This window comes from Nymphaea colorata, chromosome 2, assembly GCF_008831285.2.
Source record: "Nymphaea colorata isolate Beijing-Zhang1983 chromosome 2, ASM883128v2, whole genome shotgun sequence".
Taxonomy (NCBI): domain Eukaryota; kingdom Viridiplantae; phylum Streptophyta; class Magnoliopsida; order Nymphaeales; family Nymphaeaceae; genus Nymphaea; species Nymphaea colorata.
The window spans coordinates 32,108,409-32,167,242 of NC_045139.1; the positions used below are offsets into that span (position 1 = coordinate 32,108,409).

The 58,834-nt window shown below is 37.2% G+C and overlaps 4 protein-coding genes across 7 annotated transcripts; 3 read left to right on the top strand and 1 right to left on the bottom strand.

Annotated features, from left to right (window-relative positions):
- The first annotated feature begins 2,895 nt into the window (after window positions 1–2,895).
- On the top strand, window positions 2,896–8,300 carry LOC116247907 (probable methyltransferase PMT26). Its single transcript, XM_031620353.2, has 9 exons — window positions 2,896–3,324; window positions 3,530–4,942; window positions 5,046–5,195; window positions 6,320–6,590; window positions 6,683–6,793; window positions 6,871–7,045; window positions 7,140–7,412; window positions 7,487–7,681; window positions 7,770–8,300. Exons 2-9 carry the CDS (start codon window positions 3,659–3,661, stop codon window positions 7,984–7,986), a joined length of 2,676 nt encoding a protein of 891 aa, XP_031476213.1. The 5' UTR covers window positions 2,896–3,324; window positions 3,530–3,658; the 3' UTR covers window positions 7,987–8,300.
- A 753-nt stretch (window positions 8,301–9,053) lies between these two features.
- On the bottom strand, window positions 9,054–11,776 carry LOC116247184 (pentatricopeptide repeat-containing protein ELI1, chloroplastic-like). Its single transcript, XM_031619196.2, has 2 exons — window positions 9,327–11,776; window positions 9,054–9,234 (listed from the first exon to the last, which is right to left on the bottom strand). Exon 1 carries the CDS (start codon window positions 11,025–11,027, stop codon window positions 9,435–9,437), a length of 1,593 nt encoding a protein of 530 aa, XP_031475056.1. The 5' UTR covers window positions 11,028–11,776; the 3' UTR covers window positions 9,054–9,234; window positions 9,327–9,434.
- Window positions 11,777–12,595: 819 nt separating this feature from the next.
- On the top strand, window positions 12,596–44,877 carry LOC116247183 (DNA-directed RNA polymerase III subunit 2). Of its 2 annotated transcripts, XM_031619194.2 has the most exons (38): window positions 12,610–13,042; window positions 14,952–15,060; window positions 15,155–15,282; window positions 15,410–15,502; window positions 16,332–16,407; window positions 16,496–16,586; window positions 16,722–16,774; window positions 17,631–17,695; window positions 18,647–18,752; window positions 18,838–18,948; window positions 20,861–20,920; window positions 21,341–21,379; window positions 21,478–21,528; window positions 21,616–21,714; window positions 21,904–21,963; window positions 22,041–22,133; window positions 22,541–22,642; window positions 23,020–23,130; window positions 23,300–23,416; window positions 24,791–24,907; window positions 24,984–25,064; window positions 27,477–27,581; window positions 27,658–27,738; window positions 27,827–27,961; window positions 28,038–28,082; window positions 28,785–28,862; window positions 28,958–29,097; window positions 31,647–31,752; window positions 38,409–38,533; window positions 38,819–38,954; window positions 39,069–39,199; window positions 39,461–39,586; window positions 39,692–39,747; window positions 39,822–39,892; window positions 41,325–41,409; window positions 41,511–41,614; window positions 43,839–43,967; window positions 44,300–44,877. In XM_031619194.2, exons 1-38 carry the CDS (start codon window positions 12,996–12,998, stop codon window positions 44,348–44,350), a joined length of 3,513 nt encoding a protein of 1,170 aa, XP_031475054.1. In that variant the 5' UTR covers window positions 12,610–12,995; the 3' UTR covers window positions 44,351–44,877. The 2 variants fall into 2 exon arrangements, 1 of the variants encoding a protein (XP_031475054.1); XR_004170828.2 differs by lacking the exons at window positions 39,069–39,199; window positions 39,461–39,586; window positions 39,692–39,747; ... (3 more) ...; window positions 43,839–43,967; window positions 44,300–44,877 and having other exon boundaries at window positions 12,596–13,042; window positions 31,647–31,726.
- Window positions 44,878–48,205: 3,328 nt separating this feature from the next.
- On the top strand, window positions 48,206–57,628 carry LOC116246654 (HVA22-like protein k). 3 transcript variants are annotated; one of them, XM_031618454.2, is made up of 9 exons: window positions 48,206–48,476; window positions 50,796–50,989; window positions 52,120–52,178; window positions 53,178–53,275; window positions 54,795–54,846; window positions 55,122–55,185; window positions 55,377–55,472; window positions 57,219–57,291; window positions 57,383–57,628. In XM_031618454.2, the coding sequence occupies exons 2-9, from the start codon at window positions 50,957–50,959 to the stop codon at window positions 57,466–57,468; spliced, it is 561 nt and encodes a 186-aa protein (XP_031474314.1). In that variant the 5' UTR covers window positions 48,206–48,476; window positions 50,796–50,956; the 3' UTR covers window positions 57,469–57,628. The 3 variants fall into 3 exon arrangements, with proteins under 3 accessions (XP_031474314.1, XP_031474313.1, XP_031474315.1); XM_031618453.2 differs by having other exon boundaries at window positions 50,814–50,989; XM_031618455.2 differs by having other exon boundaries at window positions 50,817–50,989.
- Window positions 57,629–58,834: the final 1,206 nt, after the last annotated feature.

A 58,834-nucleotide genomic window follows, 5' to 3' on the forward strand; every position in this document is an offset into this window, starting at 1 on the left:
TAAAAATGTTTCAAATGATTGTCTATATTTTGGATCTAATGTTCGTTCGGGTTTAAGTTTTTTATTTCTGGTTTTGGATCTGAATATACAGCTTCGGTTCCAAGATAATCAAATGGCTCCAACTCCAAAACCATTAATATGGAATGCCCATGTAATGACTGGATTCAAAAGATTAAGAACTCAAAAGAAAATCCAGATCTGAACTATTTAACTCCGGATCTGTGATGGACTCATTGCTCGTTATTGTGCTATTTAAGGTTTTATCAAAATGGAACCCGAAAGGAAAATCTAATTTCAACCAAAGAAGCTTTCCTAGTGAGTAAAATTTTTTTATGACATTTGAGAAAAGAAGAACGACGATGCAAGTTTAGCATGTCGGAAGTAAGTACCAATAATATAACATTTAAATAAACTTGATGCTACCAAGACATATTTTTTTTTAAAAAAAAAAAAACTTAGGAGACGTTTTTAAGATCAGATCTTCCCCCTTTCAATCGATTTTTTTTTTTATGCAATGAAGTAAAATTAGGTTTTAATTATGGATCTCATGTCCTTGGTTTGAACTTTGATGAATCAAAATCATGTCACATCACGTCTACATCAGAACCATAAATTTCAAATCAGGTGCCAAAATAACAATGAAACACCATGCCAAAATCAAGTTTTTACACAAAAGTGCCCACTTTTCTTTTCTTTTTCAGTTAACTGTTTCTTCCATTTATATTTGAGGTGGCCTTAAAAGAAAAGAAAAAAAGTGTTCTCATGTTCCCCCTTCAAAAGTGTACGTTGTTCAACTCCGTAGGTCATAGCACGTGTAGGTGTCGGCAGGAACAAGGGTCGTAGCATTTGAATTCGCTTAAGTTAGAGAGCTCTTTCTGTAAAATTTTGATGTAATATCAAATAAATTAGATTCCCTTTGCGCTTCTATTTTTATTTTTATATGCATGAACGAATCTGCCGACAACATTTAGAGGGCAAGGAGCACTTAATGCTGCCATCGCCTATCCTCACCCACCTGTACAAAATTTAGGTGGCCCTTTTTATTAAGGCTATAGTTTCAAAGTTTTAATATAAATTTTTAACATTTTTATAGGAATTAAATAAATTTTTTAAAATTATATATATATATATATATATATAAATTGAGGGGTCACCTCTGATTATAGATCTCCAAGACTTGAGCTCTTGTTTCTCCGTTTATCTCTCAAACTTTGGATTTGACGTTTTAGCTTCTTAACATGGATTTGAGTTCATGTTTATGTGGATTTCAAATCAAATCCGAAACTACCGAACATAGGAAGAGTTTCTTTCAATGAATCCAATGTTACCAAAATCAACTCTGGATCCGCTGGAGTGGCCGATTTTGACCTAATCGGTTTGCTATTTGATTCTATGGCCGATTTAAGAGTATCGTATGTCAAATTTTAACTATTTTTTAAATTTCCAATTTTTTTTGTTTATATATATATATAGGTATTATTTATTTTATTAGAAGATAAATTATTTAATATTTTTTTGCCAGTTTAACAGTGATATGTGCCATTTTTAAATATATATTTTTTTCATTTTAATTAAACATAATTAAAATGATAATAAAGCATGTTAGGAGTCGCAAGAATCAATCTCCTAACATGCTAGCTACTCTAAAAAGCATTTTTCTTCTTCATTTCAAAAAAATAAAAGCTGACGTTGTACTTTTACCGACCCGAATCAAATCCAGTGGAAAAAGACTCGCGTTCCTGTTGTCCCACGGACGAGTGCATTCATCATGTCAGCATCGGATCCCCGACTGGGCCTTGCGACAATTTTTTTGGATCTTGTTAGAGATTCGCCTCTTTGTCTCGGCTTTTTGTCCTGGGTGACTCTACTGTTCCGTCTGTCAACTCTTTCTCCACCTTTCTTATTACGTTTTATTGTGATACTAATTTGTATATTCTCTTCTTATATTTCGTTTCTGCGGTTTAGGGGACTTCTTGTCCCCAAATTTTACTATATATTTCCATTTTATCGACTCGGCTTCCTTGTCGTTTTGGTTATTCATTGAATGGGACACGAGAACATGTGGCACATTAAAAGGGTGTTGAATGAGGAAATAAATTGTGTTTTAAAAGAAAAGAACACCATGTTCCTGTTTGATTAAATATAACGTGGTGTGACTGTGCTTAGGGTATGACTGATTGATCTATGAATGCGTCAATAATTGTATTATGTTTCTCAAAATAAGATATTTGGATGATACTTTCATTTACCCCACTTTTGTGAAATCCAAAAAGTAGGTTTTATGAAAATTAATAACTTTTTTAATGAGTTTTAAAAACATAGTTTATTTGTTTCTGTGACACATTTAACATAAACAAACATACCCAAAATGTTTTGATCTTGCTTAGTTGGATTCAAGTTTATAAATTTCCATAGCAAGCCAAAACTCAGATTTCGGCTCCGGCGAGAGTTCCATGTTAAAGTCTCTTGATTCGTACTTGGATGAAGATCTCGGTACAATCTGATTGGATGTATAATTTGTTTAGCAAATTGACCTGAAAAGATTGGGATTCAGCCAGATATTCCATTGAATCTGAACAATCTGTATCCATGCTGAACAAGAAATTTGCAGTATCAACGATTACCGGATTTTGTCACCAAGAATTTACTAAGATTGAATGTTTGAAGTGCGACTAACTTGAAACGAAAAATATTCACTGCTTCAATCGCCACACAACTATCTTTTTCATAATATAAAAACCAATGGTGTGTTTTTTTTTTTTTTGCTGTCGATAATTGTTGAAGTGTTCTTTTGAAAATTTCCAACAACTCGAGAACTACAGAAACGGATCTGAAAGTGAAAAGGTTTCCGACATTTCAGCCATAAATGTAATGAGAAGCAGATCGGAAGGATAAGAAAATTCAACTACTTTTACAGATTCAAGCAGGGGTCCGGTTCTTCACGTCATCTTGCCGTCACTTCCGGTTGTGGGGACACGAGCCCATCGTCGTAGCTTGCTGTCCTCTGGATCCTTGAAGTTCGTATATGACCGAGAGCGAGAGCAGGGGAAGGAGATTGAGGAGGGTGAGAGAAGGAGTTGCCCAAGTCTTCCAAGTTCCTAGCAGAGAGATTCTCATCCTTCTTCTTGGGCATCGGCCATTATCGCCGTTGGTGCTGACACGAACCCTCTTACACGTTCCAAGCAGAGAGATTCCCATTCTTGTTCTTGAGCATCGACCATTCTTGCCGGTGGTGCTGACACGAAGCCTAACCCCTGGACTCTCATCCTCTTGTTGACGTTGCTACATCTCTCTCCTCCCAAGCTCCACTTGTTTGCTACCAAGGTTAGCTCTCTCGCTCGCTCTCTCTCTCTCTCTCTCAAAGTCATTTCTGCTTCTGGTATGCTCTTTTGTACCATTTGGATGGAAACGGATATTCATTGATGAAATTTACGTAGTTTTCTTGCTTGAATGGTAGTCGGTTGTCGGTTAATGCGAAAATAGCGTTGTCGGCAGTCTCCTTTTTCTTGCTAATTGAGTTTTCTTGTAGGTATTGGAAGAGAGACTGCTGTTACGGATCGATGCTGTCTGGGCCTGCGTTCTTTGGACTTCTTGATGCGTGAAGTTTTATAGTAGGGGGAGTCTCTGAGTTTTACAGGTTAAATCTGTACCTGAGAAAATGGGTATGGGGAAAAATCCGAGGGGAAGTAAGAGATCTTCCTCGTCCTCATGTTCTACGGTTTCTGTGATCGTTTTTGTGGCGTTTTGCTTGGTGGGGTTATGGATGTACTCCTCCTCTTCTGTAATTCCCTTGCAGAAGTTTTCTTCTTCTTCAATTAAGACTTCTTCAAAATTTAGATCTGAACAAAGAACGCCGTTGAAGGATCGGGTGTTTGAGGATAATCCTGGCGATTTGCCGGATGATTTGGTGAAGCAAGAAGATGATAAGATTAGTGATAATGATAAGAACAACGAGAATTATCAAAGCACAGCAGATCAGTTGAAGGAAGGTGGTATACGAGAGAGGAGCGATGGCGAAGAAGACTCTGGAACCATGGTGGACAGGTCTGTTGTACAGAAGGATGATGACGACGGCACAAAACTAGAAAATGAAAATGTGCTCGAAAATGTCCAGGGAGAGGACCGACAATCCGTGGATCAAGAAGATGGGGACAAAGGAACAAATCAATCATCAGATAGGGATGACCCTGAGAAGGGACTCTTCCAATCGGTTGAGCGGGATGAAGCTGAAAAAGAACAGTCTCAGCTACCCGAGGGTGAGTCTCACCGGGAAGAGATTGAAATCAATGGCAACGGAGATCAAGAGAGCCACGTGGATGAAAATGTTCTACAGAATGAGGACCAAAGTGGATCTCACTCTACACAAGAAGGCGAAGAAAAAATAACGACACACTCCGACGGGAAAGGAGATGGAGATGGATCACCGGCGACAGAAGGCCAGGAAGAAGAGAAAGTCGATGATCAACAAAGTCCTGACACCGTTGCCACCCCAGAGGACGAATCAAGGAAGCAAGAAAATGATGAGAAAGAAACAAGTCTCTCTGGTGAGTCATTCCCTGATGGAGCGCAGTCTGAAATACTAAATGAAACCAAAGCAGATCAAGGGTCATGGGCAACTCAAGCTGATCAATCTGAAAACGAAAAGGAAAGGCAGAATGTTCGTTCTTCGGAGAAAGATGAATCATCTGAAATTTCTAAAAGTGAGGGTGGGATCAAGGAGGAGACTGGTGGCGCATATGGATACACGTGGGAACTTTGTAATGCAACGGCGGGGCCTGACTACATACCTTGTCTTGATAATGAAGCATTTCTCAAGACCTTACACACTAGAGGACATTTTGAGCACCGAGAAAGACATTGCCCTGAGGAGAGCACTACATGTCTTGTCCCTCTTCCCAAAGGATATAGGCGTCCTATCGGCTGGCCTAAAAGCAGAGACAGGGTAAAAGAACAAAAACGCTAACAAAACTGTAGAACAAGATTTTATCTTATTCTTTCCTTTCAAATTGTAGCCTTACATGTGTTTTATCTAATGCTGCTTGCAGATATGGTATAACAATGTTCCTCACACCCAGCTTGCTGTGGTTAAGGGGCACCAAAATTGGCTGAAAGTTAGCGGGGAGCATCTTATTTTCCCTGGAGGTGGCACTCAGTTCATACATGGTGCACTACACTATATTGATTTTATTCAGAAGGTCCTTCTTTTTTCTTTTGCTATCCTCCAAATTTCTCATCTTTTTCTATTATCCTGATGACATCCATGCTTGTGAGATACATGGCGCTCAGTTCATCTTGTTTTTTAAAGTTGCGCTAGCAATGTCTTACTTAGAAAAACAGTGGATTGTCTTGTACTAGAGGTACCATGTGGGTTACCAGAAAATAGTGCGTCCATCCGAATCTAATGGAACCAAAACTACTTTTACCTGGCTCCGTTATGAAAATAAGTTAGTATTTTCTCATGCTTCGTTTCAGTCATTTATACAAGGTTATAATTTGAATAAAAACGCAGCAAGCATTTGTAAAAGGTGGAAAAATATAATGACAGTGGTCTTGTTCGAAAGCTATCAAGCTGGAAGAGTGCAGACAGTCACAACTCTAACCCATGTGTGTCTTGCTAGCTTGGTTTACTTGTAGAGATAAAATCTAGGTGGGTATGGACAGAAACCTTTGGGTTTTACAGTTACATGGTTAAAGTTTAAACAACTTTCTAATTCTTCATGATTGCTCATACTGGGGAGAAGGAATTAAGGAATGTGAAAGAGGAAGATCTGGGGGTTGGTGTGAAACTGTAAATGTAAAGATTGGATTTATAAGCCAAAAAGGTTCAGGCCATCAAATCATTAACATTTATAAAATTACTATACATCTTAAAAACGCTTAGAACATATTGAATTGTTGGTGTCTGGACGTGCAAATCACATTTGAATGGTTAGATTTGTGAAAGTGTGCCTCTTAAGTGCATATAGATTTATGAATATAATGAAAAAGATGATATCTGTTCATCAAGAAAAGAAAGTACAAGCAACCAAATATGGCCAAAATGCTGCCAGCAGGAAGCATTCCTTACTTGAGCTTGGGTCTAGATTGTCCAAGAAACAACAAACATGTGAGCAACAGAGTTTCTTCTTGGTATGCTATTTTATCTTTATGTTGTACTAAATAAATGCAGCCAATGTTAGGTGATACCATTATGGTTTTTCTTGTTTGATGCATGAAGTCCGTTTAACAAATGAAATTAATGGCATATTGGAACTACAAAGAGGTCTTTTAAAGATTTCTTCATGTAGAAAATTTAATCATATGGCTTGGAACTATGCAGACCGAGCCCCAAATTGCATGGGGAAAGCGAACTCGCGTGATACTGGATGTTGGTTGTGGAGTTGCCAGCTTTGGTGGTTATCTTTTTGAGAGAGATGTGCTAGCAATGTCATTTGCACCAAAAGATGAGCATGAGGCCCAAGTTCAGTTTGCACTTGAAAGAGGCATTCCAGCTATATCTGCTGTCATGGGCACAAAGCGCCTACCTTTTCCAAGTATGGTTTTTGATGTGGTACATTGTGCTCGGTGCAGAGTCCCTTGGCATGCAGAGGGTATTGCTTCTCACTAGACTTCGCTTCACATCTTAGGTTCCTACTAGAAGATCTGTTTTTGCGATAATGATTTTACTGAAATATTTATGCAGGCGGCAACCTTCTCTTAGAACTGAATCGTCTTTTACGACCTGGAGGCTTTTTCGTTTGGTCTGCTACTCCAGTCTACCAGAAGCTGAAAGAGGATGTTGAAATATGGAAAGGTAGGAAACTTCCTAATATTTGTTCTCCGTTCCTGCACTTTTAAACTGAGTCTGACAGATCGTAATTTTGTTCTCAGCAATGACTTCCCTTACAAAATCCATGTGCTGGGATCTGGTGGTCATAAAGAAGGACAAACTGAATGGTGTAGGCGCTGCTATCTACCGTAAACCCACAACCAACGAATGTTATGACAAAAGAAAGCATAACAGCCCAGCTTTATGTGATGTAAAGGATGATCCTAATGCAGCATGGTGTGTTGACCTCACTCCTAACTCTTGGAGTTTTGAATTGAACCGCCATTGTTGTTTTCAATTTCTGAACTTTAAAACTTGGTGTCTGTTTTAGGTATGTGCCACTTCGCCCATGTATGCATAGGGTACCAGTTGACCACATAGAACGGGGCTCACAATGGCCTAAGGAGTGGCCACAGAGACTGTACACACCTCCTTATTGGTTAAACAGCTCACAGGTTGGAATATATGGAAAACCAGCACCAGAAGATTTTGAAAAAGACTATGAACATTGGAAACGTATAGTGAAAACGTCATACATTGATGGAATGGGCATAGACTGGTCTACCGTTCGGAATGTCATGGACATGAGAGCAGTTTATGGAGGGTATGAACCATATTTCTAGCAGTAAAGAATTTTCTTTGTCTGCTGTTTCCAGAACTAATAGTGAATACATGCAGGTTTGCTGCAGCATTAAGAGATCTGAAAGTCTGGGTGATGAATGTGGTGGCAATAGATTCACCAGATACGCTTCCAATTATTTATGAGCGTGGGCTGTTTGGTATTTATCATGACTGGTGTGAATCATTCAGTACCTACCCAAGAACTTACGATCTTCTGCACGCCGATCACCTTTTCTCTAGCTTGAAGAACAGGTTACAATTATGTCGTGTTCTTGATAGATTCCTGCTTATGCACCCAGGCCGTTGTGTAATTTTGAGTTGGTTTGGCTTGAGATTGCAGGTGTGATGTTGTAGCTGCGATGGCGGAGGTCGACCGGATCTTGAGACCTGGTGGCAAACTTATCATGCGTGACGAGTCCAGCATCGTGAGCCAGTTGGAGAGCGTGATCAAATCTCTTCACTGGGAGATTAGATTTACCTTTTCTAAGAATCAGGAAGGGATACTCCTCGCGGAGAAAACTTTTTGGCGGCCAACAAAACTTTCAAGTGACAACTGACTGCCTTTTTTGGTGCATTATTGGCAGCAGTTGGCACTTGGCAGCTATGCACAATCTCTGCAACATCTTACCAATGTCCAGGTGCTTCTGTAATTTGACCATTAGCCTGTTCAGGTTCTGATTCTTTGAACTATGTATTATTTCAAATAGGCTCCTCTCTCTCTCCCTGCTTGCCCTTTTTTTTTTCTTCTTCCTCTCCTGCCTCTTTGATTCCTCCTAAATAGGCATTGAAGAATTTGCTTACATTGATATCTATAAAAATGATGCGTACAACTTGAATGGCATCATCCGATTCTACTCGGTTATCCCATTTATCTTGTTTGCTTTGTTTTTTTTTTCCATTAGCATTTGCTTTTGCTGTTTCATTGACCTTAATCATGTGTTCTTTTGCTTGAGGTCTATGTATTTATAAATAACTTTCTTTCTGGTAGGGGGTACTGGTCGCCTGAAAACTTTACTTTATAGTCCTTTACTGGTAAAACTTGTTCGTTCTTCTATTCTTTTTTCTGTGGATAAAAGAAAAATGTATGCACCTTACGTGAGGAGCTGCACAAGCCTTTCCATGGCTGTAGAAGCAAGGGATCAGTTTATTTTTGTCTGCCAGCAGGTGGCAGTGTTGTCAGTGACCAACTGTAAGCCTTCGAATTTTGATGATTCTACATAGAGGTACCAAATGGTCTGCGGGGATTGTAGGACCAAATGGTTTGCGTGTTTACTAGAAATCAACGCGTATTTGCGAAGAATCAACGCGGTCTGTGTCACGTTAGCTGTCTGAATTAACTGCTAACGATTAGCTTCTCCTGCCACAACATTATTATTTTTTTTTACCCCATAGTAGATTATCAGATGCAGATCTCTCTCTCTCTCTAACAATATCCATATTCTCTCTTCAAATTCAGTATTATTGTAACGGAAGAGCTGTTTGGATCCAGACAAGGCAAATGTGGCCCTCGCTTTTTTATTTTGCTAATTGCTAATAAGGTTAGAGGTTTCCTAGAAATGGAGAACATTTTTTATCTCCATGGATTAAAAAAACGTTATGCATTTCTTTGAACAAGTTGAATAGAAAGGATAGAGATTTTTCTCACTTCCTCCAAAAACAAATGAGAGAGAGAGAGATATCAAATGATGTGTTGAAGCTTAACACCTCAAAAACAAAAGCATCTATTGAACTCCGACGTCAATCACAATCTACCAATGATCTTCACTGTACCGGAGAATGGGTCCGGTTGACTCTCTCGTTCGTACCTGGAAAACTGAAAATTCGGTTACCTATGACAAAGGGTGTGGTTTAGAAGATTGTGCAACAATCTTTTTCTTAAAGAAGGTTTTACATCTACCTTTTTCATCACAGAAAGAACTGTAAGTGAGCTTCTGTCATTTGTATCAACAATTGATGACTACCCATTGCAACCTTGCAAGCACAAGCTTATTGACAGGCAGTGTTACTATATAGACTGTGGAAGAAAGTACTCTGAGGGCCTCAAACTGTCATGAATCAAATTTATCATCCAATATATTTCTGCTGTCCTGCAATGGGATCTGTCTCCTGCTATGAATTCATGAACAGATCCATCGATTTCGATTGTGCTACTTCCTGAAGATCTGGTGACCTCAGAGTCCTCTATCCATCTCCTTACGCCAAAAGCAGCTTCTCTGTTACCAAGCATCATCAGCAAATTGGACAAAGTCACATATCGACCTTTATCCTCCGGAATCAACTCGATAATTTCCTCTGCAATATGCAGTCCCATCTTGTGATATCCATGAATCAGGCACCCATGCAACAAGGCTCCCAATACAGAAACATCCGGGGCAAATGGCATTCTCTCTAGTAAGTTGTGAGCCTCTGCTAGATACCCTCTACGAGACAGAATATCAATCATGCATCCATAGTGTTCTGCCCTTGGTTCTATCTTATACATCCTTCTCATAATCAGCAAGCATCTCCAACCATCGTCAACCATACCTGCGTGGCTACAGCCCATAAGGACACCCATGAATGTAATCCTATCAGGCTGCAAGCCTAACTTGATCATCTGTGAGAAGAGTGACAGTGAACAAGTCCCACATCCATGTACAGCAAAGCCTGTGATCATGGCATTCCATGATTCCAGGTTCTTCAATTCATTATTTACAAACAAATTGTATGCAAAATCCAATCTACCACATCTAGCATACATGTGAACAAGAGCATTTGCCAGTGTCACAGAGCCTTTAATCTTCGCTCTCTCAATAAAAGCATGTACCCACTTTCCTTGAGCAAGAGAACCCAGCTGTGAGCAGGCCGACAGCACCGCAACGAGGGTGACATAGTTAGGCACCACCACCTTAAGGAGCATCATCCTGTGAAAGAGCTCAAGAGCATCTGAAGCTAACCCACATTGGACATAACCCGATAGCATAGCATTCCAAGCCACAACATCTCTCGCTGGCATTTCATCAAACACCTCCCGTGCGCCCTCAACGTCGCCATTCTCCATGTACCCAGTCAACATTGCTGTCCTCGTGGCCGTGTCCTTCTCAGCAATTCCATCAAATACTCCCCGTGCAGCACGAAGACAACCGCACCCGGAGTACATTCCGATCAAGGCACTGCCCACGAACGCGTCGCAACCAAAACCGGAGACAATGATCTGTGCGTGGACGGCCACGCCTTCCACAAACGCAGAATCCATGGAAGAGCAAGCCTTGACCACAGAAGTGAACACATGCTTGTCAGGGACGAAACCATAGGTCAGCATTTGACGGTAGAGAAGAAGAGCGTGGTGGGGATCTTGGCCTCGGAGGGAGGCTCTAATGGCGGCGTTCCAGGTGCTCGGGTGCGGATCCTCTGGCTCCAAATGGAAGCTTGGTTGGTCGGCGGAGTTCGCGGAGGAAGCCAAAAGATTGGCTGCATCGCTGGGCTCTGCAGCGGCCTTGAGCTGTGAATGGAAGTGCTTGGGCTGTTGGACTCTATGGCTGAAGCGGAAGTCATTGGCGTCGGCAAAAAGGCTCCGGCTGGCGCTGAAGATGCCGCTCGCCGGTGACAAGTATACCATCCTTGACGCATGCACGCACAGTTGGAACGGGTGTCATTGAAGTCGGCCTGAACAAGAAGATTCTCGTCCATTGGATGGTAAACTAGCCAATTTAATTGGCGGTTCGTACAACATTCGATCATTTTACAATTACAAACGGAACTGTGTTTTCAAGAATCATAAGGTAAAACCTTCCATTCGATCATTTTACATGTCACTGTTTATAATTTAAAGAAGTAAGACTTACAGAATCGAACTAAAAAGGTTAGTTACTCCAAGCTCAACCAATTCAATTGAGTAACCATTGAGTAAAGCACTGTGACGCCTTACATTTTACAGATAAGCTTGTAACAAATCAGTCGTCGTTGTTGGACGGCCAGTGAGGATCGACTGGCCGGTCGTCCGGCGAGGGGCAATGACGGCCCTCGCTGGACTGCCTCCTGCCCTGAACCAGCGATGGTCGGCAGGAGGGTTCGTGCAGTTATGGTCATTTATCAACAACTGCAAGTAAGAATCTCGCTAACATTTAATCTCCTGCAAATTGAAATTCATCCTAACAAAGAAAAAAGGAAATCGTGGGCCGACATTGTTGAAGGTGAGAGGCCTATCTCAGGCAGCAGTACTCTCTCCCCAAAAGCACTTATTGGCCGATTCCATGGCCTCTGTAACTAAAGAAGGAAATAGTTTTTTGAAAAGGGCTTGGACTCAACAGAGAAGAGGAAGAAAGCACGATCAACGCCGACAATCGTTCCAGGTGGAACAGAGAAAAATGGTTTAGGGTTTAAGATTTTTTTTAGATTAGTATTTTTTTAAGAAAGGAGCCATCGAGAGTTATATATTCCAAACGTCGGGACGAACTTTTTGTTGAAAATTGAAACTTTAGGGGCTTGTTTGTTAATCGCCGTTAGTTTGTAATTTTCTCTATTATTTTATTTTTTTTACTTTTTAAAATCATTTTTTATACATTTTTTCTTTTCAAAAATAATTGTGGTGATCTTTTTTCGCTTTTGCACATTCTATTTTAAAACCTGTTCTTTTTTGAAACATGAAAAATAAGTCAGCTTAAAAGAATTAACAAAAAAATGTTTTTAAGAAAACAATAAAATAAAAAGAATGTTGGACCCTTTTCTTTTCATTTTCACCTACCTTTGATAGTGTTTCTTAATCATACCATTTCTTGTTCGTACGCCTTAAAAAATATATTTTATAAGAACACAACGTTTTTCCTATAAAATGCTTTCGATGTTATATCCGGCTGGATTAAATATTTAGAAAAAACCACATATTAAAACTAAAAATTATTTTTAAAAATGTTGGTTTAGTTTTTAAGAAACGATGGAAACAAAAAACAATTAGGTTAGAAAAAACGAAAAAAGAAACCGTATTCTAAAGAAAAAAGTACAAAATTACCGCTCAATGCTTACGAACAGCCACTTAGTTAGCAAAATAATTCACAAACCACCGTCCCTATGTCATTTCCCCAAAGATGAGGCAGCGCTTTCTAATTTTTTCAAAAAAAAGAAGGGGTCGTCCCGAACTCGGAGAGCGCGGGGAAGAGGTGAAGTGGGGAGTTCCTTTCTTCGTTTGTTCTGGTGCGTCCTCTCCTTTTCATTTGCCGCTGTTTCTTTTCTCCCCCTCGAGCTCCGGGTGGGGCGATCGTCTAGTAGGCCGAATCTCCACTGGTTGTGCTCCTACCGATCGGCAGAGAAGGGGACATCGCGCTTCTCCGTGGCGCCGAAGGGATTGAGGAGCAGGACGCTTCTGGGAAATCTTGCACGAGGCGGTGGTGCACTTTGTCGGTAGAAGCATCCCGGCAGGGGTCTAATAGGAGATTAGGCCCCAGTCTGGAACTGGCGGCGGTCGCTAGAAAGAGTTGCCAACAGTGTTCCGGACACGAAGATATTCGAGGCCCGGGAAGAGAGTGGCGAGCAACTGGAGGTAGAGTTGGACAGCAGAGACGCAAGAGAGTAGGTGGAAAACGACTTCCAAATGGGCTGGCACATGGCGGACGAGCAGAATCCCGACGAAGTGAAGCTGTGAGAAACCGACCGACTATCTCTCTTCTCGCACCCCTGTGGGAATTTTTTTTTCTTCCTATTAATTTTATTAATTTCCCCTGCTTTTCCTTCAACTGGTAGACATGGTGCTTTGGTTTGCCGTGCAATCATATCATCTAGGTTATTATCCACAATTTCAACAACGGCTGCAATCATGTAGTTGGCATTTTAATATTGTTTCACAATTATTGACAATAGCCTGTCTACTTATGGTGAGACTTCAATTCAGCAGTAATGCGTTTTGACAGCGCATTGGTATTACAGTATTACTCTATGGAATTGAAACTAAAAAGTATTTGGAGCTTATATGTTAAAGCAGGCTAAGACAAACCTCTTCTGAGAAATGCATTGTGAATAGGCATCTTTTATTTTTCTGAACCATGCTTCAATGAATGAAGATACGAGTCCTCTATACCAGATTTAAGATTGTCATGTGAGGACTTTGTGGGTTTCATTTGGACTGAATTTCTGAAAGATGCTTTTGATTTTCAGATACAAGAAGGCCTGGGTTAAACATGGGTGAAAATAGCTGCATTAATCATTGTGTTTTAAAATATTGGCAGGCGTAGTGTGTTAATGGAGTACACTTTTTATTATTTTAAGGTGGCAACGGGTTTTAGGATTTGACAAAAGTTGCATTGATATGAAAATTCTCTTGAAAAAAAATGTTGGAACCCAGTTATATTCTTCAAAGCTTCGTTAATTCGATATTTTTTGAAAAAGTCAAAAAGATATGTCCTGTGGCTGTAATCCGATGTACAAATGGAGAAAACAATCAGAAAGAATTATTTTTTTAATGTCGGAGGCATCCAAAAATAAGATAATGAAAACAAGATTTTATTTTCCAAATTTTAAAGGTTTTCCAAACACAATTTTTTTTTTCAAGATTTTTTCAAGAAAAAAAAAGACTTTTAGAGAAGCGAAAAACCAGAAAAGTAAAATCTATACATTTGCAACCAAACAGGTCTATACTAGAAACTTTCTGGACTAGAGAATTTCAAAACGAGTTTAAACTTGTTCTATACTAAAACCATGTTTTCAACTTGGCTTTGGCATCACGCAAAGAACTTAATTGTTTCCATATAGTGCCTATTAATTCCTTGACCAGTATTTTTATATCGAAGATCAATGAATATGAGATTTACCTCTCATTAATTATTCCTTTAAAAAATGGTGGAAAAAATAATATGAAGATTAAAATGGTTTTGTACTGATATCTCTAGCCTCCCTTGTTGATGTTTTACGAGGAGAATCTTGTTTCAGGTGGTGGATATGGATGATATGCCCTTGGGGCAAGTGTTAAAGGCCCTTCTACTATCCCTTTTTGCACGCAGAAATTCTTTGTAGTTTGCTTAATCAGCCTTAATCTCTTTGTTTCAAGGAGCTTGTGGAAGTATCGAAACTTGTAGATGATATGAATCTTGAAATCTCCTTAGCTCATCGCTCCATCAGCTCATGTGCTGTTAAATAAACATCTTGTGGGGCTCGTGAATGCATGAGTATCAAATCAATGCCTTACAAATATGTGAAAATCATGTTCGCATGTGATGCAAGGCTTCTGCTTCTAGCTCTTGTGTCTTTTTCGAAACAATGGTTTTCTTAATTTCATTTTTTAAAGTTTATTTTATGTGTTTGTGCCCTAAACCTAAATTTCTGGTTCTGCCATTGGTTTCTTCTTGGATACTGATTTGTATGCCATCTAATGAAGTTTGTGTGCAAGTTGATTGCTGGTATTCATTCATCTGAGCTTCATTTTGGTAGAACAATATGATCGTGTGGTGGTTGTTTTATTATTTTAGTACATCTTTTGGGTGTCCTGAAATTCTTTGGTCGGAAACAAAAGAAATTCATAACTTAATGCTGAAATGCCTCTTTCCATTCTTGCCAGTCCATCTTTGGGCAAAGGCTGTGATACACCCCCAGTTAAAATGAAGGACATTGTGGCTCCTGTGAAGTCTGCGGTTGACAAGTTCCAGTTGCTTCCTGAGTTTTTAAAGGTAGGCATGTTTTGTTAGCCACTTTCTGTCATTCCTTCTATGGCTTTTCATGTTCTTGAGCAGTTTCTTGATTGATTTGAGTGGCGAGTATTAGGTGAGGGGGTTGGTGAAGCAGCACATTGATTCTTTCAACTACTTCGTGAATGAAGACATGAAGAAGATAATTCACACCAAGGGCAATGAAATCGTTGTGTCTGATGTTGATCCTAGCTTCTATGTCAAGCAAGTTCTATCCTTATTCTTTTCATTTTATTGGGTTCCACCTTGCCTTACAGTCGTTTTTTTTGTTTTTGTTTTTTGTGTAAGTGGAGGAAGATTTTGATTCTTGTATGCATTTTCTTGGGTGTAGGTACCTAGACATAAGGGTTGAGAAACCCATGCGACAACTTGATTACATGGTTCAGGAGCTCACTCCTCAAATATGCAGACTTACAGATACTACGTAATGTCTCAACCCTGTTATTTTTGGGCCATGGTATATGTATGGTTTTCAATATGTAGTGGTTTAATCGTGATGTAGAAGACCATTAGGTTTGTTTTTTCTCCTGGAACAAGTTTTTCTTTGGCAGGTTTAGTTCCTGTGTATAAAGTCATTGATATATCGTGGTCCGGCTCTGGGGACCTTCTTTTTGAAATTAACTGAGAATTGGATTGTTGTAATTGATGGATCTCTCTGCAGGATCTTTCGATAGGAAATTAGTTTTTAATAATGGATGGATGTATCTTCAGGTTCCTTAAATATTATTCTGATTTTATTTTAGAAATTTTTGGAATTATAATTGATGGAGCTGGCTGCCCGATTCACCAATAATATGAGAGACTTAGTTCTTGAGCTTTATGGTCATTGCATAGTCAGGAAAAAAACATATTTTGCTTCCACGAGCCTCCTTAATCATATCACATCCGTATTATGGCCCTTACACATACAATAAAAGGTGGTTCTATTGATGTTTTGAGAATTTTGGCTGTAATTTTGACATGGCTGGTGGAAGCAGAAATCCTCACCACTGAGTTAAATAAGTTTTAATCCATTGCAACACACAAAAGTTTCATGTAGTTCATAGCTTCCTCTGAATCACTATTTATTGATCCCTTTTCCTCATGACACTCTAAAGCTGTTGGCATTATGTTTATTAATTGATTTTTTAGAAGTTGTTCATCATCTTTATAGCCATTTGTCCTCTTCATACAAGGACCAAGATAACCTATTTATGTTTTTTGATGAAAACTCGAAAACAAATCTCCTATTATAATGTTTGAAATTTTTGCAGTTATGCTGCACCTATCAAGGTTGATATAGAATATACAAAAGGAAGCACCAAAGGAAACAGAGATATTGAAAGGAAGGTGATTAAGAGTTATATTTACTATTTTTTCCTTTGCATGGGGATTTGTTGTTTATACTAGTTTTTTTTGTGTATGGATGGTAATGCAGAAGGATGTTGTAATTGGATATTTGCCAATCATGTTACGAAGTTGCCGCTGTGTATTGAGTGGATTAGATGAAGCAGAACTTGCAAGGAAAGGTCTGTTTCTTATGCATGGTTGTGACATCATTCCGTTGCAACTGACTTATTTTTTCATGTCTATAATAAATTGTCTTGTTAGTTGTAGTTCATTTCTTGTTTATATACTAAGTTCAATTTGGTTCATCTTTTCAGGTGAATGCCCCCTTGATCCAGGTGGGTATTTCGTTGTTAAGGGGACGGAGAAGGTATTAATTATATCTAGATCTTACAGTTCTTCGTGTGTTCTGGTTTTAAGAGACTGTCACTAACTCACCTTTGATCTTGTTGGAGTTTGGGATTTTCTTTATTGTAATTTAAAAAGTTGATTTCAAGGTATTTTGCATCTCAAAACATGGCAAAATGATGATATTTTGCTTGCACAAAAGAATTGGCTAAGACTGGTGAAATTATAAAACAAGAAGTGTACACTTTTCTTGGTTTCATAATTCTGAACTCTTAGGATTTTCATTACATAGACTTTTCCAAAAGGGTTGCTGCACCTGAGTGGATGCAACTCAGATAGGGATGTGGGTTAACAGAAGTAGAAAGCATTTGCTGTGCAGCTTGAAGACAGTCAGTAACACCTGACTATTATTTTCCCTATTTGGGTATAGGGTGGACTTGCATTCAAATTTGGCCGGGCACTTTGTATCACAAAATTGGGTGCTGTGACTATTGAGTATTATCATCCTTTTTGTTGTATTAGAAGATAAAAGGGAGAAGAAAGAAGAGTATGTGATAGACTGCTCCTTCTTCTTAGAAGCTCTCTCTCTCTCTCTCCACCATTTACAGTTTAAAAATATGAGTTCAATAAGTCTGGAAACTTGTCCTTTGCTTAGATGTATTCTTCACAACTTCAACTGTATAATGCGCTATGCCTACAGACTTGGGAGTGAATGTACTATATGTAATCTGTTGATCTATACAGTAGATTTTGACAAGCCGAAAAGTGTTTAAATCACTAAGTTTAAATTCTATATAGACTGTTAGAAGCCTTAATTTAATGTTTCTGCATTATTATCCTACGCAGCTTCTACCCTTATAGACTTCCATTTTGTGCAGGTGATCTTGATCCAAGAGCAACTTTCGAAAAACAGAATCATGATTGATATTGATAGCAAGGGAAGGCACGTAAAGTCCTTTAAGCTTTCCTTTATCCCGAAAGATGTCGTTTATGAGTTAAATTGTATTTTTCCAGGAAGATTGACTGCACATTGAAAAGTTAATGGGCATGTTGTTTTATGTTCCTGGAAGGATTTTCCGTTTTTGCTTTGTTATTTTTAGTGTTCGCATATTCTAGGATTTTCTTCACAGGGGGGTATAGATAGGCTAAGTATAAAATGTGTTTTTCCCTCCGTGAATCTCCATTTTCCAGTATTTTTCTCCATCGCATCTATCATACAGAGAAATAAATAGACAGGTTATATATCCATTTTCACAGCAACTATTTGCATCCCATTTTTTGGGGACCAAGTTTGTAAACTTAGTATCTATGGTTGTCTGCTGAGTGCTAAACTCTGTGTATGATGATTCATCACTAGTAATTTGTCATGTACATAAAAAAGGTGATGGAGGCAATAGATCATGATTGCATAGTTAAAGCGATTGCAACAGACAGTGTATTTATTTTGAGACAATCCTGCTCAATGAACAAACAACTGATGTTCTGATAGGTTTATAAATGATATGCGAATCATAGTCACAAAAAAAAAGTGTTTAAAAAAAACACAAAAAAATTGTGATACATAAGTCAGCCGTTTTAAAACATAAAAAACACCAAAATGAAAAAACAATTGCAAATACTATACTGTAATTTTCTGAAAATGCTTATTCCATATAACAACTTTCTATCCTAGAGGCTAGAAGTGCAATTCTTCCTGGTTAGTTTCAGCATTTTCTCGTTTATTTATATGCATGCAAAATTTTTATTATCTTATTATATTTTGGGTGCTTTCACTGTTTTTCTTTATTGTGCACTTACACTTGTGTAAGTTTTTCAAGTATAAATAATCAGAATGGACATTTTTCTTTGGATAAATATTGTACTGACGTCCTGGTTTCTGTTTCCTGTTTACTAGTGTCGTAGCATCTGTGCAGAGCAGCACTTATGAGAGGAAAACCAAGACCAACATTGTGATGAATAAGGACAAGATATATTTGCGGCATAACATATTGACAGAAGATGTATGCAAACCTCTGAAGTTATTTAGATACACAGTGTTTAAGGAAATTTTTCTATACCATCTAAGTTATTGTGGATCTATTGTAGGTTCCGGTTATGGTAGTCTTCAAAGCGATGGGAATGGAGAGTGATCAGGAAGTAGTACAGATGGTCGGGAGAGATCCTAGATTTTCATCTATGCTTTTGCCATCTATTCAGGTATTATGTATTTTTCCTTTTTACTTCTTGGTACAGTTGCTTTTCTTCAATATTGTTTGTGAAACGAAGTTTGTGTGACAACAAAAATCCTTTACGAGATCTTACTCTAGGTAGTGTCACCAACTTCTTGAAATCACTTTTTTTGTGATATTTTTGTTTGCTCATTCTAATATTTACGATGCATATGGGATTTGCTTGTAAAAATATCTACATATTCTCTTGTTTCTATATGTTCATTGTTGTTGTGCAATGCATAGTAGTGCAGGGACCAGATTAAACCTGATTGATGCATTTGTTGAGAATCTGAATATGTTTAGATATTTCTATCAAATTCAAGTTCGTTTACCTCATATAGCTTGTCTAGAGCTGGATTCACATCCATACCGTGAAATAACTGTCTGGGGAAGCTTGTTCCGTAAGTTTATTATGGTCTAAAGCTTTTTATCCCTGTTTTCTGTAAGCTAGAATGAATTAGTTATGAGTTTGGCAAGTGGATCCATATTGAAGCCGTCTTCAACTTTGGTTTTCTTTCCCATGGAAGAGGTGGAGTTTGAAAAATGTCAAATTTCGCTTGGATATATCAGTCAAGACTCAATAGCTTCTGGTGTCTCTATGTAGTAAAAGGAAAAACTGAAAGCGCTCCATCAACTATGTCCTGAACTATGCAGTAATAATGGAGAGCTGGTTAATTATTCAGACGACACGAATGCATTGAGTATACTGAAAGATAGTTAAGCATGTTCTGTTCACAAGTGGTGACGAAGATTTCCATAGAACAAAATTTCATGACTATGATTTCTTTTATAGCCATGAGCCTTATAGTCTTTTATAAAAGATCAAGACAAAAGAAAATTTTGATTGATGAATCTTGCTGCGAGTTAAGAGCAAAAGAAGAAAATTGAGATGCTTTAGCCCAGTTAATTTGGCCTTCAAAGTAAGATCATCTTAAGCGATCACCAAAATCCATTTTTCTCTGATATAAGAAGCAAAAATTGGGGAAGATTGTGCAGGGGTATCATTGCTTGGCCTTAGGGTAGGTAATTTGTATTTTTTTTTTACCAAATTACATGCTCAAAATTCAGAGATTGTCAAAATTTAAGGATGCAAAATCCAGTCAATCTTTTTACCAGTATTTACTAAAGGAAGCAAAACTGGGTCATTCTTCCCAAGTTATGTAAGCTATGTCACATGGACTTGTTTAGAAGGGTGCCACACCTATACCACCACTGAGGGGGTGGCTCAAAAGTCCATATGTTCATGTATATAATGTACATATTATGTTTTATGTGTAAATATATGTGAATGTATTTATCAATGTATACATTTACATGTACATGCATGAGAATGCATGTATGTTTTTGCAATTTATATTTTTCGAAACTTTTCCCAATTCAATATCAAGAAGTTACGATTCAGCTGGATTTCTACCAGAGAGAAGCTTCTGTTTATGTTTATGGACCCATGTTTATGTATGTGCATGTATGCATGTTTATATTGCTATGTTTATGGACACAGACATCCAACTCAATGATTTTTCTAGTTTGTTCATTTGTGTGCTTGCACTCTGAAGTGCTGAAAGCTTGTGGAAAATAATTCATTAGATACTTAATAACAGAAATAACCTGGATTTGCTGACTTTTCTTCAGCTTTTGGAACATGTTCCCTAATTTTATTGTTTTAGTTGGAAAAATAATTTGATTGCTTGGCTTGTCATGTTGGTGTAAACTCAGGGAATGGAATATGTGCTCTTTAACTATTTGCACTTTTGAATACCATGTCCTTGTCTCTTACTAGTGTTTCTTGTTGCTGGTGTTATCCAGTTGTTAAAAAAGCTGTTACTTTTGGCATGGGTAGAGCTGTATGGATAACATTGAGACATAAACTGTTGTCTCCTGTTTCTTTTTTTGTTTAGGACTGCGCTTTCCTTGGAATACATACAGAGCAACAAGCAATTGATTACCTGGAAAAGAAGGTGAATTTTATTTTTTTTACAATCTGAATGCCCACAAATCTATTCGGGATTTTATGCTTCCTTTTCTCCTTAAGCCCATTATTCTGCGAATTGGATATAAATAACTTTTTCTTATAATGCGAAGGAACATTTATTATTTATTTTCATGATTTTCTGCATTATTTGTTTGAAATGTTTATGCCATGGGTAAAGCTGGATGGACTCATTAGCTATATAAGTATGGATTATCATCTCTACCCATTTAGGTTGCTCATCTGCCTTTTACAATTTTGGCTCATTTTCATTTTATATTTCTGAAGATGTTTCATCTGGTTTGTAGTTTACGTGTAAGCTGGATATGGTGGCAACTCATTTTGAAGGATACATGTGCTAGTGCTGACAATTCATTTTCCAAATATAACTTTTATTGATTTGTAATAGGTGAAACGGTTCACAATGGGAAATGTTCAACGGGAGAAGGTTCTGAAATATGTCTCATCACTTCAAGCTCTGTTCACAGTGATCAAGTAGAACCTAATTAGGTCTGTACATTTATGTTCATTGTGTATCACTTGTAGGAGGAAAGGGCAAGAGACATTCTTCTCAATGTCATCTTCTCCAATGTTCCGGTATGTCCACTTTTCTTGATGTTCTTTCTTTGTGCTTTTGGTATTGGGTTTGAACTTTGAAGTGAAGTTGCTATGTTCTGATTGTAGGTTTACCGGTACAACTTTCGTCAAAAGTGCATTTATATTGCTGTAATGCTAAGACGTATGATGGAGGCTGTATTGAATCCAGAAGCTATTGATGATAAGGTGATATCATTCTTTTGTAATGTAGAAATTCTCTCTATTTGGATAGAAATCGTGCATGCTTGTCTTAGTTCAGCGCAGACACTCTGCTGCCCACATCCTAAAGATTTCCATCATTGTTTTCTGATAGTTTTATTTATTTGTTTCTTGCAATTGATCCATATTTTGACTATGCTGTTACTGAAATCACAGGATTATGTGGGGAACAAACGTTTGGAGTTATCTGGGTACATGATATCTATTCTTTTCGAGGTACCCCTGTTCCCTGTGGGCTATTTGCCTCTAAGTTCTTTGTAAATCTTCTTGCTGAAATTTTATTTGGTTTATAGGATTCATTCAAGAATATGAACTTTGATCTCAAAAGGACCATTGACCATCTTCTTTCAAAGTCAAATCGCTCAAGTGCTCTTGATATTTCTCAGGTAATACAACAAATGGCATATTGATATGTTCAATAAAAATATGGAATAGTGTGCACTAGGTTGTCTTCATTTGTACCAGATGATGGTCTTCAGATTAACATTTATGACAAAGAACTTCAGTTCTATATTATATGAAGCTGCTAATTCCATTGATTTTTGGACAACATTTTGGAATTGACCATGAACAAAGTGCAACTTGTCACTTTTTACATTCTTGGAGTTTTAGAGTTTAATCATATAATTTTGGACACCATGATTTTGATCCTTAACCTTTCTTCCTGTTTCACTTTTTTAATGTTTACAGGCTTTTGAGTTTTGGGACATGCCTCAAGGCCCTTAGCTCTCATGTTCATAGCTTCATATTAATATGTGAGATTCATGATTTCTCCTATCTGTACTTGCTGCAGAAAATAAGGAAGGATATTATTACTCAAGCCCTTGAGCGCGCTTTGTCTACTGGTGTTTGGGATGTAAAGCGATTCAGAATGAGCCAGAAAGGTGTTTCCCAGGTTGTCCCTTGCCATTTCCGATTTCTCTAATATTCTCGGCTCTTTAGTAGCCTTAACTAGTTATGATTTTCAATTAAGTTATATATAATAATTTTGCCATTTGCAGAAGCTGGTTGATGCATGTTTTAGAACATGTTAGGATGCTGAAAAGCCACTAGAAAATGTTATGGACCTATCGTTCATACTATGGTGGTAGAAACTGTTGCTTTTACATAGGACCGAGGCGCCTTTATGCAGTTAACATTTTATTGGACCATAATAATTTGTACAAGGACTTAAGTGGATTTCTTTGTTTGAGCCATCCTATGTAGTTCCATGATATTTTTTCTTTACCTAGAACATCAATAGCTAAGCTTCTAATGTTCAGCTTATGCCAGGTTGTTTCCCGGCTGTCATATATTGCAACACTGGGTCACATGACACGTATTGCTTCTCAGTTTGAAAAGAGTAGGAAAGTGAGTGGACCTAGAGCTCTGCAGCCAAGTCAGGCAAGATAGTCTTCTTACCTATTATTTTGTGTTTTTTTTGCCTAAAAGTTTGAGCTCCTTTTACATTTTCTTTCAAACTGCAGGAATGTTTTTTTTTTTCCTGTTAATTCTTTATCTTGTTCATGTTTCATTTCTTGTATATTGATCAGGGTGATTTTGTTTCAAACAGTGGGGTGTGCTTTGTCCTTGTGATACGCCTGAAGGAGAGTCTTGTGGGCTGGTGAAGAATTTGGCTTTATTGACACATATTACAACCGATGAGGAAGAGGGTCCATTGATCTCTTTGGTTTGTTCTTTTACTTCATGTAAACTGTAACTTGTTCAATGTTTGAAATGTGCAGTCCTTCTGTGTTGTTGAAAAATGACTACATGGCCTTTAAAAAATATTTGTTGAAATGCATTATCAGACTTTTTATTTCTTCAGCATCTGATGATTACATATTTAGTTTTTAGAGATGCTTTGTATCTCATATTTCTTCTTCATAACATAGCTGCAACTACTGCATGTATAATATAGTTAGTTTGGATGTGCACTTTTTTGTTCAAAGTGTGCGTTACATCTACTATCCTAATGTTAATTGTAGTATTGTACATTTGTACTATTAAATAAGCTTGATATCTAACTGATGTCCTGTTTCAGGATTTATGCTCTTTTTTTTTTCGTACACAAACATTTTTTTGTGATATTAATTCACTTTAGATTGAAACTGTTGCATTTGATTTATAATTTAGAAGTCATCATTTGAATAGGCGTTATTCCATGAAAGGAGTGTCAATTAAAATTTAAAGGATATGCTTTTGTGGCAATGCTTCTTGCCTGTTGAAACTGTTGCTTTATGATTTGTGTTTATCTGAGCTAGAAGTCATGCGTGTGTAGTTGACCTTATGGGGATCAAGTTTCTGTAAGAATGTGATAACAAGACTTCCCTGCAAAGATGACTGAAAGGATGAAGTCTAAGCCATCCACATATGATGAAAAAGAGCGTCACAAAAGCTTACAAACTCCAATATGTATAAAGCAGCTCAAATACATATGAAAAATGATTATTGGTTAGAGTACTTCAAAAGTATATATTCGGTGACTGGGGCGTACCACCTTTTTGCAGATATAATGGAAGAGGATAGGCCTCTTAGACTTAGCAAGTCTACAAGGTTGGGTATAAAAATGTAGCAGTTGTTAGTTCTTTATTGGGTGGTCCGGTCAAGTGTCATGAATTAAAAATGAGTACAAAGATTGTCCAAATTTTATGTGGATAAAGTACATGTGTATTTGTCGGGAGTATGGAGGGTCTGTTCTCTCTCTCACTAAAGTGGCTATAGTGAGGATTGGAATTAGAGAAATGAGGATGAGAAGATAATGTGTTATCTTCATTAGTTTCAAGATAAATAATAGTACAAGCTTTTCTTAGGCACATTTTTATGCATAAAGATCCTTGTATATGAAAAATGAACTACTATGGAGCAAAATGGATAGTAGCGGCAAAAGTTCACCGCCCTAAACATATTTCTGGACTCATAGGAGGTGACTTACCTTACAAATATATCGAGTAGTTATTACATGTCTGACAATTTTATTCTTTTCTTTGACACTAAAACATGCTGTTGCAAGCATTATTGCTGTAGCAGGGGAGTGTTTAAAATATTTATGTACTTGGGACAGTGTTACAGCTTAGGTGTTGAGGACTTGGCATTACTTTCTGCAGAGGAGATCCATTCACCAGGTTGCTTTCTGGTTATATTTAATGGACTCATTCTTGGTAGACATCGGCAGCCTCAGGTATTTATGTTTTTTTGTTTTGGTTATAAGGGAAATTTCTGTAACTTACCTCTGTGATATGTTTTAACATGGGTAGCATTTTTCTAAAGCTATGAGGAGATTAAGAAGAGCTGGGAAAATTGGTGAATTTGTTAGTGTGTATGTAAACCACAAACAGGTATTTGGATTCCTTCAACTACTTCACAAGTTGTTTCTGCATGCATGTGGGTGGATGAATTGGATGCTTCTGTGTTGGTGTGCTTGCAATGTGTATATGCATGTAAACACCACTATATATGCATGTTCGTGTATGTGCGATGCACATGCATGTGTGCTCATGACACCAACTCTTTCCAATGATGTTGGCAGTTTTATCCATGTTAGGTGAAAGTTGTTCATTTCACTACCCATCAGAATCCAGAAGGTCATCAACGACCAGTCCTTTTTGAGAAATTCCATCAAGGCTCTGATTTGTGGAGGATTTCCCCTTTTCACTGGTTACACTGAAGAGACACTAGATTCCTAGAACAAAAGTCACTGACCTTGATGACTATATCAATGATGAGTCAAACAGGTTCATTAACCATTTAAAAGGTCATAGGTCAGATAAGGCAGGCTTACTGTTTTGTCCAGCTAATTATCCACGTGTACAGTAGTATGTTGGATGATTCCTTAAATTTTGGTTAAGATATTCATTCACTTCAAATAATCTTAGCCTTCTTTCAAGAGACTTGTTGAATCATAGTTTTGAACAATCTCAGATTGTGGTCTGCCAGATCAAATCATTTAAAATATCTATATGATCTATGTCAGATGGGTACTTTGTTTGAGTGAGGTGCCTGTGTCGACACGGGTACGGGTGTGCCCTTAGACACAGGCTGAACATGGTCAAACCAGTGTTGGGTGCAGTCAACGCACCCATGACCATATCTGTCCTTTTTTGGACAGGTGAAAGTTGACCATGTCCATTTTTGTCCACTACTTAGGTTTTCTTTTAAACCATCATGTTTATACAATGGAAATGAAAAGGACACTAAAGGGCTGTTCATGTTCTTTGTGGTCTAACTCCACCTATTCAGTAGGATTTTCTGGTGAGTTTTCTCGGCTTGTTTTGCTGTAATTTTCTGGCAACTTAATTTTCTTTATTGAACTTTCTATATTGTTTTGTAACTTTGTTCGCTTAAGCTCCTATTATATATATATATATATATATATATATATATATATATATATATAATATGCATATGTGTGTGTATACAGCCGTGTTCCTGTACCCAAATTTCTTGAAACTGCTCCCACCCTTACCTGTACCTATTAGTAAAACCAAAGATGACCAATTGACCTTTGAAGAGGTACTTTGAAACACATATTAGATGTTCTGCACTCTTTTTCTCGGGGCAGATATGACTTGATGTCAGAAGTGGGCCTGTGCAAATAGCCAGGCGGATATAAAAGTGAATCAGTTAATCTTCCTTGCCATAATCTGACAATAAGTTCCTATTAAATTAAATAATCTGATCCTCCAATGGAGAAAACAGTTCGGATGGAGTTGTGTCTGTTGTGAGAGCAATGACAACAACAGCCAGGAGATAATGGCTGAACAAATCAGAGGCAAACTCAAACTGCAATGAGTAAAAACAGTGATAGATGAAAAATATGATATGAAATTTTAAGTGCTTCTGTTCAAGGTGGAGTCAAATATTAGGTTTCTATTCAAAACTGAAATTAAGGTTTCTCTTCTAAATAGAACCTGTTTGCTTGTGAAGACTGACCTTTGGGGTAAACAGATTGCAGCCAAACAAGACAAAAGAGGGAAGAAAAGAGACAAAACTGATTTTTTTTTTATTAAGAATAAGAAATATGGGGTGTTGAAGAGATGAGATGATTTAAGGGATTTTAGGGGAACAATTGTATCATAAAGGGAAAAGGAAGACATAAGAGAGAGATATTAATCAGAAACAGAAAGACGTGCAGAGGGATTTGATTCAGAAACAGAAAATGGATGTGGAAGGATTTTAGGGAAAAAAGTAATTTTTTGGCCTGAATAAAAGGGATGAGATCTTCTGGGACACACCTTTTGGAATCAATTATGGCCCCTGATATCCAACTTGGCTCTGGTACCATGTTAGAATGCCCACCAGGTTCATTCAACACAGGGTAGAAGAATAAAAGGGCTGCAGCAGTGTGTATCCCATACTCCCAAAGCATGGGGTATGACCTAATTTGGTAAGTTTTGTATTGGGGGCAACAACAAATTAAAACATGTATACATGCATAGATTGACTGGACTCATGTACATATGTTGGATCCTTATGCAGATCAATCGACTCCTAATAGCATATTAGAGATGCAGTTTCATCTTTTTTTGCATGACTGTGTATTGTTGTGCAGAAAGTTGGACATATTGAGTATCCTGGTGTAATTTCTTGTTTTTTTCCAGAGATTTACTTTGAGTATGTTGAAATTGAAAAAGACTATTCGAAAGTTTCATCCTTTTATGTGGTTTGTAAGTGGGATCAGTATTGATTGTATTAGGCTTTATTCCATATAAAACTCATACTCCCTTCCATTCTTATTGCTTGTATTGCAGTCCTGCATTTACATAGCGTCAGATGGAGGTCGTGTGTGTCGTCCACTCATCATAGCTGATAATGGTGTCTCGAGGATCAAGGAACATCATATGGCAGCTCTTCAGGTTTCTGTCAAGCAATAAAAAAAGTTGATCTTCCTGATTATGTTATGTTAACTGCAGTAAACGATTTTTGTTTCAGCTGGGGTTGCTTTCTTTTGATGATTTTGTACGGGAAGGATTGATTGAGTATCTGGATGTGAACGAGGAGAACAATGCATTGGTTTGTCAGCCACTAATAGCTTTCAAGATATTGCTTCCCCTCTTCTCTGTTTTAGACTAATCATTGTGTGGTTCTTTTCTATTGACAGATTGCTCTGTACGAGGGAAGTAAGCCAGAAAAGAATGTCACACACATTGAAATTGAGCCCTTCACAATATTAGGTGTTTGTGCAGGATTGATTCCTTTTCCACACCATAATCAGTCTCCCAGGAACACCTACCAGGTTTGAGAGCCATTCTCGTGGTTGGTTTCTTTCTTTGTGATTCATGAGTCATATTGAGGCTAATTGTTTTGTGTAGTGTGCTATGGGAAAGCAAGCAATGGGCAATATTGCTTATAATCAAGTAAGTTGTTCAAGTGCTATTTCTTTCAATTTAGTGAGGTAAATGCTTTCTTCCCTTTGAGAGTCTGCATGGACTCTGCTCATGAATCTATCAGAAAAAAGTTGCTGCCCCTTAGACCTGGTTATTTTCTAATGCACGTGCCTGGGCTCACATATGCCCCGTTGTGCACATGAATGCGCAGACATGTGTACTTGTAGTTTTGTACTTGTATTTGTCTAATGGGTACAGACGAGTAAAAAATGTTTACTTTTGCTTTTTTTCTGCATGTGCATGTATATTTGCATTTGTATTTGTATAAATGCCACTAGACGTGCAAAATTTTGTGTTTGCTTTTCTTAAACTTGTGAAATGGGTATAATATGATCAGTTCTGTTACAAAATAATCATTGTTTCTTTCCATATATGGCCATTCATGTTGAACACAGGCTTTAAAAGTATAACGACCTGAAAATTTTCCTAAATCTTTTTGTAAGTGAATCCATTGGTTTGGTTTTTGAAACCTGTGGAATCGGTGCATCAGTGCATGTACAGTCTAGGTTTTCATTAGGAAATATTCATGATATCGATGTCATGTAAACTATTGATAACTTGATACTTGAACATGGGTATGTTTGATGAGTTTTTTTGGTTTAAAAGGTAATCTAGTTTTACTCTTATTTACTTGTATGGTTTCATTTACTTTCTGTTTCTTCTCTATGGCAGCTTTATCGAATGGACACACTCCTTTACCTGCTTGTCTACCCTCAGCGACCTTTGTTGACAACCAAAACTATTGAGCTGGTTGTTATTCGTACCTCATACCTTTTGGCTCCAACTTTAGTTATCTTGTATAGCTTTCTTAACATTTTTTATTACGCTCCTTCTGCCTGTTTCAGGTAAACTATGACAAACTTGGAGCTGGGCAAAATGCAACAGTAGCTGTGATGAGTTACAGTGGTTATGACATTGAAGATGCCATTGTTATGAACAAATCTTCTCTGGATCGTGGTTTTGGCCGCTGCATTGTCTTCAAAAAGTATGCACTAAAACTTTGAACATTATATTTGTGCTTCCTGGCCATTGTATTGGTTAGATTGTCTCAGGAAGCTCCTTTATCATTTTAACCTTGCTGTTAATTGAATGGACTTGTAACCTGAAATGGTTATGACTTAGCAAACTTTAGTGGCTCGTTCCTTGCAAACCTTGCAAATAAGATATTTTCTCACATGCAACTGTACATGCACCCACACACATACATGCTCACACTTTCATGTGTGTGTGCATGCACAGTTGCTCCACACAAGTGCATCATACATGCATCCACACACATACATGTGCACACCTATTTGTGTGGAGCAATTGTGCATGCACACACTTGTGTGGATTCATGACGCAGCTTGAACAACAAACAAGGGGACTCATTTTTCTCCTGATTTTGTCTATAAGCTCACTTGAGTAGAAAATTGTAAAGAGGTAAAAGACAGAAGGAAGGAAAAAGGGCTTTAGACTCTCTCTCACTCTTAGTATTTCTCAACAAATTGAGAGCTTTTGAGCTCTCATGCACTATTTTTTTTTTGTTTCAGCAATATAAAGCTCTTTCACTCTCTTTTATGGTCCATGGAAGTGCTGCCTTGACATTATCTAGCGTGTCAAGGCACTAGCGTCTTGATTGTCATAGAAAATGCATTTTAATTAAAAAAAGCATTGTTTATGTCAGTCGAAGAAAACAGAAAAAAAATGTTGTTTTGAGAAAAAATACCAAAATGAAAAAAACCAGAAAAAACACGTATAATTTGCATTTCTTTTGAATTTTATTCATGGTTCGCTTTTCTTCTTTTTCTTTTCTTTTTGAATTTTCTGTTTTTTTCACATTTTTGCATTTTTTTTAATGGCCAGATTTTTTATTCACATTTTATTTTTAGTTTTTGAATTTTTTGAAAATTTGCTGAGAGTTTTTTGAGATTTTAAACTTTGCCGTATTATACCCAAGAAAAACATCACTGTTTAATAACTGAAAACGAAATTTATGACAATGTTAAAATCCCAAGACTTCAGGTCCTTGTTTCCTAACAAGGATCGGAGAATTCTTTGTTTGAGAACTACATGAATTGCATTATAACTTTGCACTTACTGCATCCTATAATCCATCAATCTCAAGTGAGGTCCTCCCTCCTTTGATTTGAGATGGGTAATGGGTTCATGGTTCTCAAGCCTATAGTTTGTTAGAACTTAGAACTATGAATTTAAGGTGGGCCTTACCTTATATTAGATCTAAGGTAGTCAAATGCCCCTTTGATCGCTTGGTGTCTTGCCACCTTGGTATATTAGATCTAAGGTAGTCAAATGCTCCTTTGATGACTTGGTGTCTTGCCAATTAGAATGACTTCAGAAACCTTTTGCATTAAATGTCTTGCTTGAATTTGTTAGGCATTTAATTTATGAAGGAAGATGCCTCATCAAGAACTATACATTTAGGTGGGCAATTTGGACGATTTTATTTGTAAAATAGAGTTGAAGCAGATATTTGTGATAAAACTTAAAAGGTACATGTGGAGTATATGAATCATGTAACTCTCTCTCTCCAGATTATGATAGAAAAGTTAATACTATCGATTTATATTCATTTTTTTTTCATTTATATTCATTTATTTTTTTTCATGTGAAATTCTTCACAATTCTGGTAAAACGTAGCCCATGTTATTTATTTATTTTAAAAATTAAACAAAAGTAATATTAAATTTATGTGCTTTTCCAAAGAATCCTCAAAATTGTATATGTCGATATGATTTACTATATAAGTTTATTAGTGCAATAAATTTTATGTTTATATTTCACATATATATATATATATATATATATATATATATATATATATATATGTATGTATGTATATGTATTTTTTTTATTGTAAAAATATTAGAACTATGCTTTCAAAAAAGAAAGTCAACATTTCACAAGCTTGGAAAATTTTAAAAAATAAAAGATATAATGGGAAATAAATATGACATTTGGGATAAATAAAGTGATAGAAAGCTAGTCAGTCCAAGTTGATGGACCAGAAATTATATATTACGCATAAACAAATAGAGAAACACATACATGTACATATGTATGTATGTATTTATAAGGTCAGTGATTAGTTGGCTGACCAACTACTAGGTGGACTAGTTGACGACCACCTAGTTGCTGGTCTGAGGACACATGTCAGTTGTCCATTGGCTAGTTGGGATTTCAACTACTAAGATGAATAGTGGATCAAAATATTCATCACCATTCACCAAGTAACAAATGTGCTGATTTAATCAGATACTCTATTTGGATTTGGCTCATTTGCATCCTTTTACTTATGGTGCTATTAAATTTGTTGATTTCAAAGAAAAACTATGGGAAAGCAAGTTTTATCATACTATTACTTGTTTACCTAATCAATATCATTTGCACGTACCGCCCTGGCATATTTCGTACTGCAGTTAGTTCTTCTAGTTATTTCACATATGATCTCCAAAAGTGCCCCTTTTGTAGACATTGTTTATGTTCCTTAGTTGAAATATATATTAATTTAGGTCGGTGGAAATTCTATTTCAGGTCTTCAGCTATTGTCCAAAAGTATGGAAATCAAACATCTGATAGAATAGCAAGGCCTCCCACAGGAAAAAGTGGGAAAGGTGGTTTTGATGATTCTCGCTTTGCGGTAATTGTTGTATATGCTGATTTTATTATTGGGTTTTTCTTTTCCAATCATATGATTGTGTGCAAACATCTTTTGTCTGTTTAATTGTCTTTTTTTGTCCCAGCTTCTATTAGAAGTTATATTGCCTGCTTGATTCTCCCCCCCCCCCCCCAACCCCCTGTCCAATTGTATCAACATGCCCACATGAGTATAAGATGTATATGATATTGCTATGCAATTTCTGTTTTAGCTGAATGATTCTTGCTCTAACACTAAGAGAGAACTTGACACACATTTACCGGTTGGACGTTCTTGAATTAAATAGCATTTGGTTGTATAGTCTTTGCTTAATTTGCTGCACAAGTTCACAGAAGTTTTCAAGAATGAACTGCTCGTAGGACAAACTGCCATTTGTAGCTTACTGAAAGTATGGATTCTAAAGGAACGTGTAGCTCGAGAGTCTTTTAGCATCTCAATTTTGTTGTTTATGGTATCTTGTTATTGATGAGGAAACCTACTGTAAAGTGTAAATGGAGCATGCTTAATATATACTGCACTACGGTCTGGCTAGTAGAAGAAATCTGTGCTATTGTATCGTGAGCTTTTATTACTATTTTCTTTGTAGGCCAGTTGTATACCAATTTGTAAAATGTGGACTGTATCTTGGCAGTCAAGCGTTCAACAAGACATACAACAGAGAAGCTTGTAGAAATTGTACAAATTTCTAGAAAAATGTTAAAGTATACTGATAAGATTAGAAAGAATAATACTTTGATTAACTTCGAAATCTGCCCTAACTCCTCTTTATATAAACTAGAGGAGAGTGAGAAGATACAAGAGACCCATCTAAAGGAAATGTTATTACAAAAGTACCCTCTTAAACCTAAAACTAAATATAAACACATCTTAACACTCCCCCTCAAGTTGGAGCGTATATGTCAAATAAGCTCAACTTGGAACAGCAGCTTTGGAATGGTCCCCTTGCAAGAGCCTTAGTAAAGATATCAACTGTTTGCCCTGTAGTTAAAATGTGTGAGGTACTTACAAACCCCTTTTGAATCATGTCTCTGGTATAGTGACAATCTACTTCAACATGCTTGGTTCTTTCATGAAAAGCCGGATTATTAGCAATAAACAGTGCAGCTTTGTTATCACATAACAATTGCATAGGAAGAGGCACTTCGACAGTAAGATCCAACATCAGGGATCTAACCCACATAACTTCAGCAGTACCCTGAGCCATAGCTCTATACTCAGATTCTGCACTTGATCTGGCAACCACAGTTTGCTTCTTACTCTTCCATGTAACCAAGTTAGATCCAATAAACACACAAAATCCAGTGGTGGATTTTCTGTTCGAGGGGCATCCCGCATAGTCGGCATCAACATACACAGATATAGTGAGTGAGGTACCATTCTGAAAGAAGAGTCCCGTTCCTGGTGAATTCTTTAGATACCTAAGAATCATCATAGCAGCATCCCAATGAACTTTCTTGGGCTTATCCATAAATTGACTCACTCTGCTAACAACATAGGCAATGTCAGGTCGAGTAACAGTGATGTATAGGAGCTTCCCAACAATCCCTCTATACTGTCTCGCATCAACATCTTCAGTATCATCATCATACAAGCGGGTATTGATATCCATAGGCGTGGATGCAGGTCGACACCCCAGCATCCCTGTCTCTTGCAAAACATCAGTAACGTATTTCCTCTGGCACATGATAAGGCCCTTTCGATTTCTGGCAAACTCAATACCGAGGAAATAACGTAGTTCACCAAGGTCCTTGGTGACAAAGTGTTGTCCAAGAACATCCTTGATGTTGGAAATCCCCTGATCATCATCCCCTGTAACAATGATATCATCAACATAGACAAGAACTATCACCGTACCTGTAGAAGTCTTCTTGACAAAGAGGGAATGATCGGCCGAAGAACGTCTGAAGCCCTCATTCTCAATATTCTCTGACATCTGAAACCAAGCTCGAGGACTCTGTTTCAGACCATAAATCGCCTTTCGCAATCTGCACACTTTCTGACACTCCCCCTCAGCAACGAACCCTGGTGGTTGCTGCATATACACTTCTTCATGTAAGTCACCATAGAGAAATGCATTTTTGACATCAAGCTGTGATAGGTACCAATTCTTGCTGACAGCCACAGCAAGAAGAATCCGTAAAGAAGCATGTCGTGCCACAGGAGAGAAGGTATCATAATAATCAACCCCATAAGTTTGGGTATAGCCTTCAGCAACCAGTCGAACTTTATATCTGTCAATGCTGCCATCCGCTCGGTATTTGATAGTAAAGACCCATCTGCAACCAACAATGGTTGCATCAGCTGAAGGAGTAACAAGTGTCCAGGTGCCTCTATATTGAAGAGCATCCATCTCTTCTTGCATAGCTGCAGCCCATTTTGGATCAGAGAGAGCATCCATGGGATTCTGTGGAAGAGCAATAGCCGACAACCCCTTGACAAACTGGCGGTACATAGGAGTGAGTCTATCCATGGATAAATGACCAGAGATAGGATGCAAAGTGCAACTGCGTTTGCCTTTCCTTTGAGCAATGGGCATATCAAGTTCATTAGGAGCATGAACATGCTCGTGACATTCTCCTATGTCATCATTACATAAAAAATTGTCAGCAGAGTTTGTGTCAGGAATTACCTTGGGCGTGCTGGGTGAAGGCACAGGTGCACAGTGAGCAGGCGCAACAGGTTTAGTATGACGGTGGTAGACAGCCCCAAAGCGTGAGTCAACTGGTTTTGGACAACTCATGAGAGGTAGAGGAAAATGGACTTCATCATTCAATTCAGGCGCCCTTAATTGAGTTCCATTTGGGGAGAAGAAAGAGGTGGACTCAAAGAATGTAACATCAGTAGTCACATAATACCGACGAGTAGAAGGATCATAACATCGATATCCCTTTTGAGTGCGGGAATAACCAAGAAAGATCGTTTTGATGGCCCGAGGAGACAACTTATCTTGCCCAGGACCAAGCAACTGAACAAAGGCAACACATCCAAAAACACGAGGTGGAACAGAAAACAAGTCTCTGTCAGGAAAGAGGACAGAGATAGGAATAAGGTCTCCCAACACAAATGACGACATACGATTAATAAGATAGCATGCCGTGAGAACAGCATCTCCCCAGTAAGAATGGGGAACATGGCTATGTATGATAATGGTTCTGGCAACATCAAGAATATGACGGTGTTTCCGTTCAACAACCCCATTTTGTTGGGAGGTATAGGCACAAGAGGTTTGGTGGATGATACCCTTATCCCTGAAAAATTGTTCTAAAGAGGAAGCACAGAACTCAAGAGCATTGTCAGAGCGCACAATTTTGACACAAGTATCAAACTGAGTCAGAATTTCATTGATAAAATTTTTGATTACATGACCCACTTCAGATTTATTCTTCATAAGAAAAACCCAACTAACACGACTGTGGTCATCGACAGCAACAAGATAATATCGATGACCTTGAAGATCAGGTGTACGACTCGGGCCCCAAACATCAAAATGAAGTAACTCAAACACGGAATGGCTACTTCTACTGGGCCGCAGAGGAAAGGATGACCGATGGTGTTTGCCCAACTGACAAGACTCACATTGAAAAGAAGACTTAGGAGACAGCTGAGGAAGAACATGCAGCAGTTTCTGAAACGGTAGATGTCCAAAACGTAAATGCCAAGTATAAGCCGAGGATGAGGATGACCCTGAAGAGGTAGACCCAGCAAAGGGAAAGGGATGCACTAGCCTGTAAAGACCTCCCTGTTCACGGCCACTGCCAATCACCCTGCCCGTCAGTATATCCTGAAACACAAGAGAAGAGGAGTCAAATATAGCACGACAGTTTAAATCTCTGGTAATCTGACTGATAGACAGTAGGCTATGTGGGAATTCTGGTGCATGAAGAACATGTTGCAACGACAATGATGAAGTAAGTTGGACCTCTCCATGTCCAACAACTGGAGAATATTTGCCATCTGCTAGAATAACCAAGCGACCAGGTGGAGCAGGGACATAAGAGGTAAACTGTGCCTTGTCTCCACAGAGATGTGTCGATGCACCCGAATCAATGAGCCAATCTGTAGTGTCAGTAGCAGGAGTATAGGCAGAATACATACCAGATGAAGACACACTGGCAGCAGTAGTGATAGTAGAGGTGGTCGGATCAGGAGCTTGTTGAGGTCTATCTCCAATCAAGTGTCTCAACTGAGAGATAATATCATCTGCACGTAACTCACTGGAGGAAACAGTATGCTGAGTCTTAGGCTGCTCTGGAGAATCAGTAAATACAGTCTGATTTGCAACAGTTGGACGACCATGTTTCTGCCAACACTTATCCACAGTGTGACCAATGCGATGACAAAACTGACATACTGGGCGCGAAGGGGTATTGCCACGGCCACGATATCCTCGTCCTCTGGCAAAGAGGGACCCACCTCGGCCACGAGTAGCAAGCATAGCAGAAGTGGTATCAAGAACAGTCGATGCAGGGATTGGAATTCTGCTTAGCCTACTATAAGCCTCATCAATAGGAGGAATCGAGGGACTAGTGAGCATCTGATTCTTTGCTGATTCATAAACAGAGTCTAATCCAAAGAGAAATACCCCTACCATAAGCATATCTCTATATGCCTTTTGTTGTTCACACTTACATGCAGGAAAATAGCTATTTAGTCTCTCAAACATGGACTTGAGACTAGAATAATAAGTATGAAGAGGTCGACCATCTTGGCGCATCGGATGAATATCATGATGAAGCTGCATAATTCTTGTTTCATTCCTTGCTTGTGAATAGGTGGCTGCAAGGGAATCCCACATATCCTTTGCACTTTCCTTATGCAAGACTTCATTTGCAATGTCTTGAGTAAGAGTACCAACAATCCATACCATAACCAACGAATTATCTTTAAACCAAATAGTATATTTTCCTACCTTCTGTACGGGCTCGGGCTCCAATATGAGATGTTCCTTCTCATGAGTAATCAAGGTTCTTTTTATTTGCATGGCCCACATCTCGTAATTACCCCCATCCATTTTGGTGATAATGCTGGAAAATGGGGAACTCTTCATCTCTCCCGACGATACAAAGGAAGAGGTATTAGCGCCACTGCTAATTTCAGACATCTTTCAACACAAAGGAGGAAACCGAGCCACAGAATAGGAAGTGCAGGCAAAAAGAAGACAATCACATATCGAAAGACAACATGCTGATCATGAAGCAATATGCAGTTAACGCGCGCAGCAATCCATAAGGCTGATCGGCTGGAAGAGGCAACAACAGAGCTGAACTAAGAGAGATACCAGAGACGACAGCGAAGACACTGAGAAGAAAATCAGCGTGCAGAGCAGCGGAGACAGCGTGCAGCGGAGAAGCAGCAGCGACGGACGGCGGCGGGCGGAGATGACAGCGACGGCGGGCGGAGGCGGCGGGCGGAGAGGACAGTGACGGGCGGAGATGGGTGGACACGAGCGGCGGAGGAATAGCATCGACGGGCGCAGTCAGGCGGCGGGTGGCGCCGCTCAATCGGCGACGGCGCGCCGAGGAGGAGGAGACGGCTGGAGCTCTGATACCATGATAAGATTAGAAAGAATAATACTTTGATTAACTTCGAAATCTGCCCTAACTCCTCTTTATATAGACTAGAGGAGAGTGAGAAGATACAAGAGACCCATCTAAAGGAAATGTTATTACAAAAGTACCCTCTTAAACCTAAAACTAAATATAAACACATCTTAACATATACTATTGAAGAAAATCACATGTAAAGATATGCTTGAAAAAATAGAATATTGTCTACAAATCTACATAAATATCAAGAAGTAATGCTAAGCAAGACTTAAAGCTTTGCAACCTAAAAACTGATATAATGTTATGAAGTATGTATGATGTTAAACATCTTAATCACGTTCAAGTGCATATGTAACTGCAAGCAACGGAATGATTAAGTAAACTGATTATAAACCAGATGAAATTAATCTAGTTGACAATTGATATACTTTTTTGATAGAAATTGCAAACTATATGATTCTCAACTCTCTAAAGTTTAGATAGTCAACTTTTCATATGTGAAATTAAAGTTATTAAACCTAGAAAAACAATGAATAGATGATAAAAGGAAGAAAAAAGCAAGAAAGCAAAGGGTAGGAGAGAAGAAGAAGCAAGAAGGTAAGGAAGAAGAGGAAGAAGACGAAAGAGGTTAAGGCAGAAGAAGAGGGAAAATGGGAAAAGAATAAAGAAAGAAAAAGGTAGAAGAAGAATAAATGACTTTAGGAGAAGAAATCTCTTTCTATTTTTGCAAAATTCGGCGCCTACGTACTACAGCCCACCCAACCCAAACACACATAGCTCCTGGGCTTTTTAGGTGTCCACCAGCTAGTTACCGTTGTTAGGATTTGACTACACATTTATAAACAAATTTTGCCACTTACCCCTAGAAGCGTCCTTTTATGCTGGGTTTCTATGCTTAATTTTTTGGCAGCTATAGCTATCATTGCAATAGGAGATGGATTAATGTTCTCTTTGAACTTCATTTCCTGATTTCCAGGTCAGGGTTGCTATTTGTAAATGACACTTTTTTCTTAGATAATAATTTTATCTGTTAATACGCCGATTTCTGAAGTTATCAATCAATTTAGTTATCTTTGTGCTTTTTTCGAATAGGTGTTGGATACTGATGGTATTGCTGCACCGGGTGAGATAATAAGACCAAAAGATATTTATTTAAATAAACAGAGCCCTATCAACACAAGGGATCGTTTTGATCATCCTATGGACTTACCAGATAGGTATGTTATCTTAGTTGTGGTGGAAAAGCTTTCTATTCTTGAGGCATAGGAGAGGGTTGTGACAAAGGTACTCTAACAAAAATGCCACAAAAGTGGCATTCTTGGGTTGCCTTTAAAAAAAATCATGCCCATTGTAATCTATGGAGGAAATTTTAGTGGGATGATTCTGTTTTAGGCTATGATCAATGTACAAAGTGCCTCCCACCTGTCTTCTCGTTAGATGCTTAAGGTTTTTCTAGCCTTTTGTCTAATTCGGAATCTCATGTTTTGGGTACTCTTTACCAGCGCGTACAAGCAATCAGGCCTGTCCTATAAAGGTCCCTTAGGAGAAACAGCTGTCATTGACAAAGTCCAGTTGTCAACGGACAACAATAATAATCTCTGCATAAAGTTTCTTTTTCGCCATACGCGTCGGCCGGAGGTAGGTTGTTCCTATAAATTTTCAGCACATACATCAAAACAATATTGATGTCTTTTACAATATGTAGCTGATTAAATTTCATTTGGCTGTTGTATCTTTTCAATGACTGTCCAGCTTGGTGACAAATTCAGCAGTAGACATGGACAAAAAGGTGTTTGTGGTGTTATTTTGCCGCAGGAAGATTTTCCATTTTCTGAACGTGGTATTTGCCCTGATCTGATTATGAATCCTCACGGATTTCCAAGGTAAACATTTGCTTAAGCTCCAAACATGTCTAAAGTTTAAACTTTAAACCATATGTTTCTATTGTATCTTTATTAAATCCGTTTTATGCCTGTTTATTTATACATATTGAAATGTGCATGTGGATTATCCATTTTCTTCTTCTTTGAAAATTTACGTGCTTAGTTTGATTAGTTGGTTCACATTTTTTGCTAGATACTTGTTTAATTCGTTAAGCACATACTTGTCTAGTCTATGTATCGGTTTTCTTTTCCCTGTGCTAGTCGAATGACAATTGGGAAGATGATCGAGCTCTTGGGAAGCAAGGCTGGGGTTTCAACAGGGAGATTTTTTTATGGGAGTGCCTTTGGTGAGCCAAGCGGCCATGCTGATAAAGTTGAATGCATAAGGTAGACCATAATTTCTTTTCCTGATTATTGGTTAAACATTATTATTAACATTATTATTATTATTATTATTATTATGTAACTATCTGGTCTATTTTCGTATGACAGTCAGGCCCTTGTAAACTGCGGTTTTAGCTACAATGGGAAGGATTTCATCTATTCAGGTTTTTATATGCACATAATGCATTACATCAAGTAAAATTCTAGCTCCCATATGATGCCAAATGTTCTTATGTAGGCATAACTGGATATCCACTTCAGGCGTATATATTCATGGGACCAATTTATTACCAGAAGTTAAAACACATGGTATGGCACTTTGTGTAGCTTGGAAATTTTTCTGGATTGAAAATTCTCGATTTAGTTCTGCATTAAATTTGAATTCCACACTATCTAGAAATGTTTTTGTGAGAAGTGGTTTAATTCATGTAGCCATGACTTGCATTTATGCTCATGGAGTTCCATTTCATGTATGTCATTGATTAGCATGTATTTGTGGGTATTCGTGTGAGCATATTTGCGAGCATGTTCATGTTTCTCTTTTGAAGTTAGTAAAAAATGTGTAAATTCGTGAATTTTTTATTCCTGCATGATCCATTTGAGTGGGAATGTGAATGGAACCTCTTCTACCCAGTGTTATCTATATTGTAAACCTATACGGTATGCTCACGATACACGATATGCTCATGTATCGTAAGCATATTGCCCATATCGTACGATACTGGTGATACACTCCCGTATCGTACAATACAGAGGAAATCAAGCAGCATTCTTTTATCAAAGCTGGTTGTTACTGTTCAATCTTAACCAAATGCATTCAAATAACTTAAATGGCTGACAAATTAATGAATTCATTCAATTAACAAACTGCTGCCATCAGAATACTGAATTATCTCAACACAGTCAGATAATATATAGCCCTCTAACAGAAGGAATTACAACTAAATATTCACTATCCACTGCATATTTTCTAAGTGGAAATGTAGAAGAAACCTCTTGTATCTTTTGACGTATAAATTCTAATTATTCATAAAGCAGATACAGACACAGTTCATAAGACTGCCTCACCTACTTTATTTGTATATTGGCTGTTCAGATGGCTGTCAAGCCATGTGTCCCATTTACATGTTCTTTCACAAATCCAACCATATAGATGCATGCAAGATGTCCAAGGAGGACAGCTTGAGATCTCCCGAGAGATGGACTTGGTCGTGTAAATGAGGTTTTTCTAGTGTTGGCATGGAGACAATTGGTTTCCTTCTTTCTGCATCTCATAAGATTAAGAAGAAACTGATGGCAATCCAATATGTAGATCAGACTTTGTAGTGATTTTAAGATTAGTGATCTTAGCTTTTTTAGCTCATAAAGTACAACCAAGGTATTGGATTTTTATGATCTTCTTGTTCCAATTTTTTTCAATATTGATGCAGTTAAATTTGTGGAAAAACACTTTAAAAAGCATATAAAAGTGTGTGTGTGTGTGTGTGTTTGAAGACCACATTTTTTAGGTGCAACCCCTGCACACTTATATGACATAAATAGAAAGTTCTTTGTCAACTCATACCCCTCTCAGATATCTCGTTTGCATGAACAACAGATAATTATCCTTTTCTTTCTTGAATTCCACTACATTCTATTGATTCAATTCATGGTACTTTACTTCATTTATTATATTCTACTTTCTCGAATATCCTTCAGATAAGGTGAAACCTTTTTGTCCTTCTTGCTTATCCTCCATCAGGTTCTTGATAAAATGCATGCTCGAGCTACAGGTCCTCAAGTAACATTGACTAGGCAACCTACTGAAGGAAGGGCCCGTGATGGAGGTACATGAAAACCATGCTCTTTTTTTTTTTTTAAAATATCCTTTCTACTTTATCAACTGATTCCCATCTGTATTGATTGGAAATACTGACCTTGTTTACAGGCTTACGTTTAGGAGAAATGGAGCGTGATTGTTTGATAGCATATGGGGCGAGCATGTTGATAATGGAGAGACTGATGACCTCTAGTGATCAGTTTCAAGTTCATGTACAACTCGTTCTAGATTTATGAGCGTTTCCTTTCTATGATCTGTTGCAATCGGCTTGTCAAATTACATGCTTTTTGTTTTGGGATGCATGTGAATACATTTGCTTCCTTGATGGTGTCAAATAGTTTATAAGCAAAATTTTTGTTTCAATTTCCAATATGATTGTTTAATAACAACTTTTTTTTTCTTATGAGAATTCATGGCAGGATTTTCTATAAAATGTGAAGTTGAAATCTTGTCTGAAAAATGTTCGGTGAAAGTTTTTTATTTCATCGATAAGAGAAAATTACATGTATTATCCCTACAGTGTTTAGAAAAGTAAGGAAGGTTGTCTATTGATCATTCCTGGCTTAACTTACTAAGTGCTTTGTTGCTGCATTCAAACATTTAGCATATGTTTATTTTTTCTGCTTATAGTGAGTTCTGTTGGAAACCTATTTGTTGTGGAGGAATGAAATTTGTCCAAAAGAAAGGAATAGTACCGTTTATTTCATTCTATGCCTTTCTTGTCATATATATCTGAATGGAACTGTGCTCTTCCTCTTTGGATTTGGGATGTATACTGTTGATCTTGTGCATCGTACATAGGACCTTTTCTAGATCTAAAGAAGGTACTCATATTTCATCAAGTTCGTTGTTGATAGTTGATGCATGGGGTACTTGGCTATAAGCTAGTGTGCTAATGAATAATAGAAGTGAGCTGCCTGAAATTCATATGAAGCTTCATATTTGAAAATTAGATGAATGCCAACGTTCATGTTTACAAGGAATAATGGGCAACATGTTTGTTCTTCTTGAGGAAAAGAAATTATGCATGAGATATACCTGTCAATAGAACAAACTTGATGGTAGTGAGAATCCACATGTTTCATATAAGGCTAGGCTGCTAAGCTTTTTTGCCCGGCTTTCAGTTCTTGAGTGCCCAAAACAAAAGGTACTCCTAGGCATGGAGGTGAAAAAGTGACTTTATTTTCACTTTCTTTTGGAGATAAAAGAACAAAAAGGAATAGAGGCACCTATAGGTCTATTTCGCCTTTTGTTAAATCAGTGGAAAAGGTTTCATCAACATTGCAAACACAATTAGGTACATCTTGGAAATATTAAGTTTCTAGGATTGACACAAAGGAATGCACTCACCTGACTGATTTTGATATTAATAAAAGAAACTGACTAATTTGGATATAGTAATGCATGGTAAGAATTAGAATGTTATTTAGTATAATTAAAGAGGCTAGTGCAAGCAATTTATATTGAAGGTACTTCTAGTCATTTTTTCTAATACATCATAATCAAACTTGACTTAGTGATAATCTGAGTCCACTTGATGGAAGATTGTTTTTCATTACCGGTGCAAAGGATTAAGTTTGCTTTTGAGTCTTAACAATATTAAAAGCTTAAATCTGTTTTTGAAGATTTTATTATTATTTCCCCCCCCCCCCCCCCTCTCACTTCTCCTTCCTTCCTTCCTATTTTCCATGAATTCCCCTTCCCTCTCCATATACTTTACCCTTTTCCTTTCCCTCCCTATTCTTTTTCTTTTTTTGCTCGCAAGTGGTCCTCCTCCCTCCACTTTTTCATCCTTATGATAGCTGCAAGCCCCTCTTGTTTTCCTTGTTCAGCATTCTCATAATCATTCTTCTCTCTCTTTATTGTGATACCTGCCTTTTTTTTCTTGATCTTTTCTAAGGTGTCATGATTTTCTATTTTGGCACCTTTTAGTGTGTTCTTTGTTAACGATTTTGACATCTATATAGAATTTAGCAGTGGCTCCCACTATTTTTCAAGCGTACCAAGCAGCACTTTTTGCCAGTTGAGAACTCCCACTATTTTTCAAGTGTACCAAGCAGCGCCTTTTGCCAGTTGAGAAACCTGTTCGTGCTGGATGCTTGATCTGCCTTGATCTGCCTTTGTTTGTGAAGAAAACTAAAGAAACTGCCAAAAAGTGTGGCTGTTGTGTTTATCATTTATAGGTTGCCTGTCTTTTATTTTCTATCAATTTCAATTTTCTCCTTTATCTTTGAGATAGTTGTAGTCAGTTTTCCTATCAAGATGCTGTATGAGTTGCAGTGAGTATGTGTGTTTTTTAATATTAATGAGGCACAACCAACAAAAAATCCTTTCTGGAGTTTCCAATATCGATAAAATTTTTACACCATATGTGTTCCTTTATTTTTCCTGTTTTATCTATGTGCCCATGCAAACTTACTGTTATTCCTTTGACAGGTTTGCACCAAGTGTGGATTATTAGGCTATTATAATGCAAAGTTAAAAATGTCATTCTGCTCTACCTGCAAATCTGGGGACAAGGTTTCTACGATGAGACTTCCTTATGCATGCAAACTTCTAATCCAGGTATTCTTTTCAAGTGTTTCTTGCAGGGGTGGAGCTAGAAATCTTTTACTATAGGGCACTAAATCATATAGGCAAAAAAAAAATTAATTGGCTTTGGGGCAGTGACCCGGGTCTTGTGGGGCTGATTTATATAATTAGACCCAAATCCAATAATTAAAAACAATGTTCTATAATGGGCTCCGTGGGGCGTATGCCTCACGCAGCCCACACTTACCTCTGCCCCTGTTTCTTGTCTTGTGTTTCAATTTTGAAGCTGTAGCATAGTACTTTTAGCACTTTTTCATGACGTTATCAGGTTGACTGATTGGACGCCATTTTCCTTCTACTTGCAGGAATTGCAGTCAATGAATATTGTTCCTCGTTTGCAACTCGCTGAATATTGATCGGAGACAACAGATTTCATCGTCCTTTTCATAGCGGGTTTCCAGAAATTAATGGGGCCTTTTGGAAGGTCTGCCACATCATTGTTGGTTCGCTTCTGGATCTAGTGTTGGTTGCTGGATCCAGTGTTTGCAGCTATCATATTGAGTGGCTAGGTTACTGGCAAAAGCAGCGCCACTGCTGGTGGAGGACATCGTCACATCATATTTATAATGTACCATTGTTTCATACTTCACTCACTGGTGGATTATTCTTGCATCATGCTCACCACAATACATCGAGGTTCCTAGATGTGCACTCATTTTATAGTATGTGGTTAATTTATGTCTGTTCAATACAGCTTTGTATATATGCACTTTTGTGCCATCAATTTGAAGATGAGGGGCTTGAATTGTAAAGTAACTTGTAAAGCATCTTTCCTTTTCCCCCTTTTTTTCCCCTTCGTTTTTTGGTTGAGGACGACACTCTAAAGATTCATAATCTAGCAGGAAGTAGACCTGCAAAATATGGCATATGATTTAGCTTTTTAGTTCTGTGTGCTTCTTTGGCTTTATGTAACCAGATTCTAATTGGAATATGTTGGTTCCTTCTGAAATAGTTATTTAAATGGACAAATGAATATGTAATTTGATGGAGGTTGCGTCTTGCCTCAAATCAATGCCACTTTGAAATAATACGAAGATATCTTCTTGTCAAAACATTGAAGTTCATGTTTTGAAGGACTGCCTCCGATTTCAAAATCGGAATTTGGAAGTACTTTTCCTTTTGGATTCTCTAAGAGCTTCATGTCTAAATGGTGTGTCGATGGCGGTGCAGCTGTTTTACGATGAAGAATTTGCTGGACGTGATTTTGGGCAAATAACAAAAAGTTTCTTGAAGTTTTGAAGCTTCTGTTTGGGGGACGGCAGCCCGGACTGCACTGCACCGCCAGTTTTGAAACTTTTGGTTGCCTCTTTCGGTTAAGTACATTGTCTTAACAAAAAATTTGAACTCTCTTTCATTCAGGGGTGTTTTATGAGTTCTGGATCATGGAATTCTATAGTTGAAATTCTCATTTTTGATAAAATGACATTTGTGTATGGCTTTTGATTTCAGAATTATAGGTTCAATCAAAATTTTGGAATTGTGATTCTATTTTAGGTGTAAAACTATGATTTCAGAATTTAGAAAATTTTCTTCTCTTTTTAAGACATATATTGTTATGATTTTAATTTATCGATTTTAGAATTTTAGTTCATATTTATTACACGTTACTTTCAATTCTAGAATCAAAATTTCAGACTATTAAATACAATGGAAAATTAAAACTGGGATGTTCATTATAACAGACTATCAAACACAAGGGGAAACAAAAACTGGAATTTTCATTATAACTGCAATTTGAGGTTAGAATTTTGTTTGTAGAGTTTTAATTCTAGAATCAAAGATCAAGTTATCAAATGCCCCTTCTAAGAATACATTGCGATGAATAGGTGGCTAAAACACAATTTTTTAAATCTGTGGATTTGTGTTTGTTAAGCCATTAGCGTCTTTGCTGTAACTTCTCACTTTTTCGATCTTGCAGCAGAGGCTCCCACTAATAAGAACCATGATGTTGAATTGCAAAAATGCTCCCAAGAAACTTGTTGTTGAGCTGCTTTGGTTTTTGAGATAATGTCAGAGCCAGAAAATTCTAAGGGGTACTATGTCATTTTAAATTGAAGTTCACCAATATATAAATGAAAAAGAAAGCCTTGAAGTACCAACATGGAAATAAGCACTTCTATAGATCTGTGTGGCAATTGCCCACACAATCCTAAACCTGCTTCTGCCCCTGGGAAGGAAATCTAAGCGGCCATGACAGCACAAAGCGGTGGAAGGAATCCAGAAGAAACAATCTTTTGCAATATGGCGGTAAAGTTTCTACAGCATCAATTCAGCATGATCCGCTTTCATAAGATGGAGCAGTAACGTGAGGTGCTGTGCATCAGGATAGAAATTTCAGAACTGAGTGAGTCGTGCTGGAGATTGAAAACAAACCAGAACCCTGTGACCTTGAAATGTCTCACAGACTTCTCTTAAGCATGATTCATCTGCTTCTCTGTTGGGAAACATGGAAGATCATCAAAAATGATATTGCAGAGTGTTGATTCATTTTGGAGGAAATTGCATAAAGAAATTGTGGAAAATCAGGCTGCAGAAAAATGCTGATTAGATGATCTTCATTTCTAGCTTTTCTTTCCTGTTCATGCTGATGTGTTGGTACCTTCGAATTTCTTGGGCTTGTCAGACTTGCTAGTCCATCATTCTCTGGAACACGTTTGGCAAAGGGAGCAGTTTGTGGCTATTCCAAGAATACATTCCAAAAATTGAAGTAAATTCATATGATACTTCCTAACCTTTGCTTCAAAAATCTAAACTGCGAGTTTATCCACATAACATTTTTTGTAGTTACGTTTTAATAAATGTTCTTATTGAGACATTGAGGGTTTTCATTATCACCAGAAACAACGTACTGAGCATTTCTGCATAGGCTGCTTCGGCAAGAGGCATAGTATAGCTTGTCGGGTATGAGGCAGAACATGCTAAAGCTGTCCCTTGCAGAAATGCTCAATAACTTGTCACTACGATAATGCCGGTCGGGCAGGTGGTGCTAGGGATGGACCAGACTCAGAGGAATCCAGATGCACTCACAATGAGCATGTGTATTCCCTTTCATATATATATATATATATATATATATATATATATAATTTTGAGGAAGGGAAATGTTGAATTTATATGTAAAAGCTTTCTCAAACGTACTAACTCTTTTTCATTTTGCTTTCCAATCTGTTATGTATATATATATGTATATATATATATGTGTATATATGTATATATATACACACACACACAACAAATTATATTTTGAGGAAGGGAAATGTTGAATTTATATGTAAAAGCTTTCTCAAACGTACTAACTCTTTTTCATTTTGCTTTCCAATCTGTTAGGGATAAAGAATTTTTTTCAATGAAATGATCTACTTGATTACCAACATGAAACTATTGCAAAAATAACCCGAAAAGAGAACTGGCCAATGTTTCGTTTTTGTTATAGTTACTACATTGAATGGTTTAAGTAATAATTCAGTTGCCAAAACCAGTAAAGGAAACTTCTTTAATCTATTTGAGTAATTTGTTCATTAATACCTTAACCTATGTTGATCAAAATATAATTGGTTGTGTGTGTATATGACTATTGCAGAAAGTGCATTTGATAGCCAATTGCTTGACCACGGTTTTGAGCAACAAATTATAACTTTTTGATGGTTTTTAACGATACAAAATTAAAAAAAAAATCATTTAGCTACACAAGTAGTCAGCTGATTTTCATTTTATGTTATAAGCTTTTGTGATTTAAAAATTATTAGACATTAGAAATTTTAGAAGTTTTTAAAGTTATACAATATTAAGAATTTTGATTGTTATGGGGTCTCCTTAAAACTATAGTAACACGCTAATCTAAAATGTCTTCTCTATTTCTTTTAATAATTATGTTTTAAATTAAAAATGTCCATAAACATGTGGTAATACCTACAAGTAATTCATATATAGATTTGTTTAGATTATATATATATATATATATATATATATATATATATATATATATATATATAAATATAATTATCCATCAGCTAGACATGAATTTAGAATTTCTCGGACCAATTATCCGTCAGATAAAGATCAATTTAAAAGAAAAACCAATGCTAATCTAAAAATTCTTGCGCCAATTATCCATCAGCTGAAGATCAATCTAAATAGAGAAGCAATGTTAATCGGAAATTTATGGCGCCAATTATCCGTCAGTTAAAGACCAATTTAAACGTGGTAACGTCTTAATTCAGAGATTTTCGGCTCCATCGGGGATCTGGTGCGGATTCTCAGGCCTTTCTTACCCAGGAGTAGTAGTCGCTCATCCGCTTGATTAACAACCAAAGCTCTGCCTCCCGCTGCCTCTCCTTCTCCGGCGAGTCTTCGTTCCTCCACCACCGCAGCTTCCCTCTCTTCAGGTCCCGTCCCCTTGCGCGGCTGCAAAGAGAGAGAAGGCCATCGAGACCGTTCATCTTTGTCGGCTTTTCTCTATCAAGGTCGACATCGGGAACAAGTGTACGTTTCTTTCCTCTTTTCACTACTGATGCTTCGTTGCGTTCACCGTTTGTCCTTTGCTCTCCTTTCATCTAGTAGATCAACTTTTTTCTTGGTATGAACGAATCATTCAAGATTTTCCTTGATCTACGTGGGTATTTCTTCTTTTGCCGTGAGTGTAGCGGTTTCTCTCTTCATCTTGATTAGGTAATTTCTGAATCAATATTTTTTTGAACCCGGGATGAATATTTTCTTTTTTTATCATTGTTACAACGGCTTTTATGCGTTTATTGTCTGCAATGGTTTAGTCTTCTTCGATTGCGCCTTTGCTTTAATTGCATGCGCATCTGTTTTTTTCTCGACGCCTTGTGCCATTTTATGATAGCGATGAGGCTAAGATGTTGCTCCATTTTCCAAGAAAGCAGCTAGTTTCCTTGCTATACATGTGGGATTATTGATAAATTACCGATTTTTTCAATCTCTTACATGCTATTACGCTTAAATTCTCCAAGTCTCTCTATCTATATTGTGTCTTTTCTCCTTCTCCCTCTTTTCTTTTCTCTCCATCCTCCCCGCATCTTCTTCCCTTCTCATATTCTCCCCGTTCTTCACCTGTCAACCCCACTTAGCATCATCTTCTTCTCCCTGTCCTCCACCCTCCTGCCCCACCAGCTTTCATACCACGGTTGGGAGAACCACACCTGGGCAGTCAAATGTCCAGCACGTTAGTTCATTTAGAATCCCTCCGAAATTGGAGAGATTCGGAAGGAAAGTGGAGGGCGTGCAACCAAATGTCACATTTGCCCAGCAAGGACTGTAAAATATGAAGCAGAAGAACCAAAACGAGAAAATGAAAAAAGTGTCATTAGCAACCCTTTTGGTAATGGCAGGATATGGCAGATATCTGCAGCCAAAATAAGACAAAGAAAAAAATAGATTGGAAGAAAGAAAAATGGATCAGAGCCTTGGTGAAACACACTAAATGGGCTCTAGGAAATGCAGGGATGACATTCCATCTGTTCCTTTGTCCCTAATTTGTTGCATCATTGTGGCTACCCTTAGTTTGAGCGTCACATAAAACACTATTCTTTCTAAAAAAATGCAAAAAAACATGTTAAAGACAAGTCAGCTAGAAAAATCGGAAAAAACAGGAGTTTTCTTAAAAACACTAAAAATAAAAGAAAAGCGTCGCTTTTTTTTGTGTTTTTTCTTATCTTTTTGTTTTATTAAGTTTTTTTACATTTTTTTAGTTACCAGTTTTTTATTTTGCATTTTTCAGTTTCCACATTTTATTTTTAGTTTTTTAATTTTTTTAAAATTTGTTAGGATTTTCCTGAGAAAAACAATTTTGTTGTATTATACCTGAGAAAACCCTCAGTCGTTTTATGCCCAAAAACGATATTTATGAAAATAGTTTGAACTATGTCGTCTGTTCTCCACCTATTCCATTCAGGATCCAAAAAACCAATAGAATAGAACTGTTCTGAAGCAGTTGCTCTGCAATGAATCAAATCACAGGATCAGTTTCCATGTCCTTTGATGACAGCAAGGCTGTATCAGTCCTTTATTGGGATTATGGCAAAAAGATAGGCTCATGTATGGGATCCCGTTTCTCCTTTCCTTAGCTTCTTGTGCAGACACTCCTTCATTTTTTGTGATTAGCATGCAAAACGGTAGGGACAGTCTCAACTTTTCTCTCATTCTTTTTAGAAGTTTGGTGTGAATAAGATAGTTAAGGACACAAAAATGTGATTCTTAGACCATGGTGGGCATACTGTTTGCTCTAGTTTACTGGTTTTTAGAGATTTGCGGTCCGGTGGGCTGGCAACCACCTTGGGCCCTGTGTGGCTCCACCAGATGTGAGGATGCATGCGTGCCTGTTTATCTGCATCAGTGTCATCAGAATTGGCCAAGTTCGGCTGATTCGAATTAAACTGGTGGCAAACCAATTCGATTCTGTGGCCAATTCAAGAGTGCCACATGTTAAGTATTACCTAATTTTTTGGATACATCTTAAAAAAACATTTTAAATTATTTTTTATTTGTTTTCCCTTTATTTTTTAAATGACTTTTTAAGTATTTTTAGCTGATTCACAACTGGTTCACCTAAATGGGTGAATTGACTGATTCACTGAATGGGCAGCCTTGCCATTTCGGTTCACAAACCGATTTTAATACGCTGATATGCATAAATATATTTAAACTCCAAAATTTATATGATTAATATAGGATCCAGTTGCTTATTGTATTGTTTATGTGTGATCTATAGATGCTAGATTTTTGTTGCATTAAAATTTTGGTCATAAGTTCATTTTGTATCATTTGTCTTGTATCTTGAAGCTTTTTGTTTCTACTCAGAAGAGAAAACTTTCTGTGGGAGCACATACTGTCAGAAGGGAAGGGCAAATTGAAGTGGAAGACGTAGCCAAATTTCCATGATATAGAAATTCTGACTAATTTGTGAAATATCGGAAATCTATATTGTGGTAGAATTTGTTCAAATGGATTTTTCTAGATGTGTGATTCCTGGTGAGGTATGTGGCTCATATTTTCTTTTCTCTTTTACCATTTATGATAAATCTCTCAATTAGGGCTCTGACAAAACCTATATCTAAGCATTGGTGGGGGTAATATTCTCCCAGATTTCGTGTCTTAGGTGATTTTCATATGTGTAGTCGTCTGCTTGTGGGTTTATATCTTTTTTGTTATGACATACCAGTCACATCTGAGGCACGTTAAGCAAATCTGGTGGTCTGGTTCATAATTTTGTAGCTAGTATGGGGAATCTGTATCCTTCTGTAGCTTCTTTTAACCTTTTCATGTTTTTCATCTGTCTTTTAGTGTGTGTTGGTGCTCAAAACCTTTTCTCCGGGTGCATTAATCTTGGTTTCTCCTAGATCTGACTGAAAATCCAGATAAACCTTATGCTTTGTGCCTTGATCCTGCATTTACTATTTTGCTGTTGAATGGGTATTTTACATCCCAGACGTATTGGGCGTCCCAACTAATTTATCTGGGTGGTCAAATACACCTTTATAATATACATTTTAGGGAAATTTTCAAAAAAACACACCTAAAGATTTAGTGGTATTGATAAAAAGACCTAATTTTATGATATTGTTTAAAGCACCCTTAAGTTTTTTTTTATAGTTAATTAAAAATACCACTAGTTTATTTTTGTCAAACTCACTGTTAAATCGTAAAAATTTACCATTTTGCCCTCTAAAAGTGACGTAAAAGATTCCTATTGTGAATATACCTCAATTTTTATTAACTAGTTTTCTTGCGTTAGCATAAAATGAAATTCACATAATCAATTAATATAGTAATGAAAAGGTAACTGATTTTAAGTTTAGTTGAACTATTAAACATATATTAATAGTAATGTGTATAATTGTAAAGGTCAATATAAAGCATAAACTAGTAAACATCAAATTTCTTTTGATTGTGGATATTTTAATATTTTTTATCTTGTTACCCAAGCTTAAGTTAGTGATAGCCTAATGTTTAATTGATGGAAGGTTATTTTTTGTTCGTAGTACAAAATTTAGGTTGTTTTTAATATTCAAAAGCTAGATGTTGTCTTAATTATAGTGTATTTCTGAAAATTATCCTTATTTTCAATGTGCAAGTATGTGTTCCTAAGTACAATTTGATTTTTCAGGTTGGTTTGCGGTTGCTGCTATCTCCACTTGGTTCTAACATCGTAACGCGAACAGCTTGGTGAGATTGTCATACCAGAAATTAGGATATATACTTTTGAGTTTAACTAATTGAAAATCTCCTTATCTTGTTGCAGTATTGTCTTCTGCCACCATTGAGTTCTTTAAAAAAGAGTACCAAAATCTGATGATATATCAGAAAGATGTAGTTTTTCAGCTTGAAGTTATATTGTACCTGTGGTAGCTTGTTTGAATGATGTTAAAATCAGGTTAGTAACCTGGTTTGACGTGAAGTTTTTTAAAGGTAATTTTGATGCAGGAACTAGATTTCTAACATGGTTTTAGCACATTCTAATTTCTAAAATGGGCCCTAAGCTTTTCATAGAATATTCAGATGTTTTTTGCCAATTTCACGTGGCATTTCTCTCATGTTTTCTTTCATTTGTCAAAAATGTTTCTGGTGCTTCTTTTCTATCTTTGTCAGGGATATTGCTTCTTGTGATTTGCCTCTTTGTTCACATGGTTGGTGAATAGGCAACAATACACCACCTTTTTTGGTGTCTAAATTCTTGTACATGGCTTATTTTGGCTATAGCTATGTTCGCTTGAGTCAGGTGATTTTTTTTTTTTTCTATCCTTGTAGGTATTGACTCTTTTACTTTCAATTGTTGCTTCCTGGACAATTACTGTTGGAGATCTAAGAAAATGTGAAAAACATGCAGTATTTTTCTCCTGTCCTGTCTAATAACGAACTGAGAACATAGGATGCTCATTTTATTGTCCATGCATGTGAAATACATAACAAGCATTTATCTGAAGGACTTTGTCAGGTACATAAGGCTTGGCATTTATGTTGTGCTTTTACATTGTCGGTCAGTCATTTTATGACTACATAATTAATGCTCTTGATGGATTGGTTGAGGTCATCTAATCACGGTTATGTTGGACATGGACATGGACATGAGCATTTGGTTCCAAGATGGTCTCTGATGATACATTGTGTCAATCTGTCTGATGCAGATTCCTTTTCTTCTTGTTCATGTTTGACCTTTTATTGCAGCTGTTCAATTGGAGTTGCTTTGCCCGTATATTCCACATTCAAGGCCATAGAAAAGAATGATCAGAAGGAGAAGGAGAAATGGTTGTGTTATTGGGCAGGTTTGTCTTAGGTTCCTAATATTTGGCTCTTTTCCATTCTAGCATCCAAATTTCTTTTTTCTGGAATAGAATTCATTTACATTTATGTAATGAAAAACTGCATTTTAATATCTTAGACTGACATTGTTCTTTAGGGATTATTATATATAAGTGTTCCAAACATTGTTAAGGACATCAATTAGCTTGCAAACTCTAATTAGAGGTCCTGTTTAGGAATTCCTGGTCCAAACATCAAGGGCCAGTTAGCTATTTCTAGCTAAAGTTTATAAATTTTAAGCTTACCTGTGGGGAGCTGATAAGCTAGTTGATCGCCTCAAGGGGCATAGTGTAGCTGCTCATGCTAGGGGCATGTGAAAAACCACGTCTCTAGTTTGATTCCCATGAGTACTATGCTTTTGCATTTTTAAAGTGGTGAGGTGCAGTACCCATGTTGAAGAGTGGTGATGTTGACTGAGCTCAGAACCCTAGAGGCTGGTTGACTTGGGGGCCCTTTGGGTTTTTCTTGAGCAGTGGGTCTTAGGCCTCCTGCTCACTTGAGAATAAGCCAGTTGATCCTATCTGTCCAAGTTAGAGACCATTTTGTAAATCTTTTTAGTCCTTAATTTGTAATATTCTAAAATAGGGCTTTGCATCCAGTTGTTGTTAAAAAATGGCCTCCTCGTAGACTACTGAGAAAGAGACTCGAAAGTAGTTTTATACTTGATGTTTCCTTTCAATAATATTTTAAATGAAATTAGCTCCATTGGCTATAGTATCCATGAGCTTCAATTGTGCCTTCCATATTCAGTAGCAGATGAAGCTTGCAACTGCAGAGCTATCAGTAGGCATGGTGAGAGAAGTTGTTGAAAAGAGAAAAAGGGCATGTGGCCTTTGAATGTGAGCAACAATGGTAGTTGTCTCCAACCTGCACCCACACCCATGTTTTCTCAAAAAAATTTTCTCACCTGTACTCTGCATCCTTGTGACATGGGTTTTATCATGTCAGGTGAACGGCATACTGGTCAAATGTTGGGCGGGTAGATGCAAGTTACTTTTTAGACATGCTACTGGTGATGCATGATTTCATATATCGTCCTAGGTGCACAATTGTATCCCTGGTTAGAAAATCTGGAGGCTCAAAAATTGTCCTCTCGTGTATTCAGAAGGAATGGTGTCATGTTACCTTATATTGTCATTTGCTTGTTTTCTTGTGCCTTGACCTAGTGGTTTTTTAAGAAGTCATTCCGGCACTGGTTATGGAAATGACAGTCAGTAAGACTTCTTTGCATTTGGAAAAGTAGAGCTGCGAAAATTGTGGATTTGGTGGCTACCACCTCTAGGACTCAATGGTGGTTGAAGTCAATAAAATTCTCGTCTGTTTTGTCTCTTTATGTGTCATGAACTGCCATACGTTTCCTATTGTGTGGATGTGGCTACTTTTTTATTTTCTCCTGAATGGCTGGCCTGTACAATCCTGAATAATTTGAAAGTTTGTGCACATATTTTACCAGGAATACCTTAAATTTTTTGGTATTTGCAGCATTTGGATCATTCAGCATTGCAGAGATATTTACAGACAAAATAATTTCCTGGTACGTCATTGACCCCATTTATGTTGGAGTTGTGTGTGCAAGATTTCTTGTGTTATTTACTTCATGACCAGATAAATTGGATTAGAGAATGACTATTTATTAATCAACCTCAATTGAACTTGTTTGTTGCTGGAAAGTTTCCTGTGCTCAATTTTGACAACTGCTTTAACTGTTCACACCATCTCAGTTTTGCACAATGTTTTGAGGGTTAGCATAACAAAATTGTTGTTCACCGATCTGATTGAATTTCCTAACCCCTTTTTTCATCCTGCCAGGTTTCCATTGTACTATCACATGAAGTTTGCATTTCTTGTTTGGCTCCAACTACCTGGCCTTGATGTATGTTCTCTCTCTCTCACACACACACACACAAAGAGGCAGATTATATGCTTGAATTTTGCTGAATCCAATGATTTACCATGCTAATTTTACATTGGTTTTATGGCTATGGAATATTTCGTAATGGGAAATGGTATCTCATTTCTAATCTATATTTTATTTTATTTCTATCTGACACACTTCTGGGACAGGGTTCAAGGCATCTATATCTGAGGTTCATACGTCCATTTCTACTTAAGCATCAGGCTAAACTCGATCAATTGGTTGGTTTTATCTATGGTGAAATGGTAAGCTTTAGGCATGACATCTGTGCTTGTTTTTGTTCTTAAAGCTTTCTTTGCCTTGAGTGCCATATTGTTCTCTTATGGAGGCAAGTCTTTATGTTAGGTTATTACCTGTAGTGCTGAAGGACTGATTATATGTGAGATACAGTTGACGAGCTGCAATTTTTATTTCCTTTCAAGTACCTTTTTAAGCAATTTCCACAAACATATCCCAAGTATTAGTCGAGCTCCTGCAATGATAAGTGCAAGAATCATACATGCCCACATGGTCATGGTGCACAAGAGGTGCAAGGCATGAAATAAAATGAATTCATTGATTTAATGCTTCAAGAAAAAGCATTACATATAATGGGTATAGCCGTTGGGCTAATTCCCTGGTCATTAATACATATGATTAAAAGCCTTTAAGAAGCACAAAAAATTATGACAAAGCATTACATCAAAGGGATGGAAGACTGGCCATTGGACTAATCCTCCGGTCATAAGACACATGAATAGAAGCCCTTTAAAAAACACAAAAGACTGTCACAAAGTAAAATACAAAAGAACCGCACACACGAGTAATTTACTAATTGACAGTTTTCTCGGAGAGATCTAGACATGTAGGGGCTGTTTGTTGCACTGTAAAATCATGAAAAGATGCTGATTCGGAGAGAATATCTAAACGTTGCCCCACCTAAGATGTAACAAACACTAATTCAAGGTAGTGATTTGGAGAATGCAGCACCCAAACTTTCTCACCTTGGTCCTTTTTTGGAGAAAAAAATTAATTTCATGTGGGCTTGTGTTTTCTATTTTCTCTTCTAATCTGAGAGGATGGCATGCTGTTCGACTGATGCACAGAAAATGAGTCCTGTCGACTTGATGAAGTAAATGAGGCTTTAGGCACATGCTTGAACATGTTTTTGACCGTACAGGAATGCAGATGTCTTGTTTTCTTGCTACAACCCATGCTTTGTTTTGAATAAATCTTAAATTTTAGGGAAGAGCACCTTCTTTTTTATTGTGAAATTTTTTGGTGTTATAGGAATTCTATTTTTTTCCTGATTTAATGGCACGTGTAAACAAAAAATTGTCATTTTTTATCTTACGAAATCCATTGTAATGTTATTTGTAATGTTTGGTGAAATTGAAAGGCATGGAGGAATACCATACTTGTCCGTGTCTGAATCACCTTCTTGTACATAAATATCTGCACGTGTACTCAATTCATGGTCACAAGTGGCTGCATGTTTTGAAAATATAGCGATAGTAGTATCAAAATAAATATAAATGCGAATTTATTGCATTATTTTGAACATATGGTCAATTTCAGTTTTTCGAGAAAATTTGTAATTTCCATTAAACATGTTTTAATGTATTTTTTGACGTTTTTTTGTTTCTTTTAAGGATTTAACAATTATTTTAATCTTTTTATAATTTTTGTAAGAAATTTAGTAGGAAATTTAAGATTCATAATTTTTATGCCCATTTGCGGATTTTTTAAGGTTTTTTTTTTACATTTCAAAAATTTTCCATAGGAAAGCAAAATATTCCAATTAATATAAGAGAATAACCTCTCATGAGAACCTGAAAACTATATTCGTGACTCTGACTCAACTTGATACAGTATTACATAGTACACGTGGATGATATATATGCTTATGTTTTTTATTTTGTCATTTTCCCTACTTTCGTTTGTGTACCCAGTTGCAAGTAAGCTGCCTATATACCGTTTGATTAAACTAAACCTAATGAAATTTTGTGCAGAACAAATTTGTCACTTCTCACCAACGAGAGATCCAATTTCTGAGGGTAACATTGCACAAATCTGTATTTGCAGGTATTGATTACATGTTCATATCCTAAATGACCTTTTTCATTATCAATGGTTTCCAACTTAAAAACTTTTACTTTGGTTATTTCTTGAACAGTGTACCAAACAGTGAGGGGAATGATCGTGCCAGTGCGACCATGTCTCCCTCCTTCAGAGGAGACTGAAGATTTAGATCATGATTAATGGGTCTTTTGCATTTGATGGCAGACACTGGAATTCATTTTTTATCTAGGCCTTTATGTACATATGCCAGTAGATAAACTTATTCTTTTATACGGTTTTGTATAGATACAAATCTTTGTTTAGCAGTTTATCTTATATTTGGATTAGTGGAAAGGATTCAGGAATTGTTATGTCTTGGAATATATAGGTTAGGATAGTGGATGAGATATGGGGGAGCAGTGTGAAGTGCAAAAAGAATCCGATGCAGAGAAGCAAGCACTTTGAAAACAAGAAAAAGCAGGTTTCCTGGTGACCATTTGAACAATCGTTTGGTAAGAAAACTGCTGTGATAAATGTTCGGAATTTTATAAATACAACCAACTTTTTGTTCCCTAGGTAAGCCATCCAACAAAAAAGTTTGGGAATCAAATTTTCTGCAATATGATCGTGAAGGTTAAACCGAAACGGCGAAAAGATATAAAATGAGGACCATTTGTTAATCCGCCAACTTAACCACCCACTTCCTTTCCATCACAGAGACTATTTTCAGGAATTTCTGAACAGTAAAAGATTTGGAGGTTTTCTGTTTTGTAAGGAATATATGGTTATGTAAGGTGTGATCCTCTGCAAGATATTATATTAATTTAAATTGATTTAGGCTGAGGGTATTACTTGGAAAGTTTTCATACTTAAGAGGTCGTTTGGTAGGAAGATCATTCAAGAACTGTCCAATGAATATTTTCCGAATGTTGGGGCAGGTTCATGGAAAAATAAAACTAATCTTTTCACAAATTTGCCTCAATTTTGAAGTAGATTCAGTAGACACTCCTTACATGTCCTTGCTGTCAAACGACTCCTAAAGGAGTGCCAATGTATGTAAATAAATAAAAAATGAATAGAACCCATATGAAAATAGAGGAAAAATAAATAAAAAATGAATGGAACCCATATGAAAACAAAGGAAAATTTTGAGGGGCAACTGCCCATACCAACCCATATGTGTCTCTGTTACTGTTTGCATGTTCATTTCCTAAACAAAATTGAATGACAGCAGAAGGTTTTTTTTTAATTATTATTTACTTATTTATGAATAAAGGCCGGGGGCCTATTTCCCCTGCAGATCGTTTTCTGGAGGGGGGAAAGTTGGTTCTTGAACTAGTCATTTACCCAAAATCCTTAATCCTCTTCTTGGAAAGAAACTGCTCCTGCCACTAAAAACTCATTTTTTTTCATTAGTATGTCTTGGCAGAACCTTGTATATGGGAAGCTCACCTATATAGCTACGGATGTCAATGAATTTGATATGAACACAGATGCTCCTTTTATTATATTATATCCGACGTAGTGGATGTTCACATGTTCATATTCAAATTTGCATTCGCAAACA

Coding starts and splice junctions, on each gene's coding strand:
- LOC116247183 (XM_031619194.2), top strand. CDS start 12,996: ATGGGCTGGCACATGGCGGACGAGCAGAATCCCGACGAAGTGAAGCT. Junction 27,962..28,037: donor CTCCCAGGAACACCTACCAG/GTTTGAGAGCCA, acceptor TGTTTTGTGTAG/TGTGCTATGGGAAAGCAAGC. Junction 41,615..43,838: donor GTGATCAGTTTCAAGTTCAT/GTACAACTCGTT, acceptor TTCCTTTGACAG/GTTTGCACCAAGTGTGGATT.
- LOC116247184 (XM_031619196.2), bottom strand. CDS start 11,027: ATGGTATACTTGTCACCGGCGAGCGGCATCTTCAGCGCCAGCCGGAGC.
- LOC116247907 (XM_031620353.2), top strand. CDS start 3,659: ATGGGTATGGGGAAAAATCCGAGGGGAAGTAAGAGATCTTCCTCGTCC. Junction 5,196..6,319: donor ATATTGATTTTATTCAGAAG/GTCCTTCTTTTT, acceptor GGAACTATGCAG/ACCGAGCCCCAAATTGCATG. Junction 7,046..7,139: donor GATGATCCTAATGCAGCATG/GTGTGTTGACCT, acceptor TGTCTGTTTTAG/GTATGTGCCACTTCGCCCAT.
- LOC116246654 (XM_031618454.2), top strand. CDS start 50,957: ATGGATTTTTCTAGATGTGTGATTCCTGGTGAG. Junction 50,990..52,119: donor GATGTGTGATTCCTGGTGAG/GTATGTGGCTCA, acceptor TTGATTTTTCAG/GTTGGTTTGCGGTTGCTGCT. Junction 57,292..57,382: donor GCACAAATCTGTATTTGCAG/GTATTGATTACA, acceptor TTTCTTGAACAG/TGTACCAAACAGTGAGGGGA.